Source organism: Leptodactylus fuscus, chromosome 1 (genome assembly GCF_031893055.1).
Source record: "Leptodactylus fuscus isolate aLepFus1 chromosome 1, aLepFus1.hap2, whole genome shotgun sequence".
NCBI classification, from domain to species: domain Eukaryota; kingdom Metazoa; phylum Chordata; class Amphibia; order Anura; family Leptodactylidae; genus Leptodactylus; species Leptodactylus fuscus.
The window spans coordinates 197,583,548-197,644,736 of NC_134265.1; the positions used below are offsets into that span (position 1 = coordinate 197,583,548).

Below are 61,189 nucleotides of genomic sequence, written 5' to 3' on the forward strand. Positions count from 1 at the left end.
CTTCGTCTGCGGGTTGGCGGTGGCGCCGAACCACTTATATTTCTTGGCCCCCTATCGGTGCCCCCAGTATCTTGTCCCCCCATCTCTGCTCCCAGTTTCTTTCCCCCATCTCTGCCCCCAGCTTCATGTCCTCCCTTCTCTGCCCCCAGTTCACTTCATCTGCCCCCAGTTTCTTGCCCCCCCATCTCTGCCCACAGTTTCTCCCCCCCATCTCTGCCCCCCAGTCTCATGTCCCCCCATCTCTGCCCCCCATCTCTGCCCCCAGTTTCTTCCCCCTATCTCTGTCCCCCAGTCTCATGTCCCCCATCTCTGCCCCCAGCTTCATGCGCCCCCCATCTCTGCTCCCAGTTTTTTCCCCCCATCTCTGCCCCCCAGTCTCATGTCCCCCCATCTCTGCCCCCAGCTTCATGCTCCCCCACCATCTCTGCCTCCAGTTTCTCCCCCCATGTCTACCCCCCAGTGTCATGTCCCCCCATCTCTGCCCCCAGCTTCATGGCCCCCCATCTCTACCCCCAGTTTATTCCCCCCATCTCTTCCCCCAGCTTCATGCCCTCCCCCCCTTACAGCGGCCCCCGTGTAGTACCACTCACCTGTGTCTCTTTCCTGTGCTCCTGTGTGCGCTGGCTGCCTGCATAGACTTCTCGTGCTGTTGCCTGTGTGTCGTTTATTTAGCAGAGTGAGCTCTGGTGTCATAGCAACCAGACGCAGGAGCTTGCTGTGCTTCATATAGGACACACAGGCAGCCGGCCGCGAAGTGTATGCAGTCAGCCAGCACACACAGGAGCTACAGAGACCAAGGTGAGTGTTACTACACGGGGGGGAACTGAAGCTGGGGACCTGGGGACAACGACCAGGGGACACCTCCCACCCCCGGGCCCCCCCCCTGCCCAGGACACCCTCTCCCCGCCGGACACCCCCCTCCCCCGGGACACCCCCTCCCCCCGCTGCACTGACCTGTATCTGTTGGGTCGGGTGCAGCAGCCTCCTCCGCGATGTGTGGAAGCCTGGCATAGCTGCGGCTCCGGGTCCCTGTGGGCGGCCGCCATGTTGTTCTCTGTGTCACTGCTGAATCGGCATGCCCACATTGAAGCCTCAACCTATGGTGCCGCAGCCCTGACTCCATAGCCCGCCACAGCTGCCATGCACCAATAGGAGGAGCGTGGACAGTGCAGCGCTGGCAGAATGCCAGCTTCTATAGCCGAGGGGTGTTTGGAGGGTGACGGTCGCGATTTGGGGTGAGTGACCCACATTTAAAGTAATTTATCATTCCTTCCTGGCAAATATGTGTGTGTGTGTGTGTGTGAAATTTCACCAAAATCCATTCAGCCGTTTGGCTGTGATTGAGGAACAAACATCCGTACATCCAAACATCCAGTATATATATATATATATATATATATATATATATATATATATATATATATATATTTTGAGAGAGTGAAGGGTGTGGTCTGGGAAGACAGGTATGTACCAGCCAGGCGGGTAAAGGGTGTTTGGTAAAGACTTACACCAAGGAGTAGTACGAGAAATCATCCAGCAACGAAACGAAAGTTCCTCCAATAAAAAACTTTGCTTTATTTCATGTCCACAGGATAAAATATAAACACGCAGTCACAGGAAAAGACAAAAAGGCTAACGTCAGATGACGCGTTTCGGATCTTATATCCTTCTTCAAGGTCTGACCTTGAAGAAGGATATAAGATCCGAAACGCGTCGTCTGACGTTAGCCTTTTTGTCTTTTCCTGTGACTGCGTGTTTATATTTTATCCTGTGGACATGAAATAAAGCAAAGTTTTTTATTGGAGGAACTTTCGTTTCGTTGCTGGATGATTTCTCGTACTATTTCTGGATTTTACTCCCAGCCAAGGGAGACAGGCATCCGGGCAAGTCCAAGGATATGCATTTAAATCGGATGACATACACTTGGAGATTTCTGCAGGAGAGCTGAGTATAATCTTTCCCTTTTCCCCTTTTCCAGTTTGTGATATTACACCAAGGAGGTCAGCTGACTAATCAAGGCCTGATAATAGTCTGTGTATGAAGACAAGCAGTGTGGCACCCCACTGACAGAGCTGACCTGTTCAGACTGAACAAACAGTACACAGCAGGTACTGTGCCATCCATTGTTGTTGCCAAGGAGGGAGTCTGGTAGCCAGTCTCCTGTATAGTCAGGGAAAAGTTTGTGTTTAGTTTAATTCTCAGCCGAGAAGGATTTTGATTTGTTTATTTGAGCCTTTGCAAAGGCAATTAATGCACTGCAAGTGAATAAAGCCCGAAATGTGTGTAATCCAGTGTCTGTGACCCTGTTTCCTGCCTGAGCATCTGCCTGAGCGATTCCCCACTATATATATATGTACAGTAAGTATATATCCACTCTTGTAATTAATAGAAATGCATAGATAAGAATTAGTTGAGCCTCAAGGTTAGAAGACATGAGAGTAGTACATACTTTATGTCTGATAAGGACACCGCAGCAGTCAGATAGATTATTACGATTAATGTTGAAGGTCAGCCATCTGGTACTGAACAAAGGAATACTATGTAATTGTAACAGCTGAACTTAGGTGATACCTTGTCTTGTGGTCATAAGACTATACATACTGACGTTGACAATGATTTGGTCAGACAACACTCTGCTGGTTGACTTATCCCTTGCATGCAAAAAATTTAAAGATCCTCAGATTTGGATGACTCTGCGTCTTACTTCTGTATTTTTCTATTGTTATAACGTTAGATCTGCATTACAATTGTAATTCAACAGTCATTTTCAAGGAAGTAAATCAGTGGCGTAACTAGGAATGACGGACTTTTGACATGGGGCTCCCCTTTTTCTGACCGACACAGCAGACCTCGACTGACCGACCCCCGCCGCATTCCTGCGCGCTCTATTATGCCCCATAGTGGCCCCTGCACACAGTATTATCCCCCATGGTTAAAGCAGCCCTGCACAAAACTGGACTCTCAGGAAATTTATTGCACTGAATTTTATTTAGGGGTATCAGAGTACAGGGGGCTGAACACTTTTCAGATTTTTATCACATAACAATTCTGAAAGCCATGTATCATTTTGTTCCACTTCACAATTATCTATCACTTAAAATCTCAATAAATTACATTGAAGTTTGTGGTTGTAATGTGACAAAATGTGAAAAAGTTCAAGGGGTATGAATACAAGGTTTAGAAATATGTACATGCAAGAAGAGAGCTCCACAAAATGTCCAGACCCAAAAAAACATAATAGAAAGTTGTTATCATTAACTGTAAGCCAGTGGAGTAACTACTGGGGTAGCAGCGGTAGCAGCTGCCACAGGGCCCGGGACATTAGGGGCCGGCGACAGCCGCTACCGCAGCGTTTTTTTTTTTTTAATAGGCTGTTACCGGCTGGTGTTACTCATTTACCGATCCTGGCAGGGGCTGGGATCGGTAAGTGACGCCGCGGGCCCATTAACACTATTATACTCGGAGGCCTTTTCGGACCCCCAAGTATAACGATCGGAGGCCGGGGAGAGGTAAGGGAACATAAAAAACATTGTTACTTACCTCTCTGCAATCTGGTCCTGCTTCGGGCCTACTTCGGGCCGTTTTGCATGACGTCACATGACCATGAACATGAACATATGTGTTGTGATGCAGGCCCCCCCGGTCACATGACGTCCCGGAAGTTGGCTGACAGTGGCGGAGAAAAGACCCCAGAGTATAATAATTGTTAATGGGTGTCCACTATGGGGAATAATACTGTGTGTAGGGGCCACTATGGGGTGTAATAGTGTATGCAGAGGCCACTATAAGGAATAATACTATGTGCAGGGACCACTATAGGGAATAATACTGTGTGCAGGGGCCACTATGGGGCATTACAGTGTGTGTGGGGGGCCACTATGGGGCGTAGTAGTGTATGCAGGGGCCACTATAGGGAATAATACTGTGTGCGGGGCCACTATGGGGCATTATAGTGTCTGCAGAAATGCGGGGGGGGGGGGGGGGGAGGGGGTAGGAATCAGTTGGTCGAAGTCTTAGCCGTCGGTCGGGGGGGGGGGGGGGGCATGTCAAAAGAACGCCACAGAGCCCCGCCATTCCTAGTTAAACCACTGCTGTAAGCCGAACAGAAGAAGGTCCAAACACTGCCATACTGTGTTGGCATCCCCTGTATGTTTTATATGGACTGCATAATGTAATGACATGATTGTGGCGCTTTAGCTGAAGCATCTGATCACTAATTTTATATATTTTTAATTAGCTGCAATAATACATATTTCCTATTTAAATTAATATGGCGCTATTTGCAGGCATATTTGATGTGTATTTCTATTTGTATTCTTTTTTTCTCATAAATGAAATAACAGACAATATAAGAACAGTATGGGATACTGAGATATCGAATAAGACTAGATAGCATATAGGCAATAACCGGGAAGGAGGGGAGAGTTGTGGTGTGGGTGCAAACAACAAAAGGAAAAAAAGAAGTGGGTAGGGTGACGGAGGAAGTGGGCTAAGATCAGAAGCCTTGCATTACACAATATATATCCCAGGGAGTCCAGATAGAATAGAACACTTTAAGTATGTTGTTCAATTTGGCAGTTAGGTTGTAACGTCTCTGCAGGTTCGGGTCTCTCCGCCATCCTCCGCTTGCATGCTGCGGCGTAGGAAGCGTGTTCAGTTTGATTTGTTACTTAGTGATTTTCGTTGCACTATGTGAACACTGCTCTATCTCAGTAATTGAATTTTCACCACACCTGTCCCCTGCATTTTGATTCCCTCTGCCCCTCTAAGGCTCCGTTCGCACGGAGTTAACGCGCACGCATTCAGACACGTATACACTCAAAACAGATGCCATACACTTCAATGTGTCAGCTTACGGGCGCTACACATTGAAATCAATGGGAGGTTTGTTTCCCTATTGCTTTCAATGTGACACGCGTGTGAGCCGGCACACATTGAAGTGAATGGGTCTGTTTTGAGCGCTCACACTCTGACACGTGTATACGTGTCTGAATGTCTGCGTGTTAACTCCGTGTGAACGGAGCCTAGGGGTCCTGTTGACTTCAATGGGTGCCTCTAGCTTTTTTTTCTACTAGCGGGATTTTGAAGTCAATGGGAGGCTTTTTTTTTCAGTGTGGAAAATTCCACACCAAATTCCTCACCATTTTCCTCCATGTGAATGGACCCTGATGGTTAATTCTAGCCTTGCCTTTGTGATTGTCAGCCTGTCTTTCAATCAGGTCTGGGGCTGGTCCTAGGCTTTCTATATACACGCTATCTGCCCTCACAGACTCGCTGGCTATTGAGACTCTGTCCTGTGACTTTGTCCCTGCTAAGCTCCTCTTCTGCTTCTATTATTGCTTACCTCTGCCCTCTGGCTTACCCTTCTGACTATTCTCTTGGATTTTGATTCTGTTACGGGACACTTGGCTAGCTGATCTCCCTTTGTTGTTGTTTGTCTTGTCTTCATGCTGTGTTGTTATTTATATATAAAGGCCCCATTGAACCATTTGCCACCTATTGCTTAGGATAGGACCAGCAAGCAGGTAGGGGAAGTGGTGGGTTAAGCTTAGAGCTCACTGTTTCTTGTGCCCCTCCCCCAGGGTTATTACCAGGGTTTATCAGCAGCTACTGGGAAATTGCTGCTCTAGCAATTACCTTACAGAGGTGTTCTAGGCTACGAATATCTTTCATTCTAGTCAGTAAATTGGATACACACCTCCAATCCTTAGCAATTGAGGGTCTTTGCTATGGTGCAGAGATAAAGGATAAGTCTAGAAGTTTTTTTTTTACCCAGGGGTGTCTGGGAAGTAGGTTTAGGACATATGGGCAGCACGGTGGCTCAGTGGTTAGCACTGCAGCCTTGCAGCGCTGGAGTCCTGGGTTCAAATCCTGCCAAGGGCAACATCTGCAAGGAGTTTGTATGTTCTCCCTGTGTTTGCGTGGGTTTCCTCCAAGTACTCTGGTTTCATCCCACACACCAAAGACATACTGGTAGGGAATGTAGATTGTGAGCCCTATATGAGACAGTGACCGACAATATCTGTAAAGTGCTACGGAATATGATGGCGCTATATAAGTAAGCATAATAAATAAATATGTGAATAGGTCCAGGGGGACTCTCTGTAAGAAGAGGGCATCCGCTAAAGCTTTCACCTCTATCCAGAAACTCCATATTGGGCACTCCCAAAAAATATGGAACAGGGAGCCAACAGCAATGTGGCTGTGCCAACACTGGGGGGGGGGGGGGGAAGGAAGCGTGCACTCTATTGAGGGAGTGGAGAAGAACATCAATAGTTTGTACAGGGATTCCTTAAATTTCATAGCCGAAGGTCACACGATCTGTCACTGCCCAGGCAATATCGGTCTACCTAGTGACTCTTCCCTTTGGGATATGTATGCATAGGGGGATCTCTGCCATCTGGGGAGGAGAGTATCTGGTAAATGAATAAGATTAGACCTTTCATAGAGGTGCCAGCCCAACAGAGTTTCTCAAATGAGGTACGAAGGGAGTCATGGAGGGAGTGAACAAATAGTTCTACCTGCTGATAATGTAGCCATTACGTTCTAGGGAGGCCAAGAGTAGAGGTGAAATACTCAAAGGATCTGAGCTCCAAGGTAGAGGGATTAACCATATCGATTATCTGGATCCTTGTGAATTCTGATATCAATAATGAGTATTTTATGTGGCAAAATAAACAGCATTAAATGTCCCTTAAGCACAGTTGAAGAATTTTACTGCAGAGAATCCCAGGGTAATAATCTCCATCAGCTGATGTGGAGATAACTGGTGCCACCAAGGCATGGTACACAGCTGGTGGGCAGTAGTTGTAGTCAGGTGGGCAGAGGTCAGTACTGGTAGACGTCAGGCAGTATGGAGGACATGCAGAAGGTTAGGCTGGGAATAGGAGAAGAATGTTGTAGACAGTCAGGTATTTTTTTTTCCTACTGTAGTGTTTTCTTTTTCCTCTTTTTAAGGTTTTTTGAGGCCAAGCTTATGGACTGTCTGATCTTGAAAATAGTTGTCATCTTTCAACCTCTGTGCCTCTGAACTTTTTTCTTCCACCTTTAGTTCTTCTCTGCTGAAATTTCTACTATCTTGATGATTTTTACATTTAATTCCGATCCCGATCTTTTTAGGCAGGATAGAGGTCTGAGGATATTTCCCACAATGCTTTGCTACTGGCCAAGCATTGTGGGAAAAGTTAACAATGTTAGCTAGGTCCCATAGGAATGAATGGATGCAGCCGGTACACAGCCTGTGCCGGTGTCCGGCCGCTTAACCCCCTGCGCGCCAGCTGCATACATTCATTCTAATGGGAGACTAGCTAACATCGCTAGTAGCTAACACTAAGGGCCAGTTCACATATGCTGATGTAGTCCGTCCGTAAGAGTCCTCATAAGGACCCCTACGGATGGAACACAAGCGCAACTGCAAGCGCTGTGCAGTTCATGCGCACGGGCCCCACAGACTATAATGGGGTCCGTGTGCTTGACGCGCACTGCCCGCATGAATCGTTTAATCATTACACAGCATGGAGTCTAACAATTAAAGCGCTCAATTTTTAGACTCCATGCTGTGTAGTGAATAGGATCGTTTTTAAAATCCGATCTTCGATTATTAAAGAAATCCCATTGACTTGCATTGGGATCGGAATTGGAATCGGGTTCGAATGGAAAATGATCGGAAATCGGATTTTAAAAATGATCCTGAAATCTCAAGATCGGCTCAACACTAATACCAACCAAACTTTTTTTTTAATTGTCACATTACAAGAACCATCACTTATTTTCATAACTACATTTACACTGGCCTCATTGTAGGGTGCAAAAGGCTTATTGATTAACTTTTATTAACGCTTTCAAGGGGAGGCATGGAAAAAAACACTTTCTGTATACCGTATATACTCGAGTATAAGCCGACCCGAATATAAGCCGACCCCCTAATTTTACCACAAAAAAACTGGGAAAACTTCTTGACTCGAGTATAAGCCTAGGGGGGAAATGCAGCAGCTACTGGAAAATTTCAAAAATTAAAATGGTCGGAGTTTTTGGGTGCAGTAGATGCTGGGGAAGGGGAGGGGGTGTTTTGGTTGTCTGTCTGCCCCTTTCCTGAGCTTGAGGACTGCTTTTTCTTCCTCCACTTGGAATTCAGCCTGGCTGAATATAGGGTATCTGCAGTACTCCTATTAACCCCTTCCCGATGGACCAGGAGCACTGCAGATACCCTATATTCAGTAGACCGGGCACTGTCAGACACAGGGATACTTAATGTGTATGTGTTTCACAGTCATTTTCTACTTTTATATATTCTAGGAAAAGGAGGGATTTAAAACTTTTAATTTCATTTTTTTTAATTTTTATTTTTTCTTTGCACTATTTTATGGGAGAGTCTATACATTAATATTGTGGCTGGTCATACACCCCCCCCCTCCTAAAAAAAAAAAAATATTTTTTTTTTTTTTCCTCTCTCGAGTATAAGCTGAGGGGGCTTTTTCAGCACAAAAGCTGGGCTGAAAAATTCGGCTTATATTCGAGTATATATAGTAATAACTTTTATATTTTTAGGGCTTTCTCTTTGCATGATAAGTTCACAGTTTTATCTGTATTTTTAATTTATTTCCTTTAGTCAATTTGAACATAGATAACCCTTCCATTAGGGAATATGAAGATACATGATACTTTGTATTCCAGGGTATTGTATCTATCGGTTTTCAACTGACAGAGAACCTATTAGACCCTGCTTCTGGCTGGACCTAATAGGCTTCCATAATATATTACTTTTGAGTTGCAGAGGTCAATTGATATTTCTACTGTTTATGCTCAGTGATCAATAAACAGGCTTTTTGCAGGGGAACATATCAAGAACTCGGAGCACTGTGTTCTCTTAGCATACCAATGGCTTACTATGCCTGTAAGTTAACTGAATTTTCCATTTTGATTGTAACTGATATGCCGATGGCCACTCAAACTCACAATAAACAAGCAATCACTACAGGTATACATTCTTAGAAATATTATTTATTGCACAGAAAAAAATGCAACTTTTCATTATATATAAACATACAACACATTTTTGGATATTATTTTTTCATGTTCTTGTTTTCATTCAATATATATCTATATACTCTATATTACAAACCCAAAAATTCTATGAAAGTTTAGAAAAAATGACAGTGACTTATCAGGAAGAAGATATACCCTCATCTGCTAGAGGGCCCCTGTGTAAAGAGGTCATACTCCACCTCTCTGGATACCCAAACAACATCAGGACAAAAGAGTCCAGCATCAATGAGGAGTCAATTAAGTGCATTAGTGACTATATAGAGGGGCTGCTTTACCATAACAGAAAGTAGTTCAGCCAGGTTCTCTATTGCTACGTCCTACGTCTCGCTGGGTTCAAAAGAATGCACAAAACCCCTTGTAAAGCCCTGTTTAGCAGTGCAAATAGTGCAAACATGTACAATTTTAGGTGACTAAGGCCTCATACAAATATTATGGGCCATATTATGTGTTCATGTTGTATGGAGCTGTAATAGAGCACCCATAAAGGTTCATGGGACCTTACTGTAACTCCATATGAGTTCATATGAGAACATACAGAAGGATTTTTGTTGAATTCCGAATGTGTTGAAGAGAAAAATCTTAATGGCAATCTTTCTCACTTCCCATATTATTGAGGCTTTCTTGTCTAAAAAGCACTGTTTCCAAGGGAGAATATCTCATACAGTCACAGTAGCAAAAGCCAGATACTGCGCCATGTGCCGCCACACAGATGCTGGCAACCAATTGCAATCCAGCTCTCATTTATGAGGCCCTTTGGAGAATCTAAGTTGATTGGTTGCTACGGGCCACTGTGCACTTTGAACTAGTTCTAGTAAAGATAGCTGTATGCCTAGCAGATATTGTCACTATAAGACAAGTCTTTACTAACTCTTCAATGTATGTTCACTCGAAGAAATTTGAGGCAGTCTTTCACCTCGAAATCCTCTCCAAAAACTGACCCGCACAGAAAGCTAAGGCTGCATTTCTGGAATGGGTTTGCTTGTCTGTTAATCACAAATCAGCTGTTCAGGGGAATGTCCGTTCCCTGTACTATACCGTACATGAAAGCCACCTTCTGATTCCATCTCTATACACTGTATAGTACAGGAAAAACAGGGACTTCCAAACAGCTGAATGGTGATGGGGTCAGCTGTAGGCCCCATCAATTAGATATATATGGCCTATCCTAAGTATAGGCTATAAAAAACAATCCTAGCCAACCCCTTTATGTGCTCATATAGCTTCAACAGTTGCTGGCTGAATAATACTCCTCATGAGTCCCACCCATACATGCACACTCAGATCAGCCAAACGTGCATGTATTTTCAATGGGGATAAGAAGGGAAAGTCACTAGCATACAGCCCTAACTGCAGCTTATCTGAGGAGTTAGGAGACCCCCCTACATATAAGATGATGCGGTAGCCCTGCTGAAATCTAAGGGTTCATCTGACATTTCTATTATGAGTATGGGGGCCTTTACTTTGACATTATTTGTAATTGATGGAGGGTGCTTTTTTAACAGTAATTGCATATTTTCAGATGACTTTGGTTACAACACAGTTCTATAGTCTGCAGGCTGGTCTCTTCATAATATCTGTTGGGAGATAAACAGTATATGAAGTGAGAAACCAGGATAACATAGCCACTACTTGTAAGGTGGATAGAATTTTTACTGTGTATGCTCAGTTTATTAACATTATCAGCATTAACACAAGAAGTTACCATTACTATTTTAGATTACTATAAAGGATCATGCATCTGTATAGGTTATGGCTCCCTATAAACCATGCCAAGTATTAAGACAGCACCCATAGACCAATATAAGGCTTCACTGTACTTTTGTTTGTCTCCAATTTCATGTGGAAGCGAATCAAATTTATTTTTTTGTCAGAATTTTGCATGAATCAACACACTAAAAGTAGCGCACTTTCATAAGAAGCTATATTATAGGGCAATTCTTCCCTAGGAGCATTACCTTTAAGAGAGAGTCAGAGATATTTATCAAGGCTGAATTGCTAATCCCTATTCCGCCAGAGGATCTGCCTCATTTAAGACATGGCGTACACCTCAAGACAAATCAGCCGCATGTGTCGTTGAAAGTGAAAGTCAGTGTAAACTGGTGTTAAAAGAGGAGAAGTTGTAATTTTTTGGGGGCAACACCGAACTTGTCAAATAAATTGCAACATCTTCCATGCCTTGTATCCCAAAAAAACTGTTGCACAATGCATGATGAATTTCATGCAGTATCTATAAATATGATGCCGTACAAAGGCTATTGCTCTAAGAAAGTAAGGGACTACATGTGCATGATGCCTAAAGAACCACTTTCATTCTGCCCTGTCTACTTCTTACAGAAACAGCAGGGAGCATCTGAAATATTAACTATTCTTTCTAAATGGTCCATTCTGATTTTCCTAGAAAGTGCGTTCTTTATGTTGTACTCATTTAGTCCGATCAGAGTTAAGCAGTTGATATCACAAACCACAGTTGTTCATGCGTCTGATCTATCAGACTGGGTGAATCCACCTACCAAATAAATTGACATCACATGTCTGAAACAGTAGGGACATGCACCACACTGTTCTGCAAGACAATGAAAGGAAGGGTACATAATAAACACAAAAGTAATAGTTCTAGTAAATGGACTCATAAATCCAATATGTTCATTTCCATAACACATGTAACAATATTTCACTAGATCTGCCACATAATTCATTACAGAGTGAACATAGAGAGCAGTGCACAAAGAAACACTTTAAAATGGAAGATTACAACAAAAATTTGAGCAATGACACGAAGTTACTGTATATCCACAAGTAGCATCAGAAGAAAACAGCCTCTCCCATTTCTCACTAGAAAGTGACTTGCAGTATAATAATACCCTTATCCCTATATACAAATATTTCCAAGCCCCCATTCAAAGTCATACTGTATAAATATGACTTTATTTTGTGACCTTTGATTTCTGCATTAAGCACACAGGTCTTGTTTATACGCTGAGTAGAATGAAATAATTGCACTTTTTAAGGCTACATGTACACAAACTTGTGCATGTATGAATGTGCAAGAAAACAGCATGGACAGCACATGGATGATATTCATGTGCTGTCTGTGACCTCCCCAGATCCATACATTTCATTAATAAACCTGGGCTGCAAACACAACAGGAATAGGATCTGCCGTGAGTTTTGCCACCCAGCTCATGGCCCGCACACAGACCTGAGATAATACACGGTTGTGTGTATGGGGTCATAAGAAAAGAATGGGTCAGTGTGCTAGCTGTTAAAACCATAGCTAGCACACTGAAAAGCACATAGCCATGAACATGAGAGCTAAAGCTGCGTATTTCCTCTTAGGCCTCAGAGAAACCGTTATGATTGCTAGAACCATAAACAGCATTTGTTGCTGTGATCAGCTGGATAACCTAATATTAGATTCCACAGACTACGGGGTTGTGGCTGCTAAGTCAATAATATACCCCTACTTGTTTAAAGTGACACTTTATTTTGCAAAGGGCAAAGTATGATATTTACAGCTAACTCTTTATAAAACTGTCTACTTCTGGTTCACATCTGCGTTCGGTATTCCATTCGGAGAGTCCGCTTGAACAGAATATCAAGCGCATTACAAAGTAGTGAGCAATGAAAGCACACGGAGGACCCCATAGACTATCATTTTCGTGCGGTGTCTGCACGAATCATGTGGAGAGAAAAGTAGTTCTTGAAGTACTTTCCTCTCCACATGACTTGTGCGGACACTGCGCGGAAAACACACAGACCCCATTATAGTCTATGTGGTCCGTGTGCTTTCATTGCTCACCACTTTTTAATGCGTTCGGTATTCCGTTCAAGTGGACTCCCCGAACGGAATACCGAACGCAGATATTGAACCGGCTCTGCAGAATGTCTTCAAAACTGGGAATTGTATCACAGTTCAAGGAAGAAGGATTCCTTTTATTTCTGTTGGGATATGTTTTACACTTCCCTTTTTCCACCTTCCAATCCCTAATTTGATTTTAAAAAAGGAAATTTGGTCTAAAATAAACCTAAAATTTCACTTGCTCTAGGTCTCAATTTTCTAGTTGGTTTCAGCCATCTCTATCATGGTGGCAGTAGATTTCATTTTTGCACAGGTGTCATGTAATATGAACATGGGCAACAAAGTGTCTGAAGCTAGCCAAAGAGGTTTAACAGCGGTCATCTGAATATTCATCTGTTCCTACTGACTTCTCCAAGCACATGCTTGGTTTTGTCAAGTGTGCTTGTGTTCTGGATAGGAAGAGAGGGGAAGGTCACTACCAAAAATCTCTGATAGTGGCTTCTCTCCATGGAGAAGAAAGGACCTGGCACGTTGAAATTCAATATGCTTGGTCCTTTTTTCCCCTAACATAGTCTGAACAAAAATTCAATACACATTAAATGGTTGGCTAGTTCCACCAAAATTGGCTAGTTTAAAGGACTTGTGTATATGACCACCTTGGGGCTTCAATTTGGAGGAGCTTTTGTACTAAAGGATATATACAAGTAAAGTAGAAAATGATGGTTGTATGTGTACATAGCCACAGCAGTGTAGGGGTATATTATTGAGAGGTAAACATGGAAATCTACTGTGAATAATAATCTGAAATAAAAGTCATGAAAACAAGGAAAAGTAAATTTAGAAACATACATGCAAATAGATATCCATGCATATCATAATTTACTATGTATTTACAATTCCATTTCTAAGTGTACATAATGACATTAAATAGTATTGCTAGAATATCAACGGTACTCATGCCAACTTAGAATAATAACATGTCCATTCTATTAAAAAGTGTGAAGTTAGAGAGTTAATAAATGGGGCACTTTTCTATTTCTGAGGATGAGAAAATGTATGAAAAATTGTAATAAAAGTAAAAAAAACCCCTCTGCTGCACCCGTAGGTGAGAATAGAGATGTTCCCTATGGAAGATAACCCCTTGGTGGTTCTACTAAACTGAGGTTAGAGCACCATAAGAAGATATGGAGATTTAAGTTAAGTTTAGTAGGACTGAAGGGGGTCTTGGTGTTACAATCAGAATAAGGACAGTTCAACGCCAATACAATATACCCCTCTTAATAGGGATTTACAATAACAATCTGCAGACTACTTGAAGTCTGGAGCCAAAACACCATATAATTCAACATTATCACCCTGGAGAACCATGGCCCCTAAGGCTAAGGCCCCACATTGCAGAAAATAAGTGTTTTTAGCTGCTGCTACTGCAAAAAAACAAACCCTGTGTTTTAAAGTACCAGAAAAGTGAATGATATTCTGGTTAATCCCATCCACATATTGTGAAAAAAAATGTTGCGAAACACGTTTTTGAAAAAAGCAGCATATTAATTTTACACACGGAAATGAAAGCATTTTCCTTATAGATTTAGTAATTGAAGAAAAAATGCAGAGAAACACGCAGAAAACGTAATAATAAACGTTGCAGGAAAAACGTAGTGTTTCAGCTGTGTTTCTTAGTTGCAGTTTGCAATGTGGGTCCTTAACCTAAAACAGATTTTCTCATGGATTAAACATCTTTAAATTTCCAAATGTTGTACATTAAGGGTGTTGTCCAGACTTAATGTTGACTGCATGCCCTGTATAGTGTCCGGTCGCCAGTACTGCAGCTTAGCTTCCATTTACTTCAATAGGAGCTGAGCTGCAGTACTGCAACATCTGCTTCTGTTGTGTTGTATATAGTATGGGTGTTGGAGGCAGTCCCATACAGCTGATCAGTCTAATGATACTGGAAAACCCTTTAAGGCTGGGGCCTCACGGGCCAAAAACGGTGCGATTTGCCCGGCGCAGTTTTGGAAATCGCAGCATGTCAATTATATCTATGGAAATGCCGGTGGCTTCCCCATAGATATAATTGTCCGCAAACTTTCTGTTTAAAGCACTGCAAGAAGAACAGCGATGCGATGCGTTCCCTAAGACTGAGGCTCCACGTTGCTTTTTTTGTTACAAATTTGGTTGTGTTTTTTTTCATCCAAAGCCAGGAGTGGATTGAGCAGAAGGTAGAACTATAAGTACTTCCTATATAGTCCCCATTTCTTTTGTAGCCATTCTTGACTTTGCTACAAAAAACCCCAACAAAATCTGCAACAAATAAAGCTGCATTTCTGCAACATGGGGCCCTGGCCTAAGGTAATGTTGAATACCTCTGACTACACCTCTTAACATCCAAACATTTCTCTATACAAACTGAAAATAAAACTGTTTATTTGGTCATTTACAAATGTAAACAGTACCAGAAACCCATGTGGAGCTTCAATGTGCAGTAATGAAACTTTGGATACAGAGGGTGATACACTAACTGGAAAAATGTAAAACCATAGTTCTTGTGATACCAAAGAACTAACTGGAGCAGTTTATTTGGAAATTGCATACTGTGAGAGTGCGCAGCCTTTCCCTCTGCATTAGGGATTCTACATATCACCAATTCCCTGCAGAACAGATGCTAGTTACCTCTGTACATTACACATCTACTAGTATCACAGCATGAACGTGTAAGGATCAGTAATGACCCTGTCACATTTTACACAAACATAGTGTTGCTTGCAGTGCCTTCTATTGGATGTCATTGATGTCCGTCTTGTATAAGAGCTAGCAATGTGCTGAGGTTTTTATATATATATTGGAAATCACGATATACATATGAACAGAGCTTAAAGGGACTCTATCACTGGGAAATGTCATTTTTAACTAATTACATCCTTGTATAGGCTTTAGAAATGCTACTTCACACCTACCTTTAGTATATAGATTTCCTCAGTGGTTTGTGAAGAAGTCCGTTTTTATTCATATGCTAATGAGCTTCCAGCCAGCACAGGAAGTTCCCAGCAGCACTCGTCACTGTTATTATCTCCTATGTGTGTGAGGCAAACAGGAAGCTGAGTCATCAGCAGCAGCAGCAGCCTGTGCATAGGAAACAATAGCAAAGGGGGTGCACGATGTGTCGTATGAATATGAAGCATATGAAGCATATGAATAAAAACGGACTTATTCAAAAACCGCTGAGGCAATTTACGTACTAAAGGTAGGTGTGGAATAGCCTTTCTAACGCATATGCAAGGATGTGATTAGTTAAAAATGACTTTTCCCAATGATAGAGCCCCTTTAAGTGCAAGTCAAAATTTAAACGTAAACTTACTTCCTTTGTCCAAATGTTATTCCTAATGATTTCCTTAAGGCACCTTAAGGCCCGGTTCACATCTGCGTTCTGGAGTTCGTTCGGGGAGTTCACTTGGGGACTCTCCAATTTGGTTAACTAATACAATTTTTCCATAACATAATGTAACACATCTTCACAACTTGCAAACCAAAGCCTTGAAAGGCCATACTCCCCCCCTTCACCTCACCCCCAAACATAGTCATATATACGATAGTTAAAATATCTTTTTCTGTTAACTTATCACAAGATCATGTTGCTTTTAGAAAAATTTCTCAAGCATACCTCCAATAATAAAACAACTTTTCAGAAATTAATAGTGCAGATGAATATAAGAAACTTTGTGATACTTCTTGTTTCTAAAATGTTTTCTTCTTCATTTATCACGCCGAGTTACGTATCAAAAGGCACAAAAAGGCTGCAGTTGCTGTACCCTGATACTCTGTGAGTGAGGGAGCCCTCTTGGCACTGCTGTATCTTCAATATGAGACCGTGCCACTACAGCCAGGTGCTGTACAATATCAATGGGCTTGTGTAGGCTACACAGAAAACTCTCTTGAACTCTTCCCCCTTTTTCCAGAGAAATGTGTGGTTGCCCTGTGCTCTTCCCCTTACATATTCAACCTCTTTCCTCAAACTGGTAGTACCAATGATGAATGCCTACTGGCCAAAACACCAAGCCTACATCTGTACCAGGGTCTACCATTAAGGCCCCAGGAACTGCGGTTCTAACCGCACATCATCTCGCATCTAGCGTATAGATTGTCCTCCTGACAATCCTAATGGTGAAACGCGTTGAGGAATAGAAACAATATAATGGCTGCTTTATAGCATGGTGGATCTAGGATCACTGGACCTGTAGGCATAGTGTGGGATATAGCAAGGGGTTAACTTGACAGGTGATACATAGTATCAAGCCCAGGCTGACCGTTGGAACTAGAGTCGAGAACCCCGGACCAGTAGCCTAGAAATATGTATCTGCCATTGTACCTTTTTGTATGAACTACTGTAAATCGCTAGTACAGACCCTATGTAGGTGTAGGAACATATAGTAGGAGAAGGATACTCTAGAAACATTATTGACTATAGAGTCTTTCAGTGATATAAAACTGTGTATATGCATCAGATAGGGTCAGATATCTGTGCATGTGTATCAGGTGTGTCTGCTATTTTCAGTTGATAAACATACACACGTGTGGGCTATGAGCGCTTTTTTGGCTCTTTTTTAAATAATTGAATAAAAGTTATATTTTAATATAGGAATTGTTTTGCCCAAGGGTATTTAGTGTTTTGTAGAATTGTGAGTGGGTTCCCTTAGACCAGGGGTAGGGAACCTTTGGCTCTCCAGCTGCTGTGAAACTACAACTGCCAGCATGCTCCATTCACTTCCATGGGAGTTCCCAGAACAGTAGAGCCAGTATGCATGCTGGGAGTTGTAGTTTTGCAACAGCTGGAGAGCCGTACGTTCCCTACCCCTGCCTTAGACCCTGTGTTTCCAAAACATCACACACTGCACCACAATAACAGATTCATTCAGAATGCCGTGTGCTGCGAGGTTTCCATCTTGTGAATGACTGATGCTAGGGCTGATCTTGTGCTGAAAGAGGCTTCTAGTAATCCTTTAAAACTCTATGTCCCATCCTAAGTGGGTGGTTCATGGTCACGAATATAGGGATTACAAATTGGCTCCATCTTCTTTAAACATTCTGCATTTTAGAAAATAATGACAATGTTTTAACTCTCATAGACTCTTCAAGCTAACAACTCCCAATGCCATTTTTATCTGAGTTTGGCTTCAGCAATGAGCATAGTTTACTGCCCTAATGCAGATCTGTCCTAAGGCTGCACTACTTTAGGACACTTATAGCGTGTGAGGAAGATCACATGCATATACACTCACCGGCCACTTTATTAGGTACACCTGTCCAACTGCTCGTTAACACTTAATTTCTAATCAGCCAATCACATGGCGGCAACTCAGTGCATTTAGGCATGTAGACATGGTCAAGACAATCTCCTGCAGTTCAAACCGAGCATCAGTATGGGGAAGAAAGGTGATTTGAGTGCCTTTGAACGTGGCATGGTTGTTGGTGCCAGAAGGGCTGGTCTGAGTATTTCAGAAACTGCTGATCTACTGGGAGTTTCACGCACAACCATCTCTAGGGTTTACAGAGAATGGTCCGAAAAAGAAAAAACATCCAGTGAGCGGCAGTTCTGTGGGCGGAAATGCGTTGTTGATGCCACAGGTCAGAGGAGAATGGCCAGACTGGTTCGAGCTGATAGAAAGGCAACAGTGACTCAAATAGCCACCCGTTACAACCAAGGTAGCCAGAAGAGCATCTCTGAACGCACAGTACATCGAACTTTGAGGCAGATGGGCTACAGCAGCAGAAGACCACACCGGGTGCCACTCCTTTCAGCTAAGAACAGGAAACTGAGGCTACAATTTGCACAAGCTCATCGAAATTGGACAATTGAAGATTGGAAAAACGTTGCCTGGTCTGATGAGTCTCGATTTCTGCTGCGACATTCGGATGGTAGGGTCAGAATTTGGCGTCAACAACATGAAAGCATGGATCCATCCTGCCTTGTATCAACGGTTCAGGCTGGTGGTGGTGGTGTCATGGTGTGGGGAATATTTTCTTGGCACTCTTTGGGCCCCTTGGTACCAATTGAGCATCGTTGCAACGCCAAAGCCTACCTGAGTATTGTTGCTGACCATGTCCATCCCTTTATGACCACAATGTACCCAACATCTGATGGCTACTTTCAGCAGGATAATGCGCCATGTCATAAAGCTGGAATCATCTCAGACTGGTTTCTTGAACATGACAATGAGTTCACTGTACTCCAATGGCCTCCACAGTCACCAGATCTCAATCCAATAGAGCATCTTTGGGATGTGGTGGAACGGGAGATTCGAATCATGGATGTGCAGCCGACAAATCTGCGGCAACTGTGTGATGCCATCATGTCAATATGGACCAAAATCTCTGAGGAATGCTTCCAGCACCTTGTTGAATCTATGCCACGAAGAATTGAGGCAGTTCTGAAGGCAAAAGGGGGTCCAACCCGTTACTAGCATGGTGTACCTAATAAAGTGGCCGGTGAGTGTATAACTAGCCATAGACATTACTACTAGACGATAAAAGCAGGTTTACATAAGATGGCAATAGTCAGGTTTGTGGTACAGCTTCTGGGCAATGGTTAATCACTGTAACTATTCTTCAGCAACTGGGCTGAAGAGTGACAATGTTCCTGAATAGAAACTGTATCGCTTCAGGATGTTTACTATGCTCAGCAAAATCTGTATAAAGCCATCTGTTGGTCGGGACAGTGATTAGACTCCTGCACTGTTGATAGGAAATCTGGAACGATTTCAAGCAGTTTGCTCATCTGTATTTACTAGTGTGACTATTGATAGCAGCTGTCATCCACAAATATAGCGTTTTACACCTGCCATAGTTCCTAGAAAGGATTTCACGACAGACATCAGGGGTCACTATCGCTATCAATAACTGAAGGGAATGCCTAACCATCAGACCTGACCGACACAACTCCGTCACCTTTCACAGAACATGTGACACAACCTTTGCTCAGTATATGACTTATCGATAGAACTGCCTGTCAATTCACTAACCATAATGAAATGTATTAGAGCATTTCTAAGGGGTTAAATAACTGTTAACATATTACCGTCTCTAATACACATCCAGTGACCCTCTCTGTGACAACTGTTACTAATATTTTACTACTTTTTGTTTAGGCTTCATGTTAATATCTCCATTTTCTATTACTCTTATTGTACTCTTATTATTCGCTTTGTTCAGTACAGTCAGCATGCAGTGGTGTGGATTGCTATTGCGGCTTTGCTATGGATTGAAAGTCACTGAGACCAAGTCAATGCGATAGACAGGGCAATACCATGAAACAGAGGAGGGTTCTCACAGTAAGTATATTTGATAGTTTTTTGTTTTGGTTTTTCTTCTCTACAATGTCTATTAAAACTTGTTGCACTCCTTTTTATAGGTTGTATGCCATTTTTAAGTATGGTAAGTGGGGAAGAGCCTCGCTGAAGGTTAAAGGTACATAAAAATTTGCTTACTCTGTAGAATACACTTGACTGTATTAGTGATACTGGACAAATCATACAGATACTGACTATGCAACTAACTGAATTCTGAATGGGTTTACCTTCAATTTAATATACCGTACATGTAATATTAAGTTGTAGACGTTGTTGACCAATGACATCATTTGTGTTCCACCACATGGGTCTGTGCACATGGTATAAGCTGATAAAATATTTTTCTGCATAACCTTTGTACGTTTATCATGCAAGTAGTTCACAGCTAATGCATAGTAATACACGTTCCTGGTGATACACAGTACAAAAAAGCAGGGTGATATGGATTCCCTTGGAGAGAAAAAAGGCTGTACGCTCAAACCAATGGTTTAGTAAATCAATTGAAAAGCACAATATCTATTATTGTATAGTACATTAGTACATACAAAGGACTCTGTTTCTTCTCTTTTTTGAATCAACGCCTAGATTTAGCTTCAAAAACTGCTAAAAAATGGCACGAGATCGAACCCCAAAATCCATAATCTCAACTGTTTAAAATTATGGTATGGAACCTCAATATGGAGATCCACCATTTCATCCTCTTGCATCCTATGTCATTTATGAATTTTGTAAGATAATACTGTTCAATACAGTAAAAATGCAAGGAATAACAAAGGGAAAATTCTAAACACAAGTTAATAATGATCTGCTTTACATTTTTCCATGTTTGTCCATGACCCCAGCATAGCCAAGTTTTTCCTTGATATTCACTCACCTATGTTCAAACAGAGACTCAGATCTTTAGATTAAGAGAAATGCGTAAAAGGCTGTGGTGCTGAATAGGTTAATCAGTCTTTATGAGTCTCATTTTGCATTCGTTTACCCATATGGGAATATTTGACCTTTTGAATATACCATCTGCACAATGAGCGTGTATGTTGTAAATGCTCACACTGCATCTTCTTAAATTCTAGGTGTGAAAGAGGAAAGTACACATTGGATCAAATATTTCTCTCTGCGTAGGAGTGCTTCAAACCACCGGGATGTTAAAGAAAAGGATGCTGTTTATGTAAAGGATAGGAGAAATTGCTTGAAGGAAGAAAAGATTGCTGGGTCTTCTGTCCATCCAGATGAAGTCACCTGGAGAATTTTTGGAAGCATCTTAATATTTGTATGAGAAAATCATTATCCCATAATACTATATTTTTCTGCATTACACACAGCAGGGCATAAAGAATCAAGTCAGTTGCCAGAGAACTTATATAAGTCCAAAGCGAAAAGCTATAAGTCCTGTTGGATACAGTCTGATACAGTGGTGGGTGCCTGTCCATCTCTGGCCAACTTATGATGATCGGAGTTTCTCTTACTGCATGTTAACTACTGCAGAGATACAAAATATAAAAATAACTAGTATTATATAACCAGAGGCAAGGCTGCCAATTTATTCTGTTATAACTAGATTGATATAAAGTACATGTGGTGTATGCCTACTGTTGCTATGCGGGCACGCAGATTGAATGTGGACTCATGCAGTCATATAACACATGGCTTTGATATGTGGACATGTGGCAGCTATTGTAATTGGTTATATTTACTAGTTTCCTTTGTCTTAAAGATAATTGTCAGGTTTTGCCCATCAGAATTTATTGTAAGCTGTAGCTATCTGCAAGCTTTTCATTTCTGGCACTCAGGGCAATGCACAGTGTTCTGTAGACACATTATTAATATTCTTTATCATCTGAGTTTACTTATGTTAATTCTCCTTAGACCACTCCATGAAATAGATTGGATTAGTCAAGACGTGAGGATCCCTAAAGCTTGAAGTTGCTGATAATTTATTGGGCTCTGCTGTTCACTATTGAAGTGGAAGCTCATCACTCTGCCATTTTCTGGATGAAGACGTGCACGTTTTGTAGCCATGGAAGTACTATCCTGCATTCTAGCTGTCAAGTGCAATGCTTTGCAGGGCTTTGCTCCATCATCTACAGGATGTTATGTGGTTCGGTAGCTACTAGGTAAACGCATTCACCATTGCAGAGCACATACAATACTCTCATACACCATGCATTCTCTCATTGCTGCTCCAGTCTCAAAGAAAGGGCAAAAGTGAGGTCAGTGGGATTTCCTTCTCTCCAAGAAGAGTGTCTCTTTTAAGGCTGCTTCCCTTGTTTAGCACCTTTAATTTAAGTGACATCTTTTTGGCACTTCCAGCCACCAGTCCATCAAAGAAAAAATCTTCATTGAACACTGGGTTTCGGCTATTCTTGATAATGGTGCTTCTCTGGCGGTGAACTTTACCAGGATTCAGATAGAGGACCACACAGCAGTTTACCCCCTTCAAATCACAAAGCTTGTCAAAGAGGTGTTCGGCTGCTATTAACCGTACTCTGAGACGGGCATTAGATGGGTCATATTCTGCTGAAAGTCTCATACTGCCTCCTTTACTGAGTCCAACATTGTGTTCCTTCTGTAGAAGGTCCAAAGGTAGAACACCTTGTTGTCCAGAACCTATACCAGCAGCCTTGGCACCTCTTACTCTTCTTCTAGGCATACTGGGACTAGTGTCAGCAGAACTGCACTCATCTGTGGACAGTGAGCTGTTTCGTGCTACAGAGTGCTTGAGTTTGATGAGTTTCGATTGTGTGTCTGGTGTAAATATTTTAAGCAGGGAGACTGAGCGAGAAAGTAATGGGGAACTGAATGGTGAGGACTCAGCTGAGGAGCAGGTATCACTTTCACCACCACTAAAATATCGATATGGATTCATCAAAGACATTCCAAAATCTGAAGTATTTAGTTGGGATCCTCCTTCTGTTCCACTTCTTCTCTGAGAACTAGGTGAACTAGACTGTGATGGACATGGAGAAAGAGAACCCTGGTCAGTATGAAAGAGAGACTCTTTACGTCGGGTGTGTGGACTTTCCATCAGAGTCACAAAACCATATGATGTCTGGGCTTTTGGGACATATGGAAGAGACATGGCAGTTTGAGACTGGGGGTCTGCATTAGTTCCCAAGTCTTCTTCAGAAGCCCACTCATCTGCACTTTCAATCTGAATAATGTGCCGATTTGCAGCTTTCACAAGGTTTTTGCTCTCTGAAGCAGCTTTGGTGGGTAGACGAGGACTGCGTTGTGGACGCCTACCTGACAGGTTTTGCTCAGAAGCAGAAGTGCCTATATTAGGTTTGGACTGTACTCCATCACCCACTGTAGCACCTTCAGCACCTCCTTCTGGTGGTATACTACTAAGTTTTGGTGGAATGAAAAAATCAGGAATTTTGTCTGGAGTCAGCACATTGCTGTATGGTGCACCTTTTGACTGTTTGTCACCAGATTCTCCTCCCTGTCTACCGCTGCTGTGATCCACAGTGCCCCGGATCCTCTCCAGCAGCCACATTCTGTGTGTTATATGGTATGAAATATAAATTGTGTTGTCACTGGAGTTAGGTTGAGCTGCCTGCAAAAAAAGAAAAAAAAGAGTAAGTGTTGTTTTACAGAGAATTCTCACTTAGAACATTAATACAATTATACCTCTACTTAGTGATGGTGAGTTACTAATATCCCCATTGACTTAGCAAATATTTCTGCCGCTTTTACACTTAAAGGGGCTCTATTATTGGAAAAAGTCATTTTTAACTAAGTACATCCTTGCCTAGCCTTTAGAAAAGCTATTCCACACCTACCTTTAGTATGTAAATTGCCTCAGTAGATTTTGAATAACTCCGTTTTTATTCATATGATAATTAGCTTCTCTGTGCACCCTGGAAGTCTTCTGTACAGTATACATAGCACAGGCTGCTGCTGATTTCTCCTCCCTGCTCTCACACACAGCACACAGCAGGGAGAGGAGAGCTGGCTGACAACTTCCTGTGCACGCTGGGGCCTAAAAATTAGCATGTGAATAAAAACGAACTTATTCAAACACTACTGAGGCAATCTATATACTAAAGATATGTGGGAAATAGCCGTTTTAAAGGCTGTGCAAGGATGTGGTTAGTTAAAAATGACTTTTGACAATGACAGAGCCCCTTTAAACCAGAAATAAATCCCAAAAGCAGAAACAAGGAAGCTCTCCATAAACCTATCCCCTACCCTTGGGAAACTTAGGACTAGTTCACACGTTGTGGGGTCCATGCGGGTTTTGACACAGAGAGAGAGACACGGCGAGCGAAATCCGCTGTCAAAATATGCCCCTTTGTTCACGTGTGAACGAGCCCTTATCATACCTTCTGGTGTTTAATTAAACAAAAGTGGAAGTGGAAATGAATACAATACATGAATTCACCTTTAGGGCTCGTTCACACGGTGGCAAAGGGGTGGATTTTGACAGTGGATTTCGCTTCAATATCCGCCCCTTTACAATGGTGGTCTATGCAGACCGCCGGGCTTCTTTTTTCCGCTAGCGGCGGGCTGCTGCTAGCGGAGAAAAGAAGCGACATGTCCTATCTTCAGGCGGATGCCTTGGCCTAGCGGCAGCACCCTCCTATATCGGCTCATTCATTTGAGCCGACATAGGAGGGGAAAGCTGCGACCGCGATGGTCGCGGCAGGCGGGTTTTGACCAGAGAGAGACGCGAATCACCTAATATTCTCCTAACCTGCAGTTAAAACTGCAATTCCCGGCGGCTCTGGTGGCAAGCCCAGGTACTATCACATTTTATTGCACCAGACTGTGTTTCCTCCTTTTTACTGCTCTGCCAGGCCTTCACTGCAGCAGGTTTCAGTTGCTGTTTGTTTCTGCCTGAAGTTTCGTCTATAACAAGTGAAATGCTGCTCAATTGGGCTGAGATCAGGTGACTGACTTGGCCATTCAAGAATATTCCGCTTCTTTGCTTTAATAAACTCCTGGGTTGCTTTGGCTTTATGTTTTGGGTCATTGTCCATATGTATTATGTATCAGTTTGGCTGAATCTGAGCAAACAGTATGTCTCCGAATCCCTGAGAATTCATCTGGCTGCTTCTGTCCGGTGTCACATCAATAAATACTATTGACCCAGTGCCAGTGGCAGCCATGTATGCCCAAGCCATCACACCGCCTCCGCCATGTTTTACATATGATGTGGTATGCTCATGAGCTGTACCATGCCTTCACCATGCTTTTTTCTTTCCATCATTCTGGTAGAAGTTGATCTTGGTTTCAGCTGTCCATAGAATGTTCTTCCAGAACTCTGCTGGATTTCTTAGATGCTTCTGCCTCTTTATTCCTGAGTCTTATGAGTGGTTGGCACCGTGCAATGAACTCTCTGCACTTACTTTCATGCAGTCTTCTCTTTATGGTAGACTTGGACATTCATACTCCTACATCCTGGAGAGTGTTATTCACTTGGCTGGCTGTTGTGAAGGGATGTCTCTTCATCATGGAAGTTATTCTGCGATCATCCATCACTGTTGTCTTCCGTGGGCATCCAGGTCTTTTTGCATTGATGAGTTTACTGGTGCTTTCATTCTCAGGTTGTACCAAACTGTAGATTTTGCCACCCCTAATATTGTAACAATTTCTCAGATGGGTTTTCTCTGTTTCCGCAGCTTAAAGGGGTATTCCCATCTACATAATTATTTTTAAATTTGTAGATAATTAAAAGTTAAACATTTTTGCAAATATAAGTAATTAAACATTTTGCAGAATTTTAAAGATTTTCTTTAAATATCTTGTGGTCACAGTCTGTTGTCTTGATCGGTTGCCGACCATGAATGCAGAAACTTTCTAAGGTCAGAAATCAGCTATGATTTCTGTATTATGGCCGGGATATCTTCTGATACATGTAGTGTTCCTGCCTGATAACCCAGCGACAATAAGAAAGTCATAGCTGGGTTCATGACAAGTCCCAGACCATAGAAAGGTTCTGCATTAGTGGTCGTATCCATGGCAACCGATCAAGATAAAAGACTGTCACCACTAAGAAAGTTAGAGAAAAGCTTTAAAACTCTGCAGAATTTTTAATTACTTATATTTGCAAAAATGCTTAACTTTTAATTGTCTACAGTCATGGCCAAAAGTTTTGAGAATGACACAAATATTATATTTTCACATGATCTGCTGCCCTCTGGTTTTTATGTGTGTTTGTCAGATGTTTTTATCACATACAGAAATAGAATTGCAATCATATTATGAGTAACCAAAGCTTATATTGACAGTTAGAATGAGTTAATGCAGCAAGTCAATATTTGCAGTGTTGACCCTTCTTCTTCAGGACCTCTGCAGTTCTCCCTGGCATGCTCTCAATCAACTTCTGGACCAAATCCTGGCTGATAGCAGTCCATTCTTGCACAATAAATGCTTGCATTTTGTCAGAATTTGTAGGTTTTTGTTTGTCCACCCGTAATATGTTTCAGTAGACAGGTAAAAAAAAATAAAAAATTGTGTCAGTGTCCAACTATACATGGACCGAACTGTAATACCTCTTGCAGACATATATCTACAGGAGGAGGTATCTGCAGTAAAACTTATCTCTTACAGGAGGAGCGCTATGCAAAGGAGACATATACAGTAGAGCCTCCAAACAAAAAGGATAAACTTATGCCTGGAGGATTATACAAAGCAGCCAAAGTTGAGTTAAGTCCAAGGGGTGAGACCATACAGAGACAAAATATCAACTTAGTCTCAGTTTGTAACAAGAGACAATCCCAGTTGCCCCCTCCCCCCCCCCCAGAATTGGATTACATCAATCCACATGAACATAATGGCATCCTTCCCACCGTTATAAGTTTTGATGTGCCTAGCTATAGTTGTATTCCATTCATGAGATATATCTCCTAAATCCATGCTGACAAACATATGCCATAGCCCTGTGACCAGGCCTGCAGCACTATGATAGCGGTCAGGGAAGGCCTGGTTGTCCGACCACTATACATATCATTAATGTTAGCATTATGTGATGTCTGTACATACTGACAGGCCCCTTACGAATAGCAGCCTGACCAGGGAAGGTGATTTAAAAAAAACCAAATTAAAGACTTATACTCATCTCTCCTGGGCTTCTGATGGTTCCCAGCATCCTCTTCAGGGCACTGAGTTCACACGCACCAGAGGTCATTGCTGGGGACTAAGCGATGACACCAACGTGCCCCAAGTGACCAGTGAGGCCCAATCACAGGCCCCAGCAGTGACGTCTGAGTGTGTTGCATTAGCTGGAACAAGGACGCCCAGGGGAGGTGAGGCAAGGTGAGTATAGGTGTTATTTTTACTTACCTCCATTGGGCTTCCACTTATTGTACTCTGGAGTCTGAGGAAACCCCAGAGTACCAAAATTAACCAGGTGGCGAAACTAATTTTGTGGGGTTCACATGAATCGGCGTGGGGCTCTTGGGAGCATTTTATACTGTATGGGGCCAAAGTGGAGCATATTATACTGTGTGGGTGCCATTGTGGAACAGATTCTATTGTGTGGGGGGCCACTGTTGATCATATTGCACTGTGTGGGGGCCAATGTGGAGCATATTGTACTGTTTGGAGGCCACTGTGAAGCATATTGTACTGTGTGGGGACCACATTGGAGCATATAATAGTGTGTGGGAGTCACTGTGTTAGCATACTGTACTGAGTGGGAGTCACTATGGAGCATATTGTACTGTGTGGGGGCCGCAGTGGAACAGATTGTACTAGGTGGGGGCCACTTTGGTTTGTATCATTAACGCTCTGTAACACCCCATTCACAAAACCGTATTTTGTGGTTCTGTGTCTGTCTGCAATTATGGATCCACAATGGCAAACAGTTACGGACACATTCATTTCAATGGGGCTGTACGCATCTGGTGTTTCAGACTGCACAAAATTAGGACATGTCATTATAAGGACTGCATTTGCATATATGCAAATATGACCCACAAACATGGTTAGTCTTGTGAATGGAGCTTTATTGTGTTTTGCTTTCAAGACAAAAGATGTTAATGTAAGAGTTTTTTCTAAAATAAAACCTCAGTATTAAGGTTAAATTGCCATGTTGGTAGTTTGTGATAAATTAGTGGGTTTTGGGTTGCAGTTTGGGCACTCAGTCTCTAAAAGGTTTGCCATTACTGTGCTAGATGGTCTCCTACCATCCTCCTTAATTCTCATTCTCATCTGGTTTTCCCAACATACTCTAGCCCACATTTACATGTGGCTTTGTAGATGACTTGTTTTGCAATTTATGAAGTGTTTTATCTGAAAGGTTTTATCAAGTACAATTAAAATGAAGGTTTTGTCTGTTTCTAATGCAGGGTATACTATGCATCCACTGCATCTAAAGCATCCTTGTACTTGTGCTTTATAATGTCCCCACAGTATACCTCGTGTGGCACACACAGCAGATGTTTGTAAGGTATGTATATGCCTTTACAGGGCATATAGAAATAACATGTCTTGATGAGACAGATTGTAGCTTTATCACTAAATCGAGGGCAGTGATGGCGAACTTTTTAGAGACCGAGTGGCCAAACTTCAACTCAAAACCACTAAATTATTGCAAAGTACCAACAGAGCAATTTAACCTTAATACTCTGCGGTTCCACAATTTATGGACCCGCAAAATACAGTCGTGTAAATGGGACTTTGCAGAGCTATCAATGATACAAACAACTTTGTACTGAAAGGAAAAGGTCTGTGCATTTGGTACTTTTGAACAATCAAGGTTCACTATTTACATCGCACAGGATCTGTTTTATAGTGACTGTACAATTTTATTACATCCTTTACTACTATCACATGTCTGCTATAAAACAGATACTGTGTGATATAAATAGTGAAGGGGCCCCCACACAATACAATCTGCCCCACAGTGGCGCCCAGACAGTACAAGGTGCTCCACAGTGGCCAGCGTGCCATAGGCTCGTCATCACGAACCTAGGGTATAAGAAAAAGACATGGTTCCTGTGCAGTAACTCCAGCACTAATGCGTTTTTTTTTATTTCAGATTTTGAAAATTGCTATTATTATATTATTACCATGATTACACTTCCTTAGAGCTAATACAGTCCTATGAAAAAGTTTGGGCACCCCTATTAATCTTAATCATTTTTAGTTCTAAATATTTTGGTGTTTGCAACAGCCATTTCAGTTTGATATATCTAATAACTGATGGACACAGTAATATTTCAGGATTGAAATGAGGTTTATTGTACTAACAGAAAATGCGCAATATGCATTAAACCAAAATTTGACCGGTGCAAAAATATGGGCACCTCAACAGAAAAGTGACATTAATATTTAGTACATCCTCCTTTTGCAAAGATAACAGCCTCTAGTCGCTTCCTGTAGCTTTTAATCAGTTCCTGGATCCTGGATGAAGGTATTTTGGACCATTTCTTTCTACAAAACAATTCAAGTTCAGTTAAGTTTGATGGTCGCCGAACATGGACAGCCCGCTCTCAAATGATCTGAAAACAAAGATTGTTCAACATAGTTGTTCAGGGGAAGGATACAAAACGTTGTCTCAGAGATTTAACCTGTCAGTTTCCACTGTGAGGAACATAGTAAGGAAATGGAAGACCACAGGGACAGTTCTTGTTAAGCCCAGAAGTGGCAGGCCAAGAAAAATATCAGAAAGGCAGAGAAGAAGAATGGTGAGAACAGTCAAGGACAATCCACAGACTACCTCCAAAGAGCTGCAGCATCATCTTGCTGCAGATGGTGTCACTGTGCATCGGTCAACAATACAGCGCACTTTGCACAAATAGAAGCTGTATGGGAGAGTGATGAGAAAGAAGCCGTTTCTGCACGTACGCCACAAATAGAGTTGCCTGAGGTATGAAAAAGCACATTTGGACAAGGCAGCTTCATTTTGGAAACAAAAATTGAGTTGTTTGGTTATAAAAAAAGGCGTTATGCATGGCGTCCAAAAAGAAACAGCATTCCAAGAAAAACACATGCTACCCACTGTAAAATTTGGTGGAGGTTCCATCATGCTTTGGGGCTGTGTGGCCAATGCCGGCATCGGGAATCTTGTTAAAGTTGAGAGTCGCATGGATTCCACTCAGTATCAGCAGATTCTTGAGAATAATGTTCAAGAATCAGTGACGAAGTTGAAGTTACGCCTGGGATGGATATTTCAGCAAGACAATGATCCAAAACACCGCTCCAAATCCTCAGGCATTCATGCAGAGGAACAATTACAATGTTCTGGAATGGCCATCCCAGTCCCCAGACCTGAATATCATTGAACATCTGTGGGATGATTTGAAGCGGGCTGTCCATGCTCGGCGACCATCAAACTTAACTGAACTTGAATTGTTTGTCCAAAATACCTTTATCCAGGATCCAGGAACTGATTAAAAGCTACAGGAAGCGACTAGAGGCTGTTATCTTTGCAAAAGGAGGATCTACTAAATATTAATGTCACTTTTCTGTTGAGGTGCCCATACTTTTGCACCGGTCAAATTTTGGTTTAATGCATATTGCACATTTTCTGTTAGTACAATAAACCTCATTTCAATCCTGAAATATTACTGTGTCCATCAGTTATTAGATATATCAAACTGAAATGGCTGTTGCAAATACCAAAATATTTAGAACTAAAAATGATTAAGATTAATAGGGGTGCCCAAACTTTTTCATAGGACTGTATATAATCAGCATGCCACAACATTTTTGTGTTGCTGTTGTGTAAGATGTCACGTTGTCAACTGGATTATTTATTGCGACAGGTTATGTGGCACAAGCAAATTTTATACTGTTCAATTCATCACATCTGTACTGTTCTTTTTCTTCATATGCAGGTTTTATGCATGTTTACTAAGTGTTCCATATTTAAAGTAAAGTGTAAATTTGGGACAAAAACCACCTTAGGGTAAGTTCAGACTGAGTTTTTTGGTCTGGAACCTGAGGCCGCCTCCGTTCTGGACCAAAATACAGGTAGCCGCAACTGAAAGCCGCGTACTCCGCTCCGGATAAGGCCCAATGAATGGGCCTAGTCAGGAGGAGGGACTGTTTTCAGGTCGAATCATGAGGTGAAACGGCCTGAAGAATGAGCATCTCGCTTCTTTTTCTGGAAGCCGCAACAAACCGGCTCCCGGAAAAAAGATCTGACCAGCTCCCATTGATTTCAATGGGAGCTGTCTTTTTAGTCAGGATTTTGAGGCGGATAAGGCCTCAAAATCCTGACCAAAATACTCCATGTGAACTTACACGTAGTAGGGTGTGTTCACACAGAGTTTTTTGCAAGCTGAAAAAATCTGCTTCAGGAATTAGGAAACTTTTTTGATGTGTTTTTTTACATGAAGCGTTTTTTTGTCGTGGTTTTTTTCACTTTTTTTTTTGCTCCAGAACAGTGCATGGACCTGGAAAGTCTCTTTAAAAGAAAAAAAACTAGTGTTTTTCTTTTTTTTTTTTAAAAAAAAAAAACACATCAAAATCCATAAAACTGTGTCGCGGTTTTTCCGCCTCTCATTGACTTCAATGGGTTTACCAGGTGGAATGCGCCTTAAGATAGGTCATGTCGCTTTTTTTTTTCCACTAGCATTTTTTTCAGCGAGCAGCTACCATTGAAATGAATGTGAGACGTTTTTGCAGGTGGATTTTGAGGCAGATTCCGTCAAAATCCGCCTGCAAATAACTCTGTGTGAACAGACCCTTAAGTTGCTCCTCATTGGGGTTTAAATACCAGTTATTATATACAGTGCTGTGAAGCTGTATTTTCCCCTTTACAGATTTCTTTTACTTTTTTGTCATAATTAACTTTTTCAGATTATCAAACAGATTTCAATATCAATTATAACCTGAGTAGATACAAAATGCAGTTGTTCACTGGTTTCATTTATTAATGGAATAAAGCTATCCAAACCAACCTAGCCCTGGGTGAAAAAGTAACTGCCCCCTAAACCTAATAACTGGTTGTACCACCCTTGGCGGCAACAGCTCCAATCAAACGTTTGCGATAACTGGGGATGAGTCTCTCACATCTCTGTAGAGAAATTCTGGCCCACACTTCTTTGCAAAATTGTTTTAATTCAGCCACACTAGCAGGTTTTTTGAGGTCATGCCACACATCTCAAACCAGACTTTGACTAGACTACTCCAAAATCTTTTTTTTTTTTTTTTTTTTTTTTTCAGCCTTACAAAAGTGGACTTGCTGGTGTGCATAGAGCAGAATTCGTGATTCCATCAATTACAGCAAGTCGTCCAGGTCCTAAAGCGGCAAAGCAGCCCCAGACCATCAACTGCCACCATGTTAGATTGTTTGTATGATGTCCTGAAATGCTTTTCCTGTGTTTTATGTCAGATGTCATGGGATGCACACCTTTCAGAAAGTTCCACTTTTGTTTCATCAGTCCACAGAAGTCTTAGGGATTATCAACTTGTTTTTTGGCAAATGTTGGACAGACCTTTGTGTTCTTTTTGGTCAGCAGTGGTTTTCATCTTGGAACCTTCCCATGGATACTGTTTTTGCCCAGTCTCTTTCTGTGTTGAGACATAAACACTGACCTTAACTGAGACAAGTGATTTAGACATTCTTCTGGGTTCTGACATCCCGGACAAGTCGTCAATGTGCTCTTGGAATAATTTTGATAGGCTGGCCAGTCCTAGGAAGGTTCATAATTGTGGCATCTTTTCTCCATTTGTGGATAATGGCTCTCATTGTGGTTTGCTGGAATCCCAAAGGCTTAGAAATGGCTTTATTTGTAACCTTTTCCAGACTGATAAATGCCAATGACTTTGTCATCTGTTCTTGAATTTTTTCAGATCGGGGCATAATGTGCTGCTTTTCGAGACCTTTTAGCCTATTTCATAGTCAGACAGGTTCTATTTAAGTGATTTCTTGATTTTACAGGTCTGGTAGTATTCAGGCCTGGCTGTGGCTAGGGAAATTGAAGTCAGCTTACCAAAAATAGTGGTTAATAAGTTAAATCATCAGGGGTAATCATTTTTAGTTACATACGGCCAGGCTGTTAAGGATAGCTTTTTCCCTTAATAAATGAAATCATCGTTTTAAAAACAGCTTTTTGTATTTTTGTGATATTATATATTGCTGAACAAATGCTGAATTGCTCAACATGTTGCAATGTCTTGAACCTTTGACTTTCAGGCTCCATATCTCACCATCCACTACAGCTTCCAGTGTAAGGCTACCATTACTTTATGGACAATCATCTTGGCTATCTCATACATAAATTTGACTTGTAACTACTAAGAATATTATTAATTATGCAGATTCTTGTCATGTAACCACATTGTCACTATTTTACTCCTGGTAGTAGAAAAATCTTTTTCTTCTTGAATACTACAAATTACAGCTTGTTCTCACATTCCCTAATAGCTCAGTATGTTGTCAGGTTGATTCCTAAGTGAAAGGTCACTGGTTCAAATCAAGAATAAGCCATGAAGGAGATTTCCCAAGGAAAAAAGTAACCAACAAAATTGCCTGGCTTACATCATGTGATTTCGATGGTAGTTGGAAGAATACAAAATTAAGTCTGTCCATCCATTCAAAAGCCAAGAGGCCATCCAGACAAAATATCGGCGTAAAACAAGTTGGCTGATCACAAGGTCTATCAGTTTTGGTACGACAAACACAGCAGTGGAGGTGGCTTTAAAGGGGTATTCCCACGTCGCATACTCACCAGTCTTCGTTGTTGCAAAATCTTCTGTCTTCCGGCTTTGTTGCGTCATTGGTGGGCGGGGTCACATATGCAAAGCCAAGCGGCGAGATGCCGCTGGCCCTGCGTGTGCGCTCATAGACCAGTCTAGCCTTCACAATGCGAATACAGACCCGACATCCGCCTCTCTCTATTACAGAGGATGCCGGGTCTGTATTCGCATTGTGAAGGCTAGACTGGTCTATGAGCGCGCACGCAGGGCCAGCGGCATCTCGCCGCTTGGCTTTGCATATGTGAATACAAACCCGGCATCGGCTGTAATAGAGAGGCAGATGCCGGGGAGTGTAGACGCCGACACAGATGCACAGATGCCGGCACAGATGCCTGCAACATCGCTATGCTCCTGCCCTGCATGAAGCCAGCAGCGGCAGAAGCGATGCTGTTATTCCGCTCCTGCCGCTGTTGGCTTCATGCAGGGCAGAAGCATAGCGATGTTGCTGGCATCTGTCCTGGCGTCTAACCGTCCCCGGCATCCGCCTCTCTATTACAGCGGATGCCGGGGAGTGTATTGGCAGCCCCTTCTCCCCCAAAGGGTAAACTACCCCCCCTCTCTCCAGGCTCGCTCCCGTGCACTTAGCCCCTCCTCCCTCCCCCCTGAGAGCAGGCTGATACATCACTTGACTTATGACCAGGTAAGTCAAGGGATGTGTCCCAAAAAAAATGAATAAAGTGATATAGTGGACAAACAAAGCAGTTTTGCTGAAGCAATGTATTTAGGAAAAGTCTTACATTCACATTAACAAGCAGTATAGATAGGATCCTTGTGATGGGACAACCCCTTTAATTCTTCGTAATAGTAAGTTCACAGTCATCAATGCAAACAACATGGAAGACAAATTTATGTATGAGATAGCCAAGACAATTGTCTATAAAATAATGGTAGACTTACATTCCTAGGGGACGTTCTCACTACCGTTGGATTCCGTCAGTAGTGTCTGTGGCTATTGTCCGTATAAGATTTTAGCAACGGACACTAGCTGGTTAGTCTGAAATTTCCACTCATTTCAATGGGATTTTATCTTGTGCCCGTTTACAACCATGTCCGTTTTTCAAGCGGACAAAAAAATCCTACATGCAGGACTTTTCTGTCTGTTTGATAAAATGGACAGCAAGTGTCCGTTATTTTTTTAACATTGAAGTCTATGGGCAACAGACTTCTAAGAGCCAGTAACTGATAGCCATCAATTACTGTCAGCTTGTGTCCATTATGATAGGTGTCGGTTTTTTTTTTTTTGTTTTAAACGGACACCTTCTGAATCCAACAGTAGAGTGAACCCAACCTTAGCTGTAGTGGATGGTGAGATATAGAGCCTGAAAGTCAAAAGTTCAAAACATTGTTACCCTTTTGCTTGTCAGTGTATATAGATTTTCAAATTAATTTGATAATCTGAAACATTTCAGTGTGACAAAAGGGTTAAGAAAAAAAAAAATCTGTGAAGGGGCAATCTAATCTTAACCTTTCACCACATGCAGTTTTCCCGTTCGGGGGCCCCGGTTAAGAGCTATAGGTGCTGGTACCGTAGCTCTTCACTGTCAGAAGGGCGTTTCTGACAGTCAGTCAGCAATGCCCTTCCTCACAGCAGCGCCTATAGTACAGCGCTATAGACGCTGCTGTGAGGAAGGGCGTTCATGACTGACTGCTAGAAACGCCCTTCTGACAGTGAAGAGCTACGGTACTGGCACCAATAGCTCTTCATCGGGGGCACAGAACATGAAAGCTGACAGTGTGCTGGATTCCGTGCACTGTCAGCTTTCTAGCGGTGTATTACACCACATGTGTCTCAGGAGGTGAAAGGTGCTATATGTCTTTTTGGAGAACATTCCATGTTCAATGTGGTGGTGGGCCTCCTGACAGAACTGTGGGTCCTATCCTGTACAATATGGGTATGTCTCCCCCTTTACTTTATATTCTACTCCTTTGTGTATTCATCCCTTTGTCCACTACTCACTAATTTTATTCACCCACTGAGATCAGAATGACACAACACCATGATATGACAAGTGATGCATTTACTAACCCTGGTTATTTTGAATCTTGTCCGAGATTGTAATGACATACTATGGCATGACAGGTGATGTACTTAGCATTCCTGGTTATGTTTAATTCTGTCTTTCTATTTGAGATCTCAATTGTAGTGTTCATAACAGTGCATATTTACCATTGCATTTCAGAGGAATTAGTCTGCAAGAAACACATGGGTCTTTGTTGCGATAACTTTTATATTTATTGTTTTGGTGTTTGCTAGCACACCTATTGATATGACCTTATGATCTATGTATTCATTGAAGTATACATGCTATCTGTGGTCGACACTCTGTCATTGACCTTTTCTTACCTACTTGTATGTGTCCCCCCCTGTCTTTTTATGTATTTATTGATTAATAAAAATATTTTTGCTACTAATGATGAGCACTTCGTTCTAATTATTCTGTGGTTTTCTATATATGCATTTGGTTTCTGAAGTGCGGATTGTTCTACTGTATCGATATCCCTAGTTAATGGGTTTGACATGCATATAGAGGATTTTCTTCTCTCTTTCTCAAATTATGCCATGTTTTTGTTGTTGCATGTTCAATATTTGAATGGAAAATCTATGGACCCGACAATGATAGCAGAGCACTGTACTCAACTGTTTGTCATTCTTTCTAAAGAGTTTAAATGGAGTCTCTACAGAACCTATTCAAAATTATAGGTGTACAAAAAGCTGCTAGCTAGCTGCCATGTTTTAAGTTATTTATAGGTTTTTAGTTAGTTATAATTTTAGTTAATTTTGACCACATGGTTGCAGGACATAAAAAATTCTATACTTCCTTTGTGTGAGCCATTGGAGATGAGGCGTATGCATCCTGTACGCAATGTATCCTAACCTATGATTTTCCAACCCTATGGTTGGAAGGGGAGGGGACGCCAAAAAGACATTCTGCACAGGGTTCCAACTTATCTAACATAAGAAAAAAGTCAGCTGAATTATACATTGGAATATACACTGTGGTTTGTGACAGCCACTCAGATAAACAATTTATTCTCATATCACTGTTAAACGGTTTCTCGCCAATGGCTAGGAACATGTTAACAAAAGCTATAATCAGTTTATCTTTTCCCAACATCCACCATAATAGATGCCGAGTCTGTGAATATGGCTACTACTTAGAAGCGAGAGTGAATGCCATAACCGCAGGAGACCCAGTGATAATACCCACAATTAGAGTTCTCTATGGGGGTTAAATGACTATAGGGCCACCAATCTGTGCTCGATAACGTCAGTGGCATCCCAAAATCACGAGTTAGCTTTCCAGATAGTATGGTAGCTGCGAGCCATGGGAAGCCTGCTATAGTCATAAAACTATCAAGGCCTTTGGCAGGCCACAGTAGTTATACAATAATTCATAGACTGCAACACAGTTGTATTGCAGCTAAAGAAACAAGTGATCTCATGACTGCAGGTTGAAGCCCCCTGGGGGCTTTAAAAAATGTATTTTTTTTTAAAAAAAAAAATATTAAAAATATTTATTCTCTATCCCAGAGAATAAATTGCTGTTAGGTGAGGGTTAGACCCCCTACCAACCCTGAGAACAGGGGGTGTTTTATCTCTGTCTCCTTGCATTTACTGCAGAGAGCTCCTAGACTTCCCAGCATTACAGCAGCTTTCATAGTTGATGAAGCACCATATATGCAGAAATCTGGGAAGATCTGGGAAGTTTGGCTGTTACTGATGGCTGGGTTCCCCGCTTCGGCAGCTGCATGATATTGTGTAGCAGCTAATTTCAAAAGGAAGTACAGGTACATTCATGTCAAATACATTTTTTTTTCATGGACCCAAAGACTATCTTTGGGCATCCGTGGTACATCGGTGAATAAAAAAGGCCATTGCATGTCACATGTACAGGATATGCAAACATATCAAAAATACATAAGATAGAGAAAATCTTTAAATGCTGCAAAATCTTTATTAGTATTTACTAAACTAAATGTTTAACTTTTAATTGACTTATTTTTTTAAAAAACTTTCATATAATTATTTTCAGATGGAATTTTTTCTCTAGCCCGCACAATTCCCAAGTAACAAGTACAGTTCGTTTTGGTGCCTGATATGCCCTTCTGACACTAAAGAGTCTAAATTGCATATTAGGCACTGAAAATAACAGCATTGATGGAATGGAATGGTGGGGACTATAAAAAAAAATTCAAGTGTGTCAGAATCAGTGTAACAGGGGGCAACACGGTGGCTCAGTGGTTAGCACTGTAGCCTTGTGGCGCTGGAGTCCTGGGTTCGAGTCCTGCCAGGAACAACATCTGCAAGGAGTTTGTATGTTCTCGCTGTGTTTGCTTGAATTTCCTCCCATTCTACAAAAACATACTGATAGGAAAAAAAAATGTCCATTGTGATCCCTATTTGGGGCTCAAAATCTACATAAAACGAACAGAAAAAAAAAACGAATCCGTGTAACAGCAGCTATTATTTAATGTAAAGAGCTGAACTTGATGGAGGTGGTGAAAGGTCCTCTTTAAAGAAGACCTTTTATAGTTTGGGGCACAGGCAGTATATAGAACAGGCTTATTCACTAATAACTTTCCCGATCTGTGCCCCCAGTGAAGAGCTATTGGTGCCGGTACAGTAGGTCTTCACAGTCAGAAGGGCGTTTCTGACATTCTGTCAAGAATGTCCTTCTGCACAGCAGCGCCAATAGCGCTGTACAGTGTGAGCGGGGAGGAACGCCCCCTCCCTCTGCTCACAATACTCGTCCATAGACCAGCACTATCAGGGGGAGGGGGCGTTCCTCCCCGGTCTCACTGTAAAGCACTATTGGCGCTGCTGTGCAGAAGGACGTTCCTGACAAACTGTCAGAAACACCCTTCTGACGATGAAGAACTACGGTACTGGCACCGATAGCTCTTCATCCCTGGGTGAAAGCCGACAGTGCGCTGAATTCTACGTACTGACGGCTTTCCAGCAGTATATAGAACTGCCTGTGCCCCAAACCATGAAAGGTCCTCTTTAAAGAAGACCTTTCACCACCTCCATCAAGTTCAGCTATTTACAGTAAATAATAGCTGCTGTTACACTGATTCTGACACACTTGGATTTTTTTTTCTAGTCCTCACCATTCCTGAACAATCAATGCTGTTAGTTTCAGTGCCTAATATGTAATTTAGACTCTTTACTGTCAGAAGGGCACATGAGGCACCAAAACGAACTGTACTTGTTACTTGGGAATAGTGCGGGCTAGAGAAAAAATTCAAACTGTGCTGGAATCAGTGGAGCGACAGCTATTAGCAGGTAATAAGAACCTGAATTGGAGGAGGTGGTGAAAGATCCTCTTTAAGGCTAAGGCCCCACGGACCGGAAACGCTGCACTAAAGCGCTGTGGGAACAACAATGGCGGGAACGCATCATGGTTCTTCCTGCAGCACTTTGAACAGAAAGTTCACGGAGGTTTCCATCATGGACTTTCTGTTCCCATTATATCAACAGGAAAGCCGCCGATGTTTCCATAGATATAATTAACATTCTGCGATTTCCAAAATCGCACCAGTTTTGGAAATTGCAGCGTGTTCGCGCTGCGGATTTTAACGCAAAGTGGGCATGGGATTCTCATGAATACCATCCACTTTGCTGTTATTGTATAAAGCCGTGATTTTTCCTGCGGTGCTTTTACCACGGGCGAATTGCAGCGTTTCCAGCCCGTGGGGCCCTGGCCTAAAGGAGAAAACAACTACTGCTGAAAATCTTACATAGCTGCTTCATATGAACTAGTCACTAATCAAATGTCAGACAAAACTGGTCACTTGAATATGACACATCGAATGAAAAGGTCACAGGGGATAGAGGCCAGACATGGAGATGATGCTTGTCGGACAGAAAGATTTTGCACACTGCAAAATGTAGCGAGTCAATTGCTGTCAAGTTGAATAATCAGGTACAGAAGGCAGGAGCAGTGCATTCAGCTTTTTTAAGTTTATATAAATGAAGGAAATCATATAAAGGAAATTATATTGCTGCTTTATATTAGGATTGTGCTATAGTTAAGATATCAGGATCTGGATAAATGGATATTTCTAGATAAGTGAGTAATAGCTGGATATATTATGGGTTCCCTGAGAAGCTTCAACATGTACAATTTGGCTAGACTATGGGTACATGTTTTATATCCTTATGCTATCAAGCACTAGGTAGAATCATGGATGCTATTTGAGATTATCTTGCCAGAACACCGCACTATTTCTTCAATTTTAAATACTTTATCACAAAGGAACATATGGGGATCTATTGATGAAGGGACAGCTTATGAATCTCTAACTGTTAGATGAAGCTGCTTTCATTTTACTTCTAGTCAATCCTTGAAACCAGAGGATTACCTAGTGTACCAATGCCAGGTGAGCGCCACAGGATTTAAAGCAAACCTATCACTTGAGCAGTAGATGATAGAGAGAGAGAGAGAGATGCTGAGCCCTGTGATATATAGCTTTATAAGATTTGTAGCAGGATATTTTCAGCAGGCTTCAATAGTTGCATAGTGAATCTGCCATAAACTGCAACACACTAATACTGCAGTCTATGGCACAAGTGATCTGAAGATATTCAAGACCTCTATGGGGTTAAAAAGAAAACCTTAAAAATGGTTTGAAAAATATTTTTAAAAAATTGAAAAACCTAAAAGTTTCAGTGAGCCCCCCTTTCTATATATCACATCCTACTAATATTATAAATGTGAAAGTTTGTGTGTTTGGATGTTTGGCTGTTTGGATGTTTGTTCCTCAATCACGCTAAACCGCCTGGACGGATTTGCGTGCAATTTTCCACAAACATAGTTTTCCCTTAGGATTGAGTCACAGGCTACTTTTGGTGCCACTAAACAACATGCCTTCCTAGCAGGAGACTCACAAAAGCAGGACTCCTAGCCCCAGCTATAGACTCACACACACACTGCCTGGCATTTCCTGCCTCAACCTGCCTGCACACTCCTTACTGTCACCTCAGGAGTAGCCCTCACTCTACTCACTCACATTTACATATAGCTTTCCACTACACATCACAGACATACACAATACAACACATCACATTGTCTGTATCACTACATACACAATACAACACATCACATTGTCTGTATCACGACATACACAATACAACACATCACATTGTCTGTATCACGACATACACAATACAACACATCACATTGTCTGTATCACGACATACACAATACAACACATCACATTGTCTGTATCACGACATACACAATACAACACATCACATTGTCTGTATCACTACATACACAATATAATACATCACATCACATTTGCTAGCCCATCAAACTTTTTAAAGCACTTTTACAGTTTCACACGTCTGTGTCCGCCCAATTCTCAAATCACCGCAGACGAAGTCGCGGGTAAAAGCTAGTATCATATAAATATAAATAAATATAAGTAAACCTAAGCACATGCGAAAATGCTGAAACTAATAAAATATGTTCCATACTGTAAATGCCAATTTGCCTCTCTAAAAAAATTGAATCAAAAGATCATACATTAACCAACTTGGTATCAATAAAAATTACATATCGTCACGCAAAAAAAAAAAAAAAAAACCTTACATAGCTCTGTACACTGAAATCATGAGTCAAAGATTTTTTTTTTTTCATTTTTCCAAACTTTGAATTTGTATAAATTATTAAAACATGAAAGAAAAAACAAACTAAAATTTGGTTGATCATGTTGCTCTGTAAACAGAAAAATTTGAAAGTTATGATTATTGGAATGTAGATGGTGTGAGACGGTGACAGGCAGAGTGCTGGAGTCACGGTATATCTCCCCCAGATTCCTGACATATGTGTAGTCCAGGGCAGATCTTGAATAAGCTGCAGCCCAGGAGTGGTTCATAGGCTTGCTACTGGGCCATAAAAAGCTGCATAGCCTGCACTTCAGGGCAGATCCTGGGAGGAGAGGAAGTGGCTGAGTCTTTCCTGATACTGAGAGCCTTGTGTTACGGTATTATGTTATTTTGGTTGATTCTTGTCGCTGGTAGTAAGCTACACGTACAGTTAGTATTTTCTGTTTAGTTAGCGCTCAGGCGAGCAGGTTTTGTTTTGCCTTTTGGCCTGAAGTTAAAGCTGTATTTTATTTTGCTTATCCTGGGCCTGACGTAAAGGTTTATTTATTTTGCTGTTTTTTAAATAAACCGTTTTTTGCTGCAAAATATGTGTCTCTGTCTCTGATTAGTTGAGTCTGCACCACTGCTTCTACCAAGCTACCTACCCCACACTGGTAAAAAACTAAAGCACAAAATTAAAAAATGTCTGCATCACGTAAGGGTTAACCTTTTCCCTGCCGAGGACGTAGCTCTATATCCTCCCAGGGTGGCACTTCTGTAGTCCAGAACGTATCTAGTACGTCCTTACTTCTATTGCCAATATCTCAGGACTGAAAGGGACTATCATAATGGTTTAAGATTAATTTTAAAGATCAGAATATCATCTTTAACCCTTTCCCGACATCCGCCATACTAGTACGGCGGATGTTGGATGTTTAATTATGACACCCAGCACTAATGCCGCCAATCGGTCCCTGGACCAATCGGAGGCATTAACCCCTCCGGCGCCTTGGTCAAAAGCGCTGGAGGCGCCATTTTCCCGGCGGCGCACAGGCGCTGCCATTTTGCCGGTGATCGCCGGCGCCTGGAGCAAGCTCCAGGGCCGACGTCACATTCCCATGACAGCCAGGAGCCTTGTAAAGGCTCCCCGGCCAGTCTGCATTCTCTTTCTTTTGCAGGCTGGTCTATGCAGCCTGCAAAAGAAATGATGATTTTTTGCAATGCATTAGCATTAGTGATCACACCCCCTGGGGTTGAAGACCCCTAGGGGGTCTAATAAATGCAAAAAAAAATTAAAAAGTAAAAAAATATATAATTTTTTTTAAAAAAGTATTAAAAATTCAAATCACCCCCCTTTCCCTAGAACACATATAAAAGTAGTTAAATATGTGAAACACATACATGTTAGGTATCCCTGTGTCCGAAATCGCCCGCTCTATAAAGCTATAAAAATACTTTTCCTGTACGGTAAACGCTGTAGCGGGAAAAATAGTCAAAATTGCCAAACCACTGTTTTTTCACTGTTTTGATTCTGATAAAAATTTGAATAAAAAGTGATCAAAGCAATAGCATTTCCCGAAAATGGTATAACTGAAAAGTACACCCGGCCCTGCAAGAAAAGACACTCTATGCATCCCCGTACACGGACCTATAAAAAAAGTTACGGCTGTCAGAAAAAAAAATTTTTAACACAGTTTTGGATTTTTTTAAAGGGGTTAAAATGTAAATAAAACCATATATATTTGGTATCCCCGGAATAGTAACGAAACACAAAATACAGGGGACATGTCATTTTGGCTGCACAGTGAACATCGTAAAACCAAAACCCGTAAGAAAGTCGCAGAAATGCATTTTTTCTTCAAATCCACCCCATTCAGAATTTTTTTCCAGCTTCCCAGTACATTATATAGAATAATTAATGGAGGCATCATGAAGAAAAATTTGCCCCGCAAAGATTAAGACCTCATATGGCTCTGGGAGCGGAGAAATAAAAAAGTTATAAGGTTTAGAAGGAGGGGAGCCAAAAACGAAAATCAAAAAATGCCATCGGCGGGAAGGAGTTAAAATGATACCAAGAACTTCATGATAGCACATATTGTTACAGAGCGATTCTCTGTTGAAAATGCTATTCGGCACTGAGATCCGATTGAAGATCTCAATTCCCGACAGAGATTTTAACAGCAATTCGCTCCATAACTGTAAGTGCTAATATAAAGAACTTGGTATCATTTTAAAGAGGACCTTTCATCAAATCGGGCACATGCAGTTTTATATACTGCTGGAAAGCTGACAGTGCGCTGTTTGGTTACAGTTTGGTAGGTGCAGTATAGCTTTTTAACATATTAGTGAATAACAGCTAAATCCTGCTCGCCTTCTGTATCAGTGTTTTGGGAGTCCGAGCTCTTGTTGTAGTTGATGTTTGCAGTACATATAGTATATATAAACATTGTCTACACATTTAGCTATCATTTTAAATGCATTTTGTATATGAATCTGAGACTGAACATGAGTTTTAGGAGTAAATATGTGTTTTAGTGCATTTTTAAAAAAAATTATTTGTGTTTGGCACAAAGTTGCATGTAGGTGGATGTGGCTATCGATGACCCATTGAAACATTTGTAATCTTCAGGTTGTCTACTTTCAAAAAATATTTAGGGTTTAGGGGTTCACTTGCTTTTCACTGTGTGTAATCCCTACATTTTATAGGTTGATACTTTTTTTTTAACATTTGCAGCTTCAAAGCAGATTTTTGTTCCTTCCAGTTCTAGTGATTTTCTGAGGATACATACAGAAAGGTTTAGGCCTTGGTGATATGAATGGACTCTGGATATGTTAAACTCTTATTTTTAGGAGGTTTGGTGCATATAATTTATTGTTTGGTTTCCACTTTTAGCAACTAATATACATTTATTTGCATTTAAAAAAAAAAAAAAAAAAATGTTCACTTTAAATCAAAATTGCATGAAGGTGCCTGTTCGTATACAGTACCAAGTGGCATTCTGACAATGCTGCAGGTGTATACTTTTAGAAAATATATAGGTATGGGGGTGTTGGATGATTTTTTAATGTTGCAATTTAGGTTGGACTTGTCCACCTCAAAACTGTGAAAATTGCTCTGGCTACTGGAGGTGCAAAATTTCCAGAGACCCTTGGCAGCGAAAGGGTTAAGTGACCTGGAATCTCATTGTGATATACTGTGCTGTATCTACTACTTGCACATCAACCAACACACAACCTAGAAAGCATGTCTCTTTTATGGTACCTGCAACTTTTAAGAGAAGTCACTAATATCATATTTACCGTGTTTCCCTGAAAATAGGTCATCCCCCGAAAATAAGGCATGGGGGAGGTTTTTGTTTAATTGCCTAATATAAGGCACCCCCAAAAATAAGCCATCCCCCAAAAACCATTGCAGCCAGCTGAACGCTGTGTGTGATGTTCTGTGTGCACAGGAAAGTCGGCTGCTGCCCCTGCTGTGATACTGTATGTTGTATCCACTGTCCCTGCTGTAGGATGAGCTGGGAGATGCCCGCTGTGCATATGCTGCGGGGAGTTGGCTCTCCCAGCTCATCCCACAGCAGCCAGAACAGTGGTATCACAGCAGAGGCAGCAGCCGGCTTTCCTGTGCACATGGAACACAGTGCACAGCATTCAGCCGGCTGCAGTACCCACAAAGTGAGGCTCTCCGGGCAACTGCCGGCAGCCTCGCTAAACCCCTCCCACCACTTCCGCCGTAGCGATCAACAGCAGCACCAGCGCTGCTATGAAGATTGGGAAGGTAAGTAGCTTACCCTCCCCCAACCTCCTGCATGTCTTATGGAGTGGGTTGTCCCTTGCTCCATAAGACATCCCCCTGAAAATAAGACATGTCCTATATTTAGGACAGGAATTTAATATAAGACACTGTCTTATTTTCGAGGAAACACGGTATGTACTGTTCGGGTAGATTCACACTACCATTACTGTATAGGATGACAGCAATGAACATAAATTGTAGAATGCATATGGAGCCACTTTGTCTGGTGTCCCTCTGTGTTCATTTTCATTCTTTTATGTGCATGCAGGACTTTTTCTTATATCACAAAAGTAAAAAAAACATGATGGAAGGACTCTCCTCTCATGTTGTTTACATTAGAGTCAATGGGAAAGAACACAGATGGAGGGGGCTCCGTCTGTTACTCTTTCGCTGTTAAAGTCCATTGTACTCACCCTATGATAGATGAGAGCAACAGACATTCACAATGGAAGTATGAACATCCCCTCGGAACTGAAGATACAAGTATGTGATTTGATCATGGGGGGAGGTTTATTTCTTGACTGTCAGTCATTCATCCCATTGAAGGATTCTACCAGTGGCGTAACTACCACCATAGCAGCGGTAGCAGCTGCCACAGGGCCCGGGACATTAGGGGCCCGGTGACAGCTGCTACCGCTGCTATCATTATTCTCGGAGGTCTTTTCGAAAGTATTCCACCAACAGGGGGCCCCGAAGCTGCAGCAACGGCTGACACACAGGAGCTGCAGCTCTGGCTCCTGTCAGCGCTTCAGGACGCTCCCCCTCTCTCCCCCCTCCCTTTCTCTGCTGTCCTCTGCCCACCAATGAGAGGAGGAGGCGGGGCTTATCCCTGCCGAGCTCCTGCCGTCCGTCCTGCACTGGAGGAAGAAGGAAAATGAAACTAAAGCTACACAGGTACGTACTGGGGTTACTTATTAATGTCAGGCATATGGGGTGATTACTTGTGTTTTAGTAACTCCATGTGCCTCATATTAATAGCAGTTAACCCCATCATTTCCCTGACATTAACCCCTGTGTGCCTCACCATAAGAGTTACTGATGTGTGAGACATATGGGGGTAATAATAATGAAGATACTTTATTATTACCTCCATGTCTCTCACATATCAGTAACCCTTATGGTGAGGCACACAGGGGTTAATGTCAGGGAGATGATGGGGTTAACTGCTATTAATATGAGGCACATGGAGTTACTAAATTGTAATGCACAGGACCAGATTTTATATCCACAATTTGTCCTGGTATAGCGGTCAGCGGGTGACGTGACAGTATTTAGTCCTGTAGGGGCCACTAAGGGACATAATACTGTGTGCAGGGGCCACTATTGGGTATAATACTGTGTGCAGGGGCCACTATTGGGTATAATACTGTGTGCAGTGGCCACTACTGGGTATAATACTGTGTGCAGGGGCCACTATTGGGTATAATACTGTGTGCAGGGGCCACTATTGGGTATAATACTGTGTGCAGGGGCCACTATTGGGTATAATACTGTGTGCAGGGGCCACTATGGAACATAATAGAGCGCGCAGGAATGCGTAAGAGGGACTCGGTTGAGATCTTCGGTGTCGAGGGGGCCCCATGTCAAAAGTTCGCCACGGGGCCCCGCCATTCCTAGTTACGCCACTGGATTCTACATTTAGACTTCTCAATCCTAAAATGAGTATACATGCAGGCTCATCCAATGGATGTTTTTTATTGCCTTTTTTTTTTTGGGGGGGGGGGGATTAGGGATAATTGTTGTTGGCAAAACAAACTTATTCAGAAGAGAGCTACCGTATCTAAAGTGTATGGCCTGCTTAACCCGTGTGTCCCTTGTCTCTTTTGTTCTAACACATTTCTGATCATATATTTCAGTTTTGCTGTATATATGAAAGGGAGTCTGCTCCCATTATATAGTAGAATGGTTAAGACAACAGAAATGGGAATGCTGCAAACAACAATAAACTGATTTTAATATAGTTAAGGGGTTTCAATTTGCTATAGGTTTTGTGTTCAGAGCATAATCTTATCTTTCAGCATGTTTTACGCCAAACTTAAATATATGTTACTTCATATTTTCCCCTTAGAAAAGAAATTGTCACATGCAGCATGAAGCCTGATTTTATGATATATTCAAAAAGAAACGCTTAAAGAACAATAGAGGTATTTACTAAAATAAGCATACCAGATTTTTGGCACAAAAGGGGCCATTTACAAGCAGGATGGAGATCAAGGATGTCCACGGCAGAGATGCCTCAGCCCATCAAAATTTCTACAACTCACCCCAGATTTATACCTGAAATCAACTCCAAACCCTGACTGTCTTAGATTTAGGCTTGGATTGATCCACCAGAGTACTGGCGAATCCCCCTGCAGCACCACGACATCGCTGATGCTATTCACCATGGGAAATTGATGTGTGACGCACAGGGCCCCATGGAGAACGAATGGGAATTGTGGCCTTTATCTGCTGGAGCAATTCAGCAAGTAGAAGCCTAAAGTCACTGTATGTCGGGCTGTAAATAGAGCAGTTACTGTATGGTGGCCACTACAGGGGTAGTAAGTATGCTTGCTGTGTGAGGGGCCAGTAAAGGCAGAAAGTACTGAGGAAAATATGGATACATAATACCAGGTGTGGGGGGGGTCAGTATCGGGAGCATTATACCATGTGGGGGACAATAAAGGGGGCTACATACTTTATGGAAGCCTGTAAAGGGGCAATATACTATGCTAGCATCAGTATAAAGGGCTTCAAACCATGCGGGGGGCCAGGAAAGGAGCGGTTATACTATTTAGGGTCCAGGAAAGGGTGCATTATACCATGTGGGGGCCAGGAAAGGCAGCTTTATAATATGTGGGAGCCAGAAGTGGATCTTTACAAATAGGAATTTAGTGCTGATTTTCAGGTAATTCTACCTCAAAATCAGGGCCAAATTCTACCCTGAATATGCCAGCCTTGCGATGGATTAAATGACACTTCAAGGAATAATTTATCAAGAACCATGTTTTCCTTCTGCTGGAGTTTGAGCCTAATTTATTGTTATACAATTTATTGTTATAAATTAGGCACATCCTCTGGGGTCCATGCTCCTGAACAGAACTCCACACCAGCTCTTTACCTCTGTAAAATTCAGGCTTCATTTATGCTATAAAACTCGCGTAAACGATCATAAATCTGATGGGGCAAGGAAAGTGATATGACTTTTTTAAAAATGTTTTCTGTGCCAGTAGCAGTAGAATCAATTCCACTGGTGGGCTCTAGACATCCACTCCAACACTACTAAGATTTTAGTTTTCAATTGCATATCAACCAACTCAGTGCCCCTCCTATGGGGGTGGACCACCCAATAAAGCACCACGCTAGTTCTGACTTGACACACCGCAGCACTTGCACTTTTATTGAAGACACACCACAGCACAGCAAGCTCTGTGGTGTCTTCAATAAAAGTTTCACATATTTCAAGTCGGAACTAGCGCGGTGCTTTATTTGGTGGTCCCCACCCCATTGGAAGGGCACTGAGTTGGTCGATTTGCACTTGGTATTTTTTCTTCCCAACTGGGGATGTGAAGGCGGCTGCTGCTGGTCACATATCCGACGATATCGGGTGAATGGTTCCCTGACTAGGGAAGTCCCCAATTGGTGATTTCACCAGAATTTACTAACTTGCTCTCCATACAGATTTTAGTTTTGGCACACTGGAGCTTGTAAGATGCACCAGAATTATTAACCCCTTCCCGACATGCGCCGTAATAGTACGGCGCGTGTCGGGTCTGTAACTATGGCAACCGCCCGGGAGCCGGGTGGCCGTCATAGCCGCCGGGTGTCTACTGCTTTAAGCAGTAGACAACCGGCTCTAATGCCTCCGATCGGTCCCCGAACCGATCGGAGGCATTAACCCCTCCGGCGCTGCTGTCAAAGGCGCCGGAGGCGCCATCTTCCCGGCGGCGCATGGGCGCCGCCATTTTGGCAGGGATCGCCCCCCCGTTGCCATGACAGCCGGGAGCCTTGTTAAGGGCTCCCAGCCAGTCTGCAAATTCTCTCTTTTGTAGGCTGGTGTATAGCCGGAACAATTTTCACAGTTTTGAGATGAACAAATCAGACCTAAAGTGGAACATTAAAAAAATCATCCAACCCCCCCCCCCCACCCCCCATACCTATATATTTTTTTTAAAGTAGACACCTGCAGCATTATCAGAATGCCACTTGGTATTGTAGACGAACAGGCACCTTCATGCAATTTTGATTTAAAGTGAATGTTCTATGAAAAAATGCAAATAAATGTATATTAGTTGCTAAAAGTGTAAACCAAACAATAAATTATATGCACCAAACCTCCTAAAAATAAGAGTTCAACATGTGCAGCGTTCATACATATCACAAATGCCTACACCGCATGCACGTGTCTTCAGAAAATCACTAGAACTGGAAGGAACAAAATTCTGCTTTGAAGCTGGAAATGTTAAAAAAAAGTATCATCCTATAAAATGTAGGGATTACACACCATGAAAAGTAAGTGAACCCCTAAACCCTATATATTTTTTTTTAAAGTAGGCAACCTGAAGACTACATATGTCTCAATGGGTCATCGATAGCTACATACACCTTTATTCAACTTTGCGACAAACACAAATAATTTTTTTGAAAAAATGCCTTAAAACACATATTTGCACCTAAAACTCAGGTTCTATCTCACATTCACATACAAAATACATTTAAAATAATAGCTTAAGATGTAGAAAATGTACATATATATATATATATATATATATATATATATATATATATATATACAGTCCTATGAAAAAGTTTGGGCACCCCTATTAATCTTAATCATTTTTAGTTCTAAATATTGGAAGATTATAAAGATAATCTGTTTTCCCTTAGCCCAAACAGCAGCACAAGATGGGGTATTCCTGCCCCTGTGTGCTGTTAGGACAGGTGGAACTTTTAATTAGCTAACAGTTTTTCCCCCTATAAGAGGCCAGAGCGACCTCCTCCCCCCTGTGTTAGTCAAAAAGTATAAAAGGCAATATAACAATACAAACATTACCATAAACAATGGGAAGGAGCCTTGTGCTGCTGTTTGGGCTAAGGGAAAACAGATTATCTTTATAATCTTCCATTCCCCCTACGCCAAACAGCAGCACAAGATGGGGATCTAGCAAGTAAAATCCCAACTAGGGTGGGAGATCTTGGCAAGCAGATGCCAAGACAGAATGTCCGAAGGCTGTGGCCTCTGAGCTGCGCCAGTCCAATCTGCAGTGTCTGGCGAACATCAGATGAAAACTCCAGGAAGCAGCGGAACATATCTGCTCTAAGGAGAGCGAGCGTCTCTCTGACCGGGAAGTTGGTCCAATTCCGGTACTGGTAGGTCTTGAGCGCGAAGAGAGCAAGCGATGGCCTCCCTGATCCATCTTGACAGGGTGGCTTTAACACCTTTGTTACGGCCGTAGGTATTGATGAGCAGGTTCTTCGAAAGGAAGCTGTACAATCCAAATATATGTGCAGATATATGCGACCCTAGGACAAAATCCCTGGATGAACCCAAGTTGAACCCTATCAGGGAAAAAGGTAATGAATGGCTCCGAGGCAGACAAAGCTTGTAATTCTCCAATCCTTTTGGCAGAGGTAATTGCCAACAAGAAGGTTACCTTGTAGGAGAGATATCTCCAGTCCACTTCTGTTAAGAGTTCAAACGGGGGAGAACAAAGCCCCTGAAGAACCGCAGCCAAGTCCCATTGCGGGACAGGGGGCTGCATCTGAGGGCGGAGCCTAGAGGCCCCTTTAAGGAATTACTTTAATAGAGGATCTTGTTATAACCAGGTCCCTAGAAGAGCGGAAAGTGCTGAAACATGAACCTTCAGGGTAGCTGGAGTTAGCCCCTTATCCAGGTCACTCTGTAGGAACTCCAAGACCGATTCGATAGCAGAGTTATTAAGCTGCCTATCCGAGATCCTTTGGTAACTCCTGTTAGTTGAATCCGCTCTTGAATGGGCCAACGTTCTTAGAACGGCCTGGGATAATCGTCTATCTCCGTATACGATGCGGTCAACCTCCAGGCCATGAGGTTGAACCTGTCCAGGTCCTGGCAGAGCTGTCAGTTCAGAATTACCAGGTTTTGGACTTGTGGAAGCCTCCAGTAGGTCCCTTGACTCATTAGGATGAGGTGGGTAAACCATGCCCTTTTTTGGCCAGAACGGCATGATCACTATTGCCGAAGTCTGGTCCTGCCTGAGTTTCGCCAATACCTTCGGAATCATCAGAATAGGAGGAAAAACGTATGCCAGTTTGAACCTCCAAGGTATTGACAGGGCATCTACCGCCAAAGGATTGTCTTCCCGGTAGAGGGAGCAAAACCTCGTCACTTTGGCGTTGTACTGGGTGGCCATCAGGTCCACCTCGGGGAGACCCCACAGCTCAGTGAGATGATGAAAGATGTCCGGATTTAGGGACCATTCGCCTGTCATCACCAGGCCTCTGCTTAGCTGATCCGCAAGGATGTTCAGCCCACCTTGAATATGAACCGCTGATAGTTGTGAAAGATTCCTCTCCACCAGGAGAATATTAGATTTGTCACCTGCAGAAGCGAGGGGGATCTGGTTCCCCCCTTGTTTGCTGATATCGGACTGCTGTTAAGTTGTCTGTTCTCACTCTCACAGCTTTCCCTTGCAGGTGGGGTGCAAACATTAGAAGCACACGGTGCACCGCAGTGAGCTCTCGCCAGTTGGACAAATGAGCCTTCTCTAAGCTGGTTCCAGGTCCCACGTACCGGGGTCTCCCCCAGAAGCACTCCCCATCTTGTGAGGGAGGCATCTGTGGTCAACAGGGTCCAGGATGTCTGGACCGTGGATTTCCCGTCTCTGAGCTGGGACCACCAAGCCAGTGATCGACGGGTTCTGATGGATAACTGGATAGGCTTCTGTAGCCCCGAAGGACTGTGGTTCCTGACTCTCAGGATCTCGCACTGTAAGGGGCGCATGTGCCATAGGGCCCACAGAACGGCCTTGATGGCTGCGGACATGAGACCGAGGACCTTCATGGCGGTCCTGATAGTAACCTTCCGGGTTGTGGATAGGTGATGAGCCGCTTGACCAATCTTCTCCTTCCAAGGAGGAGGCAGGGAGATCATCATGCTGAGAGAATCCAAGATAAACCCAGAAATTGAATCAGGGTAGATGGAACCACTACTGACTTCTGCCAGTTTATTAGCCAGCCCAGCTCATTTAGGAAAGCCACAGTGGATTCCAACTGTGTGGCAAGCACCTCCTTTGACCGGGCTTTTAGGAGCCATTCGTCTAGTTATGGGACAATAAGATCCCTTGGAGGCGCAGGGCGGCTACGACCGGGGCCACTACCTTTGTGAAGGTGTGGGGGGCCAAGGATTTGCCGAATGGGAGAGCTGTCTAGATAAAGTTGCTTGATGCCCTGAAGAGGGAGGGTCCTTACGTATTTGTCTGGCTTGAACAAGTTGAAGGACCGATGGATCTTGGATAAGCCGTGATCAGGCGGACATATGATGAGACCAAATAGCCTACCCAGCCGATCTAGATGTGCTCTCCTCAGAGAGGGAGGCATAGGTAGTCAACAGGGTCTGGCGTTAGATGGACCATGGCCACTCTCCACCAGAGAGGGATGCATCAGTGGTCAACAGGGTCCAGGTAAACTGGACCATGGACTCTACATTTAATTTCATGTTCCTCCTATGGAACGCTTATCTGGATGTGCTCTCCACCAGAGAGGGAGACATAGGTAGTCAACAGGTTCCAGCCTTAGCTGGACCGTGGACACTCTCCACCAGAGAGGGATGCATCAGTGGGCAACAGGGTCCAGGTAAACTGGACCATGAACTCTTCATCCAATTCCACTTTATTCCTATGGAACTTTTCTCTAGATTCGCCCCACTAGTGAGAGAGGGGCGTTTATAGTCAACAGGGTCCAGCGCTAGCTGGACCATGGACATCCCGTCCTTAAGATGGAACACCACCTGGATGAAAGACAAATTTTGAGGAATAACTAAATTGGCTTGACCCAGACTGCTGAGTTTTTTGTCAGCTGGATGACACAGCCTCCTCCATCCAATTCCTCATTGCCCGTATGGGAATCTCCTGTAGATGCGCTCTCTACCGGAGAGGGCTGTCTCTGTGGTCAACAGGGTCCAGACTATCTGGACATGGACATCCAGCCCTTAAAATGAAGCCCCTCCAGGCCCCACGGGTTGTGATTCCAGGCCTCAGACTTACCTTCTGCAGGCTGCATGCGCTATATGGCCCAAGGGACTGCAACTGCAGACCCTGACATAAGATCCAGTAACCTTTGGCAGTTAGGATGGAAACCCGCTGTATCACCTATAAATAATGCACTGCTGATATGATCTTTTCCCACCTAGAGGAGGGAGATTTTCAAGCAGACAGAGTCCAGCATGAAGTTTAGAGACTTTCTCCATGTGAATGGACCATGAGAACCACAAGTACCTTATTAACTTTTTTTTTTTTTTTTTTCATATCACAAATGCAAAGTGCAACTGGGATTGAACCCAGGATACTGTGGATTCAGGCATACAAGTCTGTAACCCTACAGCTTGAGCCACTAGGGCTTCTATTTCTAAGTAAGACCTCTTATGAAAACTGGGAGAGGGAACCTTACCAGAAATCTGCATGTACTCCTTCACCCAGGAGATGACAACAATAAATGAAGGGCTCCTAGCTGGAGGACCCCGTACTGACAGCAGTGCAGACATGCATAACCTTACAACAAATTGCCTTAGAGCATCCACCATCATGTGAGCAATAAGCAAATATGCACCTAATAAGTAATGATAGTACATAGGTATATGAACCCTTCTTTTAGGTTCACAGCATATAGTCCCCGCTTAGGAATTAAATGCACATTGAAAAACCGCAAGAAATACAAAAATTTGGTTGGATCTTACCATAATGGCGGTGAATCGACTTCGATATTGTGAAGTTGACAGAGTGCCCATAGCAATAGAAATTAGTGCTTTTAGTCTCTGCAGTGAACACAGAGGGAAAGCTGAAAGAGGACACGGCTTACCTTACTGTAGGGCAGTAAATGAACTGCAGCTGAAAAAGTCAGTAACCTGCACAAGGCAGGTAAGACAAAAGACTGCAGTATAAACCTAGATCTTTCACTCAGAAAGAAGGAAAAGAGAAGAAAGGATCTAAGACACCTTATTCTAAACCATAGAGGAGGCCACAGCCTCCTCCACCTGTCCAGTCGCACAGGACAGAAAAAAACACAGGGGGGAGGAGGTCGCTCTGGCCTCTTATAGGGGGAAAAACTGTTAGCTAATTAAAAGTTCCACCTGTCCTAACAGCACACAGGGGCAGGAATACCCCATCTTGTGCTGCTGTTTGGCGTAGGGGGAATTTGGTGTTTGCAGCAGCCATTTCAGTTTGATATATCTAATAACTGATGGACACAGTAATATTTCAGGATTGAAATGAGGTTTATTGTACTAACAGAAAATGTGCAATATGCATTAAACCAAAATTTGACCGGTGCAAAAGTATGGGCACCTCAACAGAAAAGTGACATTAATATTTAGTAGATCCTCCTTTTGCAAAGATAACAGCCTCTAGTCGCTTCCTGTAGATTTTAATCAGTTCCTGGATCCTGGATAAAGGTATTTTGGACAAACAATTCAAGTTCAGTTAAGTTAGATGGTCGCCGAGCATGGACAGCCCGCTTCAAATCATCCCACAGATGTTCAATGATATTCAGGTCTGGGGACTGGGATGGCCATTCCAGAACATTGTAATTGTTCCTCTGCATGAATGCCTGAGGATTTGGAGCGGTGTTTTGGATCATTGTCTTGCTGAAATATCCATCCCCGGCGTAACTTCAACTTCGTCACTGATTCTTGAACATTATTCTCAAGAATCTGCTGATACTGAGTGGAATCCATGCGACCCTCAACTTTAACAAGATTCCCGATGCCGGCATTGGCCACACAGCCCCAAAGCATGATGGAACCTCCACCAAATTTTACAGTGGGTAGCATGTGTTTTTCTTGGAATGCTGTTTCTTTTTGGACGCCATGCATAACGCCTTTTTTTTATAACCAAACAACTCAATTTTTGTTTCCAAAATGAAGCTGCCTTGTCCAAATGTGCTTTTTCATACCTCAGGCAACTCTATTTGTGGCATACGTGCAGAAACGGCTTCTTTCTCATCACTCTCCCACACAGCTTCTATTTGTGCAAAGTGCGCTGTATAGTTGACCGATGCACAGTGACACCATCTGCAGCAAGATGATGCTGCAGCTCTTTGGAGGTGGTCTGTGGATTGTCCTTGACTGTTCTCACCATTCTTCTTCTCTGCCTTTCTGATATTTTTCTTGGCCTGCCACTTCTGGGCTTAACAAGAACTGTCCCTGTGGTCTTCCATTTCCTTACTATGTTCCTCACAGTGGAAACTGACAGGTTAAATCTCTGAGACAACGTTTTGTATCCTTCCCCTGAACAACTATGTTGAACAATCTTTGTTTTCAGATCATTTGAGAGCGGGCTGTCCATGTTCGGCGACCATCAAACTTAACTGAACTTGAATTGTTTTGTAGAAAGAAATGGTCCAAAATACCTTCATCCAGGATCCAGGAACTGATTAAAAGCTACAGGAAGCGACTAGAGGCTGTTATCTTTGCAAAAGGAGGATGTACTAAATATTAATGTCACTTTTCTGTTGAGGTGCCCATACTTTTGCACCGGTCAAATTTTGGTTTAATGCATATTGCACATTTTCTGTTAGTACAATAAACCTCATTTCAATCCTGAAATATTACTGTGTCCATCAGTTATTAGATATATCAAACTGAAATGGCTGTTGCAAACACCAAAATATTTAGAACTAAAAATGATTAATAAGATTAATAGGGGTGCCCAAACTTTTTCATAGGACTATATATATATATATATATATATATATATATATATATATATATATATATATATATACTACATGCACCGCAAATATCAACTACAACAAGAGCTCGAACTCCCAAAAACACTGATACAGAAGACAGGCAAGATTTTGCTGTTATTCACTAATATGTTAAAAATCTATACTGCAGCTAGCAAACTGTGACTTTGATACCAAAATCTAACTTTTATGAGATTTCACAGCATACCATACATAAAAACACAATTTAATATTTCGGATATACAACCACCTTCATGTAACTTTGCAGCAAACAGAGATTGCAAGCAAAAATTGCACAAAAACTCAAATTTGTCACTAAAGTGCATCTCAAGCAATCTCTTTCAGCAAACAAAATAAACTGTCCAAAAATCTGCAATATGTAAGGAGTTCATACATACCACACATGTATATATTTACAGGGGCGGGTGTTAAAGAATAGCCCAAATCGCAGAAATGCACCAACCCATTTTGTGCATGCAAATTAAATAGGAGTTTACATAAAAATATTATTTTCTATCCCCCTATTAAAACTTTATCCTTATTAATCCTTATTACTATTATTTTAACGTGTAAAGGATATTGCTAGAAGCGTATTTTACTGTAGAAAGCTCAGGTATGGACAGGACATTAATTGGGTGAAATGTAAACTTTGTGTATGTGCGACTTTTTTTGGCACTGCGACCTGGACAATGGTAAACGTCTGGGTCTCAGCACCAATGAACTTCCTGGTTATGTTTAGAGGGTGTTACATAAGAATAGTCTAGTAAGATGGGGGGGGGGGGGGAATTACATTATACCTGTATGTGACAATTAAGAGAGTATAGTATGCTCTCTGATTGGCATGCGAGGGGTTAACAAGGACTGAAAGCCCCTGCTAACCCCCTCCTGAGGTCACATGCAGGTTATGTACAGAGATGAGAAAGATTCCTCTTCTCTCTGCTGTCTGCAGGGCTGCTCATCCCCCCTCCTCTTCCTACTACATTTCATAAGATGCTTCCTTAGACGGGGGGGCATTTTCGAGCCCTATATCTTGGGAATGGATGCAGCTATCTTGATGATTTAAGATTCATTTTAAAGATGAAAATCTCATCTTTAAAAGGATATGAAGAGCTTCATGATAGCATTTATAGTTATGGAGTGATTCACTGTTGAAAACACTGTCAGGAATTGAGATCTGCAATTGGATCTCAATGCCAGATAGCGTATTCAACAGTGAATCGCTCCACAACTATAAGTGATATCATAAAGACCTTGGTAACATTTTAAGGATGAGATTCTCATCTTTAAAATGAATCTTAAAGAGGACCTTTCACCATTTTGCCCACAGGCAGTTCTATATACTGCCGGAAAGCTGACAGTGAGCTGAATTCAGCACACTGTCGGCTTTCCCGATCTGGGCCCAGTGTGAAGAGCTTATGGTCCGGTACCGTAGCTCTTCTATGGTCAGAAGGGCGTTTCTGACACTCAGTCAGAGACGTCCTTCTTCACAGCACAGCCAATCGCGCTGTACTGTATGAGCCGGGAGGAACGCCCCCTCCATCTGCTCGCAGTACTCGTCCATAGACGAGCATTATCAGGGAGGGAAGGGGGCGTTCCTCCCGGCTCTCACAGCACAGCGCGATTGGCTGTGCTGTGAAGAAGGACGTCTCTGACTGAGTGTCAGAAACGCCCCTCTGACCATAGAAGAGCTACGGTACCGGGACCGTAAGCTCTTCACACTGGGCCCAGATCGGGAAAGCCGACAGTGCGCTGAACTCAGCGCACTGTCAGCTTTCCGGCAGTATATAGAACTGCCTGTGGGCAAAATGTGTCTATCCCTGTGTCTATCATAGATCTCCATGTGCACAGTAGATCTATGCTATGATAGAAAAAGGGAGCTGCAGCCCCTGCTCTGCATAATCACTACTTAGAAGGACCTTGTAGTGACGTCATCACAGGGACAAGCCAATCACAGAGCAGTAGTGACATCATCATCGGTCCTGTACCACTAGCAGGGAAGAGACAGACAGAGCCTGTGAATTGAAAGCAGGAGGATGGACTTACATACAAGAACCACAGAGGAGGGCGTGAACAGAGTATGACATGAGGGGTGCACGGGACGCCCACAGTGCACGGAGAGCTCATTTACATATACGTTTAAAAGGTAATTAATTAAAACAGGGGGGGGTCTTTTAACAAACGATTAGCAGGACTTGAATAGCCTTTTTAAAGGCTATTCAGGCATATGTTTATCTAAAATAGCTAAAATCTAGTGATAGGGCCCCTTTAAAAGTGCTTTTTCTCTGCATCACTGGGGCTCTGAAACATAAGAAAGATATGTTTTTTTATTCTGCTAAGAGCATCTACAGCACTACTGCAGAAGTTTAAAACAGCTGGGGACAGTGATAGACTCCCTTTAAGGGGGGGGTCTTCTCAAAGGAGTGATCTTCTGGAGAGGTTTCACTGTATGCCCTTTATTGTCTTTTCAAGGTATTTTTCACAGAAAAATTTGCTCAGAAAGTGATTGTTGGTTGGATAATATGCTGCTTGCATGCTCTTGGACAAGGCTGCATGATTTTGGGTGGTTGAATAATCTACATCACTACAGAAGAAGCATGGATCACGGTAGATAAACAGTAAAATGATAAACATGTACATGTAGATAGAGAGGGTACAGAGTCTGACCCAGGCCCTTGTACCTTACGACCCATCAAGCACAAAAGAAGATACCAGTATTATATACGGTACATGGTAGGTGGATGCCCTGTCACAGATTTTACATTAGGATCTACAAGTTACATCTGTAATATTCTGTATCCATAGAGCTATACAGAAATATTAGCTATTATGTGCTTGTATCATATTTCAAAGTGTTTACAGAGGTTTCTATGAAAGGAACTTATGATGTTTTATAGATAAGGATTCTTTCAAGTGCCAGATGTAGCTCTCCAATGCTTTTCTGCTTCTCTTGTACCTGTATGATCTCTACATTATGACATTTATGTGCTTTTTTTACGTAGTAGTAGCTATAAAACACACAGTTATGTGCAGTCATAAAACAGTATGTAAATTGTCACAGGATATATGTCTTGTTAGGTATCATGCAAAATTAGATCTTTTGTAAGTTGTGGATGAAATAAATATGATACCAGAGCGGTCAGAAAATCTCTGCATAATTTTCTTGTATGCTTTTTAACACATCCATTTCTTTATGCCGTGATGTTTGATTCTTTCCAACTGCGCATTTCACAGCAGTGAGGTCAACTATCAGCCATTTGCCATTTTCATTAATGGATTTGTACAGATCTTACACAGATCTTTTAGAGAAATTATTCCAAATATCCAGATTATGATCTAAATAATGGCTAATAATGGCAATATTACACCTGTTCATAATGATTAGGACTTTCCGCTCTATGTATCAATGCAAGCCAAAGATTTTTGTAGCATTATTAAAACTGTCCATGAATGAAATCAAACTGTTATTGTGGTAATATATCATTTCACGTATTCCCCCTGGCTATGAATGATCTGATAATAAAAATGACTTCTCTAATAGGAGAAAAGGATAAGGCGATAAAGTGCACATAGAGCTTACATACAAAGAAAATCCAGCTAAGTGGTCGTAAAGAAAGCTTGGTCATATTGCCTAGAAGAGATATGTAGCACAGGCTGGCACTGGTAAACAGCGTCTCTCTCTTCTGCCTCCCTTGCCATTCACCTGTCCACTATATCAGTCTTGTGCTTTGCCCACCTGCCACTCACAGGTCACAGGACGGTGACAGCACTGCCATTATGGAAGGCTAATGATGGCTTGTCAGCCTGCGCTCACTAATAGACAATGGACAACTTTAATCAATGGCGCTCCACAATTTCTTTCTGTTAATGATGAGATTATAGATGTAGCAGAGTACCTTTAACTGTTAACCCTTTCACACCGCCTTGTCTGTACAGTGTCACAATTCCATCATCTGTATCCACAATTAGAAAGAATACAGAGCGTAAATAATGAAGACTATGCTAGGTAACAGGACAATGAGCAGCGTGAACAAGTCCAGGGCTGTGTGAAAACTTGGCCCTATGGTGTTACGTGTCACAATAGAGCTGTAGCTCCTAGTCACAATCACTATAAAACAATGCAGTCCTATAGAAAAGCACAGGTAACACGACATCAGGAGGAGTTGTGCCAAATGGTAAACTCAGCTCTGCTGCATTGTATTGACTGCCATAGGAAGAACTGCAGACTGATCCAACAATAGGCAGATGGGTGAGGATGATAGGAGGTGACTGCTGCACAGATCTGCATTGGATACATACACTTAGCAATGGCTACTTATCTATCACATAGATGACGTTCCCGGCTCTGCTGACCCACCTGTAGCTCCTTGTCCGGGCAGTGCAGCCTTGTGTAGCCGCGCCGGGGGGCTGGGCACCTACTTTCTATAGCAGAGTCCGCCTGGCATCTACAGCCTGAGGTGCAGCTGGCAGGTCGTCGTGTAGCTCTTCTGTATGCGACTGCCTATGAAGTGGCCGCTACTCTGCCGTGTTATATAGGCACAGCTCATATGTAGCCTCCTCATACACACCTCCCAACTCTGGGAGGCGCCACAGCCAGCCCTCACCTAGTCTCTGCTTGGGTACTGGGGAGCAACAAGTGTGCCCATAGTGGGTCGTGTCTAGAATGGAGTTGCTCCGGGTAGGTATGATGTCATGGGAAGGGGCGGGCCTCTCAGGAGAAGGGCGTGGCCTCCAGGCTTACAGGTGGAGCGGTGCACGTGTAGCGATGTAGTGCTGGATAGGTCTGCACGGTGGATAGACGTGAGGGGACGGGGGTCTACTATTTTACATGGGACTGCACGGTGGATAGACGTGAGGGGACGGGGGTCTACTATTTTACATGGGACTGCACGGTGGATAGACGTGAGGGGACGGGGGTCTACTATTTTACATGGGACTGCACGGTGGATAGACGTGAGGGGACGGGGGTCTACTATTTTACATGGGACTGCACGATGGATAGACGTGAGGGGACGGGAGTCTACTATTTTACATGGGACTGCACG

General features: G+C 42.4%; 1 protein-coding gene across 1 annotated transcript; it reads right to left on the reverse strand.

The window, feature by feature from the left end:
• Positions 1 to 20,951: 20,951 nt before the first annotated feature.
• Positions 20,952 to 60,684, reverse strand: C2CD4C (C2 calcium dependent domain containing 4C). The gene is made up of 2 exons (XM_075281499.1): positions 60,502 to 60,684; positions 20,952 to 23,737 (listed from the first exon to the last, which is right to left on the reverse strand). The coding sequence occupies exon 2, from the start codon at positions 23,675 to 23,677 to the stop codon at positions 22,370 to 22,372; it is 1,308 nt and encodes a 435-aa protein (XP_075137600.1). The 5' UTR covers positions 23,678 to 23,737; positions 60,502 to 60,684; the 3' UTR covers positions 20,952 to 22,369.
• Between the last annotated feature and the right edge of the window lie 505 nt (positions 60,685 to 61,189).

Coding starts and splice junctions, on each gene's coding strand:
- C2CD4C (XM_075281499.1), bottom strand. CDS start 23,677: ATGTGGCTGCTGGAGAGGATCCGGGGCACTGTGGATCACAGCAGCGGT.